Genomic DNA, 69334 nt, shown 5'->3' with positions numbered 1-69334 from the left:
CTTGTTCTAGCTTCGAGAAGAATGCTGGTGCAATTTTGATTGGGATTGCATTGAATGTGTAGATTGCTTTGGGTAGCATTGACATTTTAACAATATTTATTCTTCCAATTCATGAGCACGGAATGTTTTTCCATTTCTTTGTATCTTCCTCAATTTCCTTCATAAGCTTTCTATAGTTTTCAGCATGCAGATCTTTTACATCTTTGGTTAGGTTTATTCCTAGGTATTTTATGATTCTTGGTGCAATGGTGAATGGGATCAGTTTCTTTATTTGTCTTTCTGTTGCTTCATTATTAGTGTATAAGAATGCAACTGATTTCTGTACATTAATTTTGTATCCTGCGACTTTGCTGAATTCATGTATCAGTTCTAGCAGACTTTTGGTGGAGTCTGTCAGGTTTTCCATGTATAACATCATGTCATCTGAAAAAAGTGAAAGCTTGACTTCATCTTTGCCAATTTTGATGCCTTTGATTTCCTTTTGTTGTCTGATTGCTGATGCTAGAACTTCCAACACTATGTTAAACAACAGCGGTGAGAGTGGACAGTAAGTAGTAAGTCATACAGAGAAAGACAGATACCATATGTTTTCACTCTTATGTGGATCCTGAGAAACTTAACAGAAGACCATGGGGAGGGGAAGGAAAAAAAAGTTAGAGAGGGAGGGAGCCAAACCGTAAGAGACTCTTAAAAACTGAGAATAAACTGAGGGTTGATCGGGAGTGGGAGGGAGGGGAGGGGGGGTGATGGGCATTGAGGAGGGCACCTGTTAGGAAGAGCACTGGGTGTTATATGGAAACCAATTTGACAATAAATTTCATATAAAAAAATTAAAAATAGAATTACCCTACAACACAGCAATAGCACTACTAGGAATTTATCCAAACAATACAGGCATGCTGATTAATAGGGCACATGTACTCCAATTTTTATAGCAGCACTTTCAACAAATTATGGAAAGAGCCCAAATATCCATCAACTGATGAGTGAATAAAGAAAATGTGGTTTATATATACAATGGAATACTACTTGGCAATGAGAAAGAATGAAATCCTACCATTTGCAACAACGTGGTTGGACCTGGAGGGTATTATGCTAAGTGAAATAAGGCAGAGAAAGTCATATATATGTTTTCACTCATATGTGGAACTTAAGAAACTTAACAGAAGACCATGGAGGAAGGGAAGGGAAAAAAAAGACTTTCAAACAAAGAGGGAGGCAAACCATAAGAGACTCTTAAATACAGAGAACAAACTGAGGGTTGATGGTTTGGGGGGGGGGAGGCGGGGAAGAGGGGAAAATGGATGATGGGCATTGAGGAGAGCACTTGTTGGGATGAGCACTGAGTGTTGTATGTAAGCGATGAATAATGGGAATCTACACCTAAAGCCAAGAGCACTGTATACACTGTATGTCAGCTAACTGAATGATAAAATATATTTAAAATAAGTAAACAATTTTTTAAAAAATTAAAAAAAAAAGGAAGGCACATTCAATGTATCCATTGACCGAAATGCCTAATGGTGAATTTGGCCCCATGAAGGTTCCATTTTCCTTGCAAGATTTTAAGCAAACAAAAAGGACATGGGCAAATTTGCAGACAATCCTGATCAATATACAGAAGTGTTCCAAAACCTAACTCAGGTTGCTGGAGAAAAACACAGGCCATCCCTAACGAAGGGGACTCTAATACTCTATCTCTCTCTCACTGTTTCTCCTAATACACTCTGGTTACTCTAACTGTATGTGGGGGCTTCTCCCTCATCCATTTCCTGGGTCAATGACTATGATGACTAGGGCCAACTGTCTCTGGTTGGTCTACCTCGGGATGGAGACTTTAAGGAATGTTCCTAAGCATCTGCCGAAAATCGTTTTGTTTTGGGGAAGTTCCCTGTCTTCTCTAGCCTAACATGGACTGCCTAATTCCACTCTTTGGTGGGAAAAAACCTGGTGTCTGCTCATCTGTTTGAGTGGACAGGCTTTAAGACCAGGAGACCTCTCTCTCTCTACCCTCTGGGCTTTTATTTGCCTTCAGGCTTTAGGTCAAATCTGGCCTCTTCTGCCTTCCTCTCCCCCTCCTCCTCCTTCTGCACCACCTTGGGTGCAGCCTGCATAACTGATTCCAATACCGTCCTCAGTGCCTCAGGCACCATAGGCTCCTCCTCCCACCCTCAAGGTCAAGGAGCAAAGAACATTCCCTTGGACTGCCCACTTCAGATTTCCCATTGGTGTCCCAGGTAAAAACTAATAATGGGGAACAAATTGACTTTTAAATGGACGTGGGTGGGACGTATTTGGCATTTAAACTAATTTAAGTTTATTGGTTTAATTAAGTTATCAGCATTAAATATGAAACTTATTCTACCTAGGTTTGCTAAAGGTTAAATAAGTTCATGTTGTCTCTGTTGCAATTTGTTAGCAAAAAGTTGACTTAAAATAATGGTTAATTTTGTCTGTCTCAACATTTTCAAGGGTAATTCTTAAGATAACTTTCAGGGTCTTTGGTAACCTAAAATTTTAAAGTTTTACTTGCATAATAAATGGCATTGAATTCATTGGACATCTAGGTCTTTTCCAAATATAATGGAATGCTAAAGAATTGCTTAAGCATAGGTTTATGTTTTTGGCTTCTTATGGCAAAAAAAAAAATACCTAGGCATATTTAAATCTGTTAAAAAACATGCTTTATGCTTAATGGATTCATAATTTGCCATCTAAAAAAAAATTCTGATGTAACACAGAGTTAACAGTTGGTTACTACTTAGTTTTCACTGGAGACTAAGGTTTCTAAGAGTTAAAATTCTGCTAAGTATAATTAAGACTAATAAAAATAATGAAAGTAATTCTGTAGGTAGAAAAGTAGGAGATATGTAAGAAAGATATATGGAATGGGAATACCTTTTTGTTCAAAGTAAAAGAAAGTAATTTTGTCCTAAATGAGTCTGGTTGTTTGGAGAAAAAGGGCTTAGGTCAAAATCTGAAAGCAAAGGAATTTTATATGTGGTCAGGATGGACTAAGGTTAAAATAAATGGATTTTACAAGAGCGCTAGTATAAGATTAAAATTCTGCTTTACTTTCTGGTAAAAAGGCAAAGTTTTTGTGGGTTGTTGGTATATTTTTGATAAAAGAAAAAGGTAAAAAAAAAAGGCTTTTTCTGTCCAAAAAGATGGAAAAAATATGATTTTAACCAAAAGTGCAGGGCAGCATGCCCTTGAGTGTTTTACGCAAGCCTTGGTTGAAATTGCCCTTGAAATTGTCCTGTGATCCAAAGGCTGGGGAGCCCTTGACGTCCTTGCTGCCAGCCTCCAAATGCTCCACATTTGTGTTGTTTCTGTTTAGCAAAGGAATGGATGCATGTGCCATATAAGGCATACATGACTATGATACATAAAAGACTTTCACTGGAATACATAGGAGCCATTTTGCTACACTTAGCCCAGTGTATGCCAATTTGTAACAACCTAGATACTAAAAAACAGATATCCACATGGCTGAAACATTTATGTGGGCATTGCTGAAAAAGGCAAGGGAATAGACCTTAACTTTGGCAGTTTTAGCCCCCCTTGATGGCCAATTTTATCCTTTCAAAAAATGGTTTTCACCAGCCTTTTAAAACATAGTTGTAAAGAGGATTACTGTTGGGCCAAAATGAAATTAGTGCATCCTTCTACAACTAGGGAAGTCTTGCTTGGGCATAGTCGATACCCTTAATGTCCTGCAGATGAAAAAATGGAGGGATAGGAGAAATCAGGGAAGACAAGGTCAGCTCTCAGAGGTAGGGTCAAGCCTGGATAAGAACGACTGCTTCCAGCACCTCGTGAGACTGACAAAGCTTTTGGCTGCCAGTTGAATAACCAGCCAAAACGCAGGGCCAGGAAATGAGGTTTCTACTGGCCAGCTATGGAAAATTAAGATAAGGGACACTTCTTCCCCCTTTTTCCTTAGATGGGTAATTCCCCAACCAGGCCAACACTCCTTTGGGATGCATTCTAAAAAGCTGGGATAATTTTGATCCATAAGCTCTGAAAAAAACCACAAATAACTCATTAATTATCTTGGGGCTGGATGCCCTATAGGGAACTTCCAGTTTCCCACCGGGGCCCAGGGAGTTTCATCCCAAGATCCTAATTGGGACTATGACCATCCCATTAAGAAATGGTAGTGCCGGGTCACCTGGGTGGCTCAGTTGGTTAAACATCTCACTTCAGCCTTGGTCATGATCTCACCATTATGAGTTCAAGCCCTGCATCAGGCTCTGTGCTGACAGCTCAGAGCCTGGAGCCTGTTTCAGGTTCTGTGTCTCCCTCTCTCTCTGCCCCTTCCCCACTCTCACTCTCTCTCAAAAATAAATACACGTTAAAAAAAATTTTTTTTAAAGAAATGGTAGTGCCATGGCACAAAAACAGACACTCAGATCAATGGAACAGAATAGAGAACTCAGAAATGGACACACAAGCATATGGGCAACTAATCTTTGACAAAGCAGGAAAGAATATCCAATGGAATAAAGATAGCCTCTTCAGCAAGTGGTGCTGGGAAAAGTGGACGGTGACATGTGTAAAAATGAACCTGGACCACTTTCTTACACCATGCACAAAAATAAACTCAAAATGGATGAAAGACGTAAATGTAAGACAGGAAGCCATCAAAATCCTTGAGGAGAAAGCAGGCAAAAACCTCTTTGACCGTGGCTGCAGCAACTTCTTACTCAACATGTCTCTGGAGGCAAGGGAAACAAAAGCAAAAATGAACTACTGGGGCCTCATCAAAATAAAAAGCTTCTGCACAGTGAAGGAAACAATCAGCCAAACTAAAAGGCAACTGACGGAATAGGAGAAGATATTTGCAAATGACATATCAGATAAAGGGTTAATATCCAAAATCTATAAAGAACATATCAAACTCAACACCCAAAAAACAAATACTCCAGTGAAGAAATGGGCAAAAGACATGAATAGACACTTTTCCAAAGAAGACATCCAGATGGCCAACTGACACATGAAAAAAATGCTCAACATCACTCATCATCAGGGAAACACAAATCAAAACCACAATGAGTTACGACCTCACATCTGTCAGAATGGCTAACTAACAACTCAGGCCACAACAGATGTTGGTGAGGATACGGAGAAAGAGGATCTCTTTTGCACTGCTGGTGGGAATGCAAACTGGTGTAGTCACTCTGGAAAACAGTATGGAGGTTCCTCAAAAAACTAAAAATAGAACTACCCTAAGACCCAGCAACAGCACTACTAGGCATTTATCCGCAGGATACAGGGATGCTGTTTCAAAGGGGCACATGCACCCCAATGTTTATAGCAGCACTATCAACAATAGCCAAAGTATGGAAAGAGCCCAAATGTCCATTGATGGATGAATGGATAAAGAAGACATGGTGTATATATACAATGGAGCATTACTCGGCAATCAAAAAGAATGAAATCTTGCCATTTGCAACAACCTGGATGGAACTAGAGGATATTATGCTAAGTGAAATTAGTCAGAGAAAGACAAATATCATATGACTTCACTCATATGAAGACTTTAAGATGCAAAACAGATGAACATAAGGGAAGGGAAGCAAAATTAACAAAAGAGGGAGGGGGACAAACCATATGAGACTCATAAATATTGAGAACAAACAGGGTTACTGGAGGGGTTGTGGGAGAGGGGATGGGCTAAATACGTAGGGGCATTAAGGAATCTACTCCTGAAGTCATTGTTGCACTAGATGTTAACTAATTTGGATGTAAATTAAGAAAACAAAATAAGATTAAAAAAAAAAAGAAATGGTAGTGCCACCACTTCTAAGCTTGTGCTTTAGAGAAATTAAGGAGGTCTAACATTAAGCCCTAAAATTATGCTAAATTAGTCACTATTTTACAAACACAAAATGAGAGCCTGATGGCCTTCCTGGAGAGGTAGAGGGAGGCTCTCATTAAATATATGGCTATCTGCCCTGACACCCCTAAGGCTGAGATGATTTTGAAGGACAAATTTGTCACTCAATCAGCCCTAGATATTCAGAGGACATGCAAAAATTGGCTGTTGGCCTGGAAGGGACCTTGGAGGAGCTCTTACAAGCTGCCAATCGGGTAGGTTACACCCAAGATCAAAATTTAAAAAAAAACAAAATGGAAAAGGAGGCTTAAGAAAAATCTGGGGGCACCTGGGTGGCCCAGCCGGTTGAGAGACCAACTTTGGCTAAGGTCATGATCTCACGGCTCATGAGTTTGAGCCCCACATTGGGCTCTGTGCTGACAGCTCAGAGCCTGGTGCCTGTTTCATATTCTGGGTCTCCCTGTCTCTCTCTGCCCCTCTCCTGCTCATGCTATCTCTCTCTGTCTCTCAAAAATAAACAAACACTAAAAAAAGAAAAAGAAAAATCTGAGGCCTGGGGCACCTGGGTGGCTCAGTGGGTTAAGTGTCCGACTTTGGCTCAGATCATGGTCTCATGGTTTGTGGGTTTGAGCCCCACATCGGGCTCTGTGCTGACAGCCTGGAGCCTGCTTTGGATTCTGTGTCTCCCTCTCTCTTTGCCCGCACCCCCCCCCCCCAACTTGCATTCTGTCTCCCTCTCTCTCAAAAGTAAATAAACATTAAAAAAAAAAAGAAAGAAAAATCTGAGGCCTTACGCTCTATGTCAGACCAAACTTCCTGAGGTCCTGGCACCAAATGCTACTTATGTGGCCAGTTGGGACACTGGAAACGAGACTGCCCTCAGAAGGGACAACAGAAGTCAAAGCCCTGTAAGCCATGCCCCTTGTGTGGAGAAAATCACTGGAGGTCTGAATGCCCTCGGGGACCTCTATCTGCAAGGGCTCAGATAACCAGTGTCCCTGAAAGGGACTGATGGGTTCTGGGACTGTTCAAGGTGGCTTCGGGAGCCAACTGTCTATTGGAAGCCCAGACCCTTGGGTAACTCTGGAAAACTCAGGTAACTAAAAAGCTGGTTCGTTTCCTTCTTGATACCGGAGCCACCTTTTCTGTCTTCCTTTCCGCTCCAGGCCAACTATACAGACACAGTATACTGATTAGAGTCATTTCCAGAACACTTATGTCTAAATTTTTCTCTCAGCCCCTGGGCTGCATACGGCGAAAACTAACTTTCTCTCATTCTTTCTTGATAATGCCAGAGAGCCTTACTCCCTTGCTAGGAAGGGACATTATAACTGAATTAGCGACTATAGTGCTAACTCCAGGACAGAAAATCGTGTGAGTTTGGGGGAATTACTGGATATTGTAGGCTGTGGATACCAGGGTTCAGGAAAATAGCTCACCTGCTCTATCAATTATTAAAGGAGACTCAATCCCACCTACTCTCCCAAGGAAATGAACTGGGGCTGACTCCCAGATACTGTCTCCAGCCCTCGGGATGGTTACAAACAGAGCCGGGCAATTACTAATACCGAGCTCCCAGAGCTGGAAGAGCATGAAAGCACTGCATCAGGCCTTTCACTTAGGGAGGGATAAAACTTATCAAATGGCCCAAAGGATGTTTACTGGGAAAAATTTGTCAAGGACAGTTCGGCAAGTAGTAGCGGCCTGTGAAGTCTGTCCTAGAAGCAATCTTCTCAACCACAGACTTGCTCTCCCAGGCAATCAAGGACCTGGAGGCTATCCAGGGAAGACTGACAATTAGATTTCACTCACATGCCAAGGTCAAAAAGGTCCCAACATCTGTTGGTACGGGTTGATACTTTTACTAATTGAGTAGAGACCTTCCCCTGCAAGACAGAAAAGGTGCAAGACGTAATAAAAGCTGTGCTTTATAAAACAAATTTTTAGGCCGGGTTCAGTTTACCTACAAATTTGCAAAGTAATAATGGTAAATGGCTGTCTTGGCTCTTTCTCCGGTAGGACTCCCGGCTTTTGGAAAAGTTCTACACTGCAAAATAGAGCAAACTGTCTGCTTGCTCAGCAGAACACCAAATGACACCTCACAAGCATTAGATGCTTTAAATCAAGAATGAAATGAAGTTAGGGCCAGACTCTTGGAAAATCGAGCCACCACGGATTACTTACTGCTCCTCCATCGCCTGGGTGGTGAGAGATTCCCTGACATGTGTTGTTTCAATATGACCAATAATTCCCGTAATCTCACAGCTGATAGATGACATTTGGACACAATTAGGCAAAGTTAGGGTCTCTCCTGGATTGTTTGACCGGTTTGGGAACTGGGGACATCTTAGAGATGTCATCTTGGTGGTCAGTGTAATCTTTAGTTTGTGTTTTCCTCTTTGTGTCTGCCATTGTTTGTGCCGCCTCCTGCCTGCCAGCCTTCCTGTAGATCCACACCGTGGGCCACCCGACATCCCCTTGAGTAGACTCTGACTGCTGTACCTCCACACTGTCCCTTGTCAGCTTGAAGAAGCCAGAGCACTCATCATCCCTGTTCTCTAATGGCAGTTAGGGACCCTATTCCAGGGGGGAGAAACGAGTAGGGAAAGGGTTACATTGGTACTTACTACCATTAAAATAAGAGCTTGGTTAGGGGTGCCTGGGTGGCTCAGTCAGTTAAGCGTCCAACTTTGGCTCAGGTCATGAGTCCACCATTTGTGAGTTCGAGCCCTGCGTTGGGCTCTGTGCTGACAGCTCAGAGCCTGGAGCCTGTTTCGGATCTTGTGTTTCCCTTTCTGTCCTTCCCCTGCTTGTACTGTCTCTCTCAAAAAAATGAATGTTAAATTTTTTTTTTTTAAAAAGTCAGAGTTTGGTTAGTGTTGCTGAGCTGTTGGGGGAAAGGAGGAGGGATGAGAAATAAGTTTAAGCTAGAACCTGAATGAAAAGGAGCCAGATACACACAGCTCTGGAGGCTGAATGTGCAGATAAGGCCGGTGAAGCTGGTGAATGACTGACTCAGAGAGGAGGCAGAAATCACTTCACAGGACTAGAAATGGGGTCCCTATGCTCTTAAGATCTCAATTCCATTTACTTGGTGAAGGATTTGGGGCCAGATCATGGGCTTGGGAGAGACTGGACCCTGGGTTTAGGGTACCTCAGTCCTCGGCAATATAGGTAAATAGTCCCAGGCCTTGCTTCTTCTTGTTTGTTCTGTTAATACACTGAACTACATCTCATTGCTTTTCAAAATGTCAAGGCACCCCAGCCAGGTTTTGGGGACAGCCTGAACTTACCAGGCTCTGACCACATCCATCTTCTGTAACTGTCACAACCACCCCAATGAGAAAGGTGTGACATTTAGCGCCACTTTGAAGATGAGGGAAGTGCACCCTGGAGGGGTTTACCACCTGTTGTCACAGAAGTTGAAGACATGAGAACTAGCATTTGGACTCAGGCAAGGAGTCGAACTGGACTAATTTTCTTATCCTGGATACTGGAGACCACCAACCCCTGGTAACCAGACGGCAGTGTTGACGGAGTGCTCCATTCTTCTCCTTTCTCTGTACATCCTCAACAGCAAGTCTCAAGTCCATTTCTACTCCTCTTTGACCTCCTGCACTGGTAGGTCCACACTGAAACCCACAATAGCTCCTAGCTGCTCTCAGGCTTCCTCTGCAACTTTGCCTCTTGTTGTTCTTCCTCTGTCAGGTTAGGTTCCAGCCACTGTCTTTCTTGCACATCCTTCGAAAACTGCTCAAACTGTAAAATTGCTACGTCCCTTCTATTACCTGTCACACTTAACAAATGCTAACATTTATTGACCACATCTAACTACCACTGTTCTAGGTGCTTCCTGTATCTTAACTCATTTAATGGGCTACCTTTATTATCTCCATTTTATAGGCCAGGAGAGAGTTTTTTTAAGTTGATTCATTTATTATTTCTGAGAGAGAGAAAGCAATCACAAGCAGGGGATGGGCAGACAGAGACAAAGAATCCAAAGCAGGCTCCAGGCTCTGAGCTGCTGGCACAGAGCCCGATGTGGGACTCGAACTCACAAACTGCGAGATCATGCCCTGAGCTGAAGTCGGACGCTTAACCGACTGAGCCCCCCAGGCGCCACGAGGCAAGGAGAGAGGTTTTAAGAGTTCATCGGTATGGGGCGCCTGGGGGGCTCAGTTGGTTAAGCAACTGACTTCGGCTCAGGGCATGATCTCACAGTTGGTGGGTTCGAGCCTCACATCGGGCTCTGTGCTGACAGCTCAGAGCTTGGATCCTCTTCAGATTCCGTGTCTCCCTCTCTCTCTGCCCCTCCCCTGCTCACGCTCTGTGTCTGTCTCTCAATAATGAAAAATAAACGTTAAAAAAAAAGAGTTCGTGGGTATGGAGGTTGGAAGGCAGGACCTCTAGAGCTGGGCAAAAAGGTAGTGCTTCTGACTGGAAAAGCCACAGAGGTCCTGAGATCTGTGATTGAGGGCGGGGAACAGGATGGGGTTCTAGGGCCAGTATCTGGAAAATAACAATGTCAGATGCGAAGAAAAGGAAGCTAGTAGGGAGAAAGGGAGGGGGGAGAGAAGAAGGGGGATAGAAAGAGAGAGAGAGACACAGAGAGAGAATATATCCCAAGCAAGCTCTGCACTGACAGTGTAAACGCAGGGCTCAATCTCACAAACCGACTTGTGCGCTCTCTCCCTCTGAAAGTAAATAAACTTAAAAAAAAAGATACCATACAGTAGGAAACACCAGGAACTCTGCACATTTCATTCACTCAACCCTTCTTCCACTACATGGACCAATGGGAAGACTGGACTCCAATGAAGAAAAATATACCTCTTATTATGGATTACAATCATAAAGGTTAAAATAGAGACTGCAAATTGTGGGTTCAGATGACTATTAAGAACTTAAAAAAGTAAAGGAAATTTCCAAAGAGTTTTACTTAAAGAAAGCTTAAGGGTGCCTGGGTGGCTCAGTTGGTTCAGCGTCCAACTTCAGCTCAGGTCATGCTCTCCTAGTTCGTGGGTTTGAGCCCCATGTCGGGCTCTGTGTCAACAGCTCAGAGCCTGGAGTCTCCCTTTCTCTCTGCCCCTCCCCTGCTCATGCTCTCTCTCTCGCTCCCAAAGATAAAATAAAAACATTTAAAAAAATAAAAAATACAAAATTTAAAGGTTAAAAAATTTAACTCAACACTGTACCAAGAATGTTTACACAGAACACCATGGACTGTTTTTAACAATTTAGAAGCCTTAACTTTCTTTGTGCTTTCATTGTATGTGAAGACCATGCAATAGAATCTAGGGTAGCTGTCCATAATCAAACTTTTCTGCAGTGTATTGTATGCATATTCACGCTAACTGGAAAAAATAAAGGTTATCAAAAGCTCTGGGGCACCTGGCTGGCTCAGTCAGAAGAGCATGCGACTCGTGACCTTGGAGTTGTGAATTTGAGCCCCACATTGGGTGTAGAGATTACTTAAAAAATAAGCTTAAAAAAGAAAAAGATTACGGGGTGCCTGGGTGGCTCGGTCAGTGGGGCATCTGATTCGGCTCAAGTCATGATCTCATGGTTCCTAAGTTCGAGCCCCACATCAGGCTCTCTTCTGTCAGCACGGAACCCACTTCAGATCCTCTGTCCCCCCTCTCTGCCCTTCCCCTGCGAGTTCTCTCTCAAAATAAATAAACTTGTTAAAAAAAAAAAAAGATTAAGAAAAGCTGCAAGTCAGGTCTTGTACCAAATTTGAAAAAAACCCCAAAACCAAAAAACACCTGCTGCTTCTAGTTTCTCAGATCTTTGTGCACTCTGAATGATAAAGGATCACAGCCTTTAGGTTAGCCTGGGGAGGGATGATGGGGTGAAGATGGATCCTGGCAGGGACTGTAGGTTTTGTCCTGAGAAGCAGAGTGGTAGAACACTGGCTAGTGATCATTATCTAGTATGTCTTTTTACGTCCCTGAAGTATTCACAGCAACTTACTTTGAAAAACCTTTTGGGGGTGCCTGGGCGGCTCAGTCGCTTAAGAGTCTGACCTCAGCTCAGGTCATGATGTTGTGGTTTGGGAGTACCAGCCCTGCATCAGGTTCTGTGCCGACAGCTCAGAGCCTGGAGCCTGCTTTGGATTCTGTCTCCTCTCTCTGCCCCTCCCTTACTTGCTTTCCCTCAAAAAAACAAACATTAAAAAATATTTTTTTAATTGAAAAGAAAAACCTTTTGAAAGTTTCCTACACCTGGGATGCCTGGGTAGCTCAGTTAGTTAAGCGTCCAACTCTTGGTTTTGGCTCAGGTCATGATCTCATGGTTTGTGATTTGAGCCCTGCATTGGGCTGACAGCTTGGAGCCTGCTTGGGATTCTCTCTCCCTCTCTGTCCCTCCCCTGCTCTCAAAATAAACAAAAAATTTCCTACACCCCCAAACCCAGAGTGCATGGGGCATGGGTGTGGGTTTACTATCAGTAATTTGCCATGTTCTAAAAGTCCATGAAGTGGGCATTATCATTTCCCATTTTACACCTGTTGAGCCTGAGGCAGAGAAATTTAAACTGTGAAGCAAGATCTGAAAACAGTTTTTAGCCCACATGGAGTGGGAAGAGCAGGGCCTTGGATTTATTCTTGGAAGGGGTAAGGAGGCAGGGTGTCTAAAGTAGAGGTTTGAATCAAAATTTGGGGTATAGGCAAGATCCAAGGCTTGAAATATTTGCAAGCCAGGGACTTACTTGGCCTTCACGGGCCTTAGGACAGAGGTTTCCAAGGCACCTCCGCATGGGAGTTTCTGGTCTCCATGGTTCTTGAGGAACTTGCACACTAGAGAACACTAGGTAACTTCTGGTCAAACTGAAAGCAGAGGACTGACAGGTCTGCATCCCATTACCTGGGAATTTGGATTGGCAATTACAAAGAAAACAGGAGTCCTCTTAAGCCTTTTTCTTTAGAGCAAATAAACAGCAAGAGACTGGGCCTCCCTGGGCTTGATTACAAGGACCTTCTGTTTTAAGTCAACTCTACGCCCAATGTGGGGCTTTAACTCACAACCCCAAGGTTGAGTCACATGCTGTACAGACTGGAGCCAGCCAAGACACCCCTGTTAAGGTACCTTCTAACATCACAACAGGTCAGGTCAACCAAGTTTTTTAGGTCTAGGAAGCTATGGTCTTCATGGGCTTCACTTAGATCACTTTGTTGCAGGAACTTTGTGGTAGGTTATGGGATCCTGTCTTGGAACATGTCAAGGGTGAGGACGTTTTACTTCCTGACAGGCAGGGAGCGGAGGTACCCCCCTGCTATAGCCTATCTACAAGGCAGTAGTGGTATTCTTCCTGCCAGCCTCCACTGCCTTAGCCCTCCAAAGACCCAGCACAGAATGTCTCCTCAAATACCCAATATCCAAGTGGTGGTGGTAGTCATGCCTTTACCTGGTCCTGGCTCAGTGGGCCAGACAGCTCCGAGAAGTTCGCCACCTGCTAAAGAAGATTCACAAGTGCTTGGGTGAAATGGTCCTTGAGGCCTGTCCCAACTAGCTGGGACCAGGAGGCTTCCACTACTGGGACTCTCACAATACAGGGACCCATAGTCACAGTCAAGGTGCTGTAACAATACCAGACTGGGTGGTTTATAAACTCAGTTCTGGAGGCTGAAGTCTGAGTTCAGGGTACCAGCTTGGTTTAGCTATGGTGAAAGCCCTCTTCTTGTATCCTCACATGGCTGAGAACAGAAGAGGGAAGGCACCACCCTTTATGACTGCACCTAATCGTAACCACCCAAGGGCCTCACCTCTGAATACCATCATATTGGGGAGGGGAGAATTTTAACATAGGACTTTTGAGGGAACACACAGTTCACTAACACACTCTGCATAAATGAGGGAATAAGGCCGTTTATGATGTTCTGGAACCTACAATCTGGTGGTACTTGGCTATCAGCCAGGTGGAAGCCACAACTCATTGGAATCAGGACTGAGGAATGAAGACGAGCTAAGGTACAAAACCAGACCAGACTGGGGCACCTGGGTAGCTCAGTGGGTTAGGCATCAACTCTTGATTTTGGCTCAGGTTATGAACTCCAGATTCATGAGTTTGAGCCCTGTGTCCGCCTCTTCACTGACAGCAGAGCCTGCTTGGGATTCTCTCCCTCTTTGCCCACCCGTGCTCTCAAAATAAACTTTCAACATTTCAAAGAAACTGGAAATGCTGTTTATGCCAATGTTTAAATCCCATCTGATGCTTTAATTCTCAGAACAATCCTGTGATGGCACCCACCTGATGCTCAGAGAAACTAGGGAGATGCAAACCCAAGCAGTCTGATTCCCAAGCTGACAGTATTCAAAACAATGGGAAGAGGTCATCTCAGGGACCCACCCCCACACTTCATGTATATATACCCCAACCAAACTTGGAGACTCTTTTGGCAACCACTGCTTACCCCCCAACTAAATTTCTTCTTGAAAGCCTCCCCTCTTGATCTCCTATTTTAAGTTTGAAAACTAGGTTGAACAAAGAAAAAGCACTATCAGTATCAGTTTGTTTTCACATTTCAACTTTTTAATCAGCTCCGTGAAAGACATCCTAAATGCTAAGTGAAACACAACAGAGTATTTTTTCTTCCAGTATTAAAGAAAAGGACATTCACAAGTTCTAAGAAACTTCTGTGTATCAGGGTGGTGACCTTGAATAAAAACAAAACAAAAACCCCAAATCACCTCTAATCATGTTCTTGCAGCTGCATTTAGAAATTGCTTCCTAATCACGATAAACATTGTATACAGGTTTTTAAAATGTCCCTAAATGCACATCATTTGAAAAAAAAAGTGACCAAACATTTTTTGCCATAGCCCGTAATCCTGAGAGCCCAAACTAAAAAACTGGTAAAAAGAAAAATACCCAGACTCTACAAATGTCCCAGGATTTGTCTTTAAATGGGAGGAAGAACTTTAAAAGACATATGGAACTTTCTAAAAGGTCTTTGTAACAAGCTACCTTGGGAGCTCAATTCAAAAATAGAAGTTGATGTACTAAACAGATTTTTCAGTGCAGCTCCAAAAATCTTTATAAATACAGCCATTTGGAAGGATGATCCTGGATCAGAAGTTTTATTCCTTGTGTATCTGAGAACAGTAAGAAGGGGGAGAATTGTAATGTTGGGAAGGCACAGGCAAACATGCTCACCTCCCAGGGTTGACAAGGAGTGCTGAAGGCTGGACAACAACAATACCGCTTCATCTCCTCCATGCCCAGCAAGTGTAGATTATAGGGGAGACAAGTTTTTAGACACGCCCCACCCCCAGCAGACTAGCCTTGACAAGGCACCTGAGAACAAAGAGGCCTAGGAATGGTGTCAGGTGGGACAGGTGAAGAATGTGCAGGCAGAAGGGGAGTGAATGAACAGGACAGGGCTGGTGGACAGAGGTCTGCTCAGTGGCAACATATAAGCCTCACCTACATTAGGTGCACATGCCTCATCTCAGTTGTCATAATTGTCTCTGTAGTTTCCTCCTGAGTAGCGGTCATAACCGCCCTGGCTTCTGGGAAAAAACACACGTCAGCATTAACAAGGATGTATTATATACACCTTGATATTAACAATCATACTTATTTACATATCCTGTCATTTTTGACATATTATAACATGCGCTTCAGTGTGTAAAATGGGATATATTCAAGCACATGAATACTGTACAGAAATCACATAATTACGTGTAAGATACTTACAGCATAAATACAATATATACAACTAACAAATGATACATGTTATGTACATTATGTCTACGCCATCTTACAATTAATGCACTATACAGAACCCAAAACGTGTTAAATTTCATATTTATACTTTCATTGCATTTTGTAGAAACAAATGCTAGTAACACTAAAATGGGCATGTATGAACTCTCAGGAGGCTGAGCTCTTAAGAAGGAAGCAGCACCACCAGAGTACCCCAATCCCTTGGCTACCCACCTGCCACCATAGTCTCTGGACCTTCCATATCCATATCCATATCCATACCCATATCCTCCAGGTCGACTGTCGTATCTGCCACTCCCATAGCCCTGGTCCCCACCACCTACAGCAGATCAAGAAAAAATTAAAAGGCAGTTGTCCAGACAGAGGTCACTAACAAGTGGCTCCCTCCCATACCCAAACTTACCACTGCACCTACCTCTAGAGTAGCCGCGACCACGCCCATGGGCCCCAAAGGCACCCCCTCTAGCTCCCCTGGCCGACTTGCCCGCGTGATCCACACGGATCTGGCGACCATCCAGAGACTAGGTGTGGGGAGACACAAGGAGGATGGATTGGTGGTCAGACAGGACAGTGGTAAGGAAAGAATGGGTAGGGCAGGTGGGCAAAAGAGCCCAGAAACTCCTGCTGGGCACCAGGTTCTGGGTGCCATGTTCCAGAACAAGCTCCTTTGACCACAATGGCTTTATCAGGAGCTATAGAACCCCACAAAATGACCTGAATCCACCGTGTTCCCCCTGCTACTACTTACATCTTGACTGAACTCAGGCCGAGTTCTCCTCCCCACTCCTATAAGCTGCCCCACTATTAGGGCTAGACAGACACCTCTCTTGGTTTGAGACTTCAGAGTCCATCCCAGAAGACTCACGAGGTCCTCTCCGGGCCAGGCCCGCAGGTCTGCAGACTCTACTACCTAAGCCCAGGGCAGGTCAACCATCCACAGGTGGCTTCTCGGCCTCATGCAGGACCAGTCGTCGCCTCCCAGGCAGCCCGGCTCTGTCTGCCGCTGCCCTCCACCCCCTAGAACAGAAGGCAGTCACGCTCCTGTGAGTGGGCACTGCGGGGTTTGGTGGCCGCGCTGCCCCTAGCAGACACAGAAGGAAAAACAGAAAGAATGCTGGAAGTGGCAGATGGGGGCAGGGCCCCTATGCAGGCAGGAGGCCTCACCTCTCCATTCATGGCTCTCATGGCATCTGAGGCATGCTCTGGGTTGGTGAAGGTGATGAAACCAAAACCCCGGGATCGCTGAGTCTCCCGGTCTTTGACAACGACCACTGGGGGAAAGGAGAGAGAATGTGAGTAAAAAGAAATGAAAAGCGACAAAAGACCATCGGGTAGACAATGAACATCTCCCACCAATCCTCAATTGAAAACTATGGAATTCCTGTAAAACTACACCTTAGGCCTAGCAACAGGAAAAGCAAAATGTAAAAGCCTAGGGTCCTGATTTTTCTTATATTTCTTGAAATGCAAGGCTCCCAATACTTTCACAAATACCCACTCATCACGCATCTGGCTCATGTCTCACCTTCAGAAATAGGACCGAAGCTGCTGAAGTGGTCTTCCAGAGCCTGCTCATCGGTGTTGAAATTGAGCCCTCCCACGAAAAGCTTCCCTTCTTCAGAAGACATGGCAGTCAATTCGGGTACTACGGGGAATATGAAAAAAAGGTGGGAGACACCGTGGACATGGTAAGAAAAAAAATGAAAATAAGAAAGAACGGGAAAAAAAGGGGGGGCAATAAAAAGTAGACAGTAAACAAGAGGCAACTAAAGAGAGAACACGAGCAGAAAAGGCGGGAATCTGCGGTATTGGACCAGGCAAGCGGCCATTTGCGGGCCGCCTTCGCGCATGCCCAGACCACCCTCCACCACCACGCCCGTCATTTTGTCCCGTTGCGCAGGCCCACAACATCCCCGCGTTCCCTCAGTGCCCGCAGAACAAGATGGCGCCGGTCACGTGGGGGAAGAGGAGCCCACAAACTTGACTGTCGCGCAGCCACTGCCGCCACAGATGTCGCCAACCCCTCCCAGCATTCCTCGCACTCGGATATAGCACACCAGCCTCCCACCAACAGCAAAGTTTCACTCCTGAGCACGGGACCCGCCCACTCGGGAGAAGCCCAAGCCTACGTGTCAGAAGCCGCTGCTCTCCCCACTCGTGCACCTCGCTCCTGGCCGGCACGGCGCACATCAGTGAGGCGAGGAGCAGCTAGCCCGCAAGACATGCACTGCTCACCTGCAAGTTAAGCACAAGGACCAGAAGGACAGCTACCGCCACGGAGAAGAGAGACTGGGAAGACCACCGCGCGGGAAGACGCTTGATAAAGCCTACGTAGCGAGTACGTCACGGAACGTCCCTCGCGCGCACGAGCGTGCATGTTCATTGGCTGAAGCCAGCAAGGGCGGGGTAAAGGGGGGGGTGCGAAGGGTAAGGGGGCGTGGAAAGGGGTGGGAGGAAGGTACGGCAGAGCAAACGGACCAATATCCTCAGCCTCAGCACGCTTCCGGGCTTGGAGGCAACCTTCCTGTAATTGATGCGCCCTGCGGTCCACATCCCTTCACTGGCCCAGCGGTCTCCATCCCTTTTGCGCTCGGACCTTTCGCGTATACCCCTTTCCGTCCGTGACATCACCCTCGCTATCCTTGACCTGATTTTCCCCCTTGGTTCCGACGTGTCCCTCGCCATCTCAATCGTCTTCCTGAAGGGCCCTGACGACATAATTACCATCTTCAGATAACTTCCTTCACCTCTCAGTCCTCTCATACACCTGAAGGGCCCGATGTTTTATCCCTCACTGCCCCTGCCGTCCTAACCCTTCACAGTCCTTAACGTCAGACCCTGCGATTTCTCAGTGTCTAATCCTGATCCCTATTTTTACTTCTTTGTACCCAACAGCTAGCTGCTTGTCATGGGATCCTTTTTCCTGGCGTCATTACTTCTCATTTCTGACTTGAGCCCTCCTCCTTATCTGACAGCTTCCTGAAGCCAGTCTCTTGATTTCCCTGCCAGTAGACTGCCTGCGATACCTTCTACAAAACAGGATGCTCCAGTCTTCAGAGGGAATAAATCCCAATCCACAGAACCATTTTTGCTATCACTCAGGGTTCCCGAGCCCTTGATCCACAGAGAGGACTTTCACAGTACACAGTGGAATTATCTAAAGCAGAGGCTGAGCTCACTGCTCATGATTTGGTCTTTTCCAGCCTTCAGGGTGTCTGAGCTCTGCATCAAGGAGGACCGGGTTAGTCTGCTCTCAGAAACTAAATTTCTTATCCATAGAATGAACTCCTTCTGAGGGTCAGCCCTCCCAACACAGACTAGATTTGTTAACTTTCACATTACGGTATGGTACGCATCCACAAAATGGACTTGTCTGGCTTTTGCCATATCCAGACCTCCTATGTCCAGGATGGATATGAATAGATTTCACATTGTCCACATATATAATGGCCTTAGATAGCCCTCAGAGAATCTGAACCCCCATGAAAAAAGAAGTACTTGTTTGCCTTTCAAAGTGTCTGATCTCTGATCATATTCTTACAGTTCATGACACATCCTCCTTGTTGTTCCATGCAAAGCCCCTCATTTTATTCATTCTTTTAATACTGCACCCAACTGTTGTTCTCTTCCTCCCACAAGTAATCATTTTATTGGACTTAAAGTGTATATTTTTCAACTTCTCTTTCCTGATAAAAGTATTGAAAGGTATAGGTTTCTCTTATTAACTGATTTTGCTGTGTGCTACAATTTTTTTCAGTAGTGTTATATTATTTAGCTGTAAATATTTCTTTTTTAACATTTTATTTATTTATATTTTTAAGTAAGCTCTATGCCCAACGTGGGGCTTGAACTCTCAATGCCAAGATCAAGAGTTTCATGCTCTACTGACTGAGCCAGCCAGGTGCCCCTAGTTGTAATTTTTTTTTTTTTGAGAGAAAGAGTGTGGGCACGCGGGGGGTGGGGAGGGGCAGAGGGAGAGAGAGAATCTTAAGCAAGCTCCATGCCCAGTGCAGAGCCCGGCAAGGGCTCCATCTCACAACTATGAGATCATGACATGATGAGATGAAATCCAGACTCAGATGCTTAACCGACTAAGCCACTCCGGAGCCCCTGTAAACATTTCTAAGGTTTCTTTATGATTTCTTCTTTCATCCAAGGGTTATTTAATAATGTTTGTTTCCAAAACTGGGGGCTTTTTTTTTCTTTTAGCTTTTTGATGTTTCTAATTTTATTGTATTATGGTCAGAGATAATGCTTAATATTGATACTTTTGAACTCATTGAACTTTTCTTTGTGCCCTATTGTGGTCTATTTTTGTAATTGTTAAGTATAAGCATAAAAGGAGTCTTCTCTGTTTGTTAAGTGGTGGGTTATACAGCAATGTGTTTTTATAGGGGCACCTGGGTGGCTCAGTCGGTTGAGTATCCGACTTCAGCTCAGGTCATGATCTCAAGCCCCATATCGGGCTCACAGCCTGCTTCAGATCCTCTGTCCCCTTCTCTCTGCCCCTTCCCTGCTTGGGCTCTCCCAAAAATAAATGAATATTTTAAAAAAAGAAAGAAAAGGAATGTGTTTTATATATATGTAATGATTATATATTGAGCTTAAAAATATATTGTTCAGCACTCCTTAGGAGTATATGTGTTTATGGTAGACGTATCTTGTCAATCAGTCTATGTCCTTCTCTTTTGTGATCTTAAATTGTATTGTTAGCTATTGGGATGGTTATCCCAGCTTTCTTTGGGTTATTAGTCTGCCGTATCCTTTCTTCATCCTGTCATTTTCAACATTTCTTAATCTTTGTGTATGTTGTTGGACCTTTTTTTTTTTTAATCCAATGAGTGTCTGTGTTCTAAATATTTGTGTTATTGCTATTATATTAAAACTTCTGACATCCCATTTCATATTCTCCATTTACAGTATTTTTCTGTTCCTTTTTCCTATTATACTCATACCTAATATTTCCTTTGGGTCCTTTTTATATCACTTGTTCTGGTTTTATTTTTTCTTTTAAAAAATTTAAAAAAATTTTTAAATGTTTTTTTTTTAATTTATTTTTGAGAGAGAGAGAGGGAGACAGAGAGACAGAGCGTGAGCAGAGGAGGGGCAGAGAGAGATGGAAACACAGAATCCAAAGCAGGTTCCAGGCTCTGAGCTGTCAGCACAGAGCTGGACATGGGGCTTGAACCCATGAACCCAGAGATCATGACCTGAGCCTAAGGTCGGATGCTTAACCAACTGAGCCCCCCAGGTGCCCCACTTGTTCTGGTTTTATATTCCAATATTATCTCTTATTTATTGTACTTAAAATTCTTCATGTCTGTCCCAGTACTTCTGCTTCAGATATTATGTCATCCAGTGTGGTAGCCAGCCTCTAATATAGCCCCCACTGATCCCTGCCTGATGGTATTCACATCCTGTGTAGTTCCCTCCGATGTTGTACCAGGGTTGGTCTGAGTGACCAAGAAAATACAGCAGAAGTGATGGTATGTCATTTCTGAGGTTAGGTTATAATAGCCACTACAGTTCTGTCTTGGTCGTGGTCTCTTGCCTGCTTGTTGGGCCCACGTGTTGTGAGGAGCTGCATGGAGAAGCTCAGGTGGTGAAAGACCGAAGCCCCCTGCCAACAGCCTCGTGAGTGGGCTACATTGGAAGTGGGTCATTCAGCCACGTCACGCATTCGGCTGACTGCAGTTTGGGCTGACAATTTGACTGAAGCCTCAGATGAGACCCTGAGTCAAAACCACCCAGCTGACTGGCTCCCAGATTCCTGACACTCAGAAAATGAGAAAATAAATGTTTGTTTTAAGCTGTGAAGTTTTGGGGGTAATTTGTTATATGTCAATGGCTAACAAATACATCCAGTTTATTTTTCTCTGGAGGCAGTTATGCTACCCTGGTGTCTAGTTGCTTTGGTGGTGAGCTCACGTTCTCCTGATGTAAGTGGCTGTTCTGGCATATACAGCATATTGAGGGAAGGCTGAAGGCCAGATTCAACTCTGCTCAGTCACCTGGAGTGAGTCAAGTGGTGTCCCATCTGCTAGCACACCACTTGACAATTCCTCTGAGAGGTTTCATCTTTAAACCCCAAGAGGAGCCCATCTCCCTAGGTGTCACCACCAGCCCTGGTGTCTGAAGGGGGGCGGGTGGAGGGGTGATTGCCTCTGGCTGCTCATTTCTTCCCCTCAACAGGGTTCTTGCTGCCCTGATGGTAGCTCCCCAGTCAACTGTAAGTGGTTTGGATGATGTCTGCAATGAGGGGCATATAAGAGCCTTCCCAACACAACATGGGGGAGAGGGAAGAGCCAGAATTTAAACCTATCCCATATTTGCTGCCTGCAGCCATCGCCACTCAAAACATAGTCCATTTAGAGACAGCCTTCCATTTTCCCATAGGTCTTCATAGCTGTGCTGTGGTTTCTGGAACTCATGTTTCCCTCTAGTTACTCCAGGGTTGCTTTCAGGCAAGGGAGTCAGTGGCTTGTGCTGTTTGCCATCTTGGCAGGGACGAGAAACCCCAAGTGTCCTCAGGGACTAATAGAGGTTTCTGCCCTTCAGGGTATCCGAGCTTCCTATTCACAGAAAGGACCCCTCTGACCCTCAGAGGTCCCAACCTGCTATACACAAAATTGACTTGTCTGACCCCTGAAATATCTGAGCTCATTACTCACAGAATGCACCCAAAGGGTATCAGCTGGTGACTGACAAAGGGGACATTTCAGGTCCTCAGAGGGCCAGATGCTCAATCTTGGATAGCCCTTGGATGGCATATGTCTGAGCACCTTATCTGCACTTGGGAGTACCCTAGACACGGAATGGTCTTGTCCTGTTTTTCCGGTGCCTGAGCCCTCATCAGAGTAATGGTCAGCTTCCCCTCCAAATACCGGGTCATGATGGGAACCTGTTAAGGGTGATCTCCAGCTTTATATGGCATTCTTGAGGGAGACAGATGGGAGGATGGCTGCCCCAATGCCTCTCATCTCAGCCTAGTGCAGCAACTTCTGGCCAGGACCTGGTGCAGCCAGGCCAGAACCTGAAGGAACCCAGTTGCCTAACCCATCATTTGCCATGTCCTTTGGGGAGGACAGCAACTGGCCTACAGAAGAATCCACCTTCTGAGAAAGTAAGTGGGGGAAAAGGGCCTTCTTTTGATCATTATCTTCTCAAATAAGTGGGTGACTTCTTTTAGGGCCTGAGTTTTATCAGTGCTTGATTTGTGTGCCAACAAAAGTGAGAGAGAGAAAGCTGAGGAGTGGTTTCTATTGCTAACTTGTTAAGACAGGCCCTCGTGAGCTGGAAACCCAATTTAGGGCTTAGAGCCCGAGGCATGGCAAGGCCACAGTCCCTCAGGCTGGTCCCAAAGCAAGTGACAAGAATAGCCTCAGCCCCCTGCCCAGGACTGCCAGCAGTAAGACTCACAGGGGAGTGTCTGGATCCTAGAGATGGTGACATGTGGAATGGCAGAAGTGGCTGGCCCAACATTTCTAAGTAGCCTATACCGTCCAGTCTGTGTGATGAGTCTTGCCCTTTTGGAGTCAGGAACTCTCTCTCTCATCCCTCATTTGGGGCCTGTCCTGAAAACATACATTCACAGCCATAATCCAGTCGCTCCCAGGCAGACAGATGTACCACAAAACAGCCTCAGGCTATCTCCAGGCAGTCCTTGACCTGGGCTCTCCTTTGAGAACCAAGCCTCAGCACCCACTCTCCTGCCACTGGGGGAGTAGGAACCACCCTCCACCAAGTGAAGTTATTTCAGCTCCATCAGGTTAAGAGCCCCTGGGGACTCCATCTATAACAAAAACCAGGGAGAGGGCGGAGAAATACACAAGACCACAGCAACGTTCATGTGTGCAAAGTATAGTTGTTAAAAATGAAACAACATAAACTGAGAAAAGAGGCCGTGGCCTCCACAGGGCAGTGCCAAAGCATAGTCCCATACTCTCAGACCTGGGGAGAGAGGACCCTGCACTCCAACAGGTCAAGGGCTGACAGGCAGGGAGGTGGCGTCTTATGTGTAGGCCCTCATGGCAAAGAACAGAGACCAGGTGGGGCTGACGGTAGGCTGCAAGCAACCTGATCAAGATGGGGCTGTGGCCTCGGCCCCCTCCTCTGAGTCCCACACCTCCGACTGCAGGTAATCAGCGAAGAGAGACTTGGCCCGGCGAAGGACACGCCCCAGGTGGTGTTTTCGCACGAGGCGGTCAAAGTGCATGGCCAGCTCATTGTAATCTAGCCCGTTGCGCATGATGTGGTCGCGGTGCTCCAGCAGGATGGCGAGGCAGAGGAAGAGCATGAATGGGTTCCCCCGACCAAACTCCTGGGGTGGGGGCAGGCCCAGTGGGGGTGGGGGTGGCAGGGACTTCCCAGGTTCTTGTGGGGAGCCCAACTCTGGCATCAAGGGGGATCCTGCAGCCACATCACCAGCAGGAGAGGCCTCTTGGGTGGATGGTGGAGATGAGGAGGATGGGGAATCAGGGTGGGAAGAGGAGGAGAGCAGTGGGTCTGAGGAGTTCAATAAGGGCTCAGAGAGGGACTTGGAGCTGATAAGGGCAGCTGGGTGGGGCAGCTGGACCCGAGGATCCCTCCTGGAGCCCGTGTGATCCCTGAGTTGCTGAAGGTCATCCAGACTGGCTTGTCTCAGGAGACGCCCCCCGCCACCAGGCCCCTGGCTGGTCGTGACCAAGTGGTCAACAGCATCTTCAAAAGCACTGCTTCCTCCACCAGCAGGCCTCAGCATGTGCCTCTGTCGCATGGGCCTTCCCCTGTGGCCACTGAAGCCAGTGTCTGCCACTTGACTGGGGGGTCCAACGAGCTCTACTTCATGTTCAGGAGGATCGGGTGGCAGTGAACTCCAGGTGACCTCAAGCATGCGGAGGGCATCATCAAAGGCGAACTCACGCTTCAGTTCAAGCAACAACCAGCGGTAACAGAAGAACAGGTCATCAGCACCAGCTTCTTGTAGGTACTGATAAAAGTCAGGGTCAGCGTGTCGCAGCAGCAGCTTAAGGTGGGCGAACTTGGTGGCCATGGCTCGGCCGTCAGGATGGAAGTTCGCGGCCAGGCGCTTCATGATGCCACAAAAGCAGACGAAGGCATGGCCTTCATGGTCCATGACGGCGAGGATGGGCGAGGCAAGGTCGCTCATGCCCTGGCAGTAGGACACCTGTGGGTGGGTAACGGCATAGGTGGTGAGCAAGTCGTGCAGTGCCCGCAGGTGCGGGCCATCCTCAGGCCCTGCATAGTAGGGGTGGGCCCGGTCCGTACGCAGCACATCCTTGAGGACTGTGCTGCGGATGAATTCCAAGTCCTCAGGGCTTGCTCGCTGTGCCCACTCGCTCTTGAGCTGTTCATACTCGCGACTCTTGCGTTTCATGTAGTCCATCCGCTCGCGGCCTGTCAGCCCATCTGGGTACACATTCAACAGGTACCGCCACACCACCTGGCCAGGGACAAAAGGGATAAGGCTGAGGTTCTACAAACGAGCCACCACATCCCAGTGTATATCCGATACCATCCACCCTGTGGCCTTGGGGCCTTTGTCTTCCTTCAGAAAAGTCTGCCTTCCCACCTCTGCCTCTAGCCCTCCTGAAGGAGAGCTTGCTGCTCTGGAACATGTCCATGCCATCCCATGATGGCGTGGTCCGCTGCATGTGTCTCATGTGCTGTTCACGACTGCACGAGTGATGGATCTGATGAGTGACCGAGGCGGCTCACCTTTCGCAGGGAGGGTTCAACACCACCGTGATAGATCCGCAGGCGTAACTCCTCAGGGCGGGAGAGCTGGCCCTCGTGGTTCAGGTATGTGTGAAACTCAGCATCGCTCAGGGGTGGCTTGAAGGGCTTGACATCTTCCCCATATGACCAGCTCAGCACCTGTTGGACCTTAGACAAGGTGCGGCCCACCTGTGAAGGAAGGAGGGGGAAAGGCCACCTGTCAGCTGGGCAGGTGCCAAACAGCATTCTCAGAGTCTGGGGCGCCAGCTACAGCTGGCCACAGGGGTCCCTGAAACCACCTGAGAGAGGATAGACTGCGTGAAGGGCAGGGCAGCTGTCGTCAACGATGACCGTTTCTCAGCCAGCAGCACATCAGAACCAATGACATCCTTGGGGCTGATTATGTCCCAGTCTTCCAGCAGCGGGCCTAGGCACACAGAATGAGACAATATGAGAATGGGGGTCAGAGTCCCAGACCGCAGGGCTGGGTTCCTATCCTACTACAGCCAGGCTACCCACGGGGCAATGAATGACTCCCACCTTCTCTTCCCATGTCATCCAAATCAGGCGAAAATTAAACCATGAATAATTCTTTTGTGGTAACGGTCTCACAAAATGGCTGGGTAGACTCTAAGCAATATTTTAATGTATGAAGTCACAGTTATTGAGCACTTACTATGTGCCAGGCACTGTGACAAGGGCTTAAGTTTAATAGAAATAATAAGAACACTAGATAACATTACCAGTTCCATGGTGCTAAGTGCCAGGAAGTATTCTGAGCCCTTTGCAAATATTGACTCATTTAACATTCACATCCATATTCTCTAAGTTAGGCACCATTATTATCATGATTCTTTCTATGAGGGAACAGGCACAATCAATAGAAGATAGTTACCCAAGGCCTCACAGCTAGTGAGTGAAAGAACTGAAATTTGAAGCCCAGGCCCAAAGCTCAAGAGCCCAAACTCTTTTTTTTTTAAATGCTTATTTATTTATTTTGAGAGACAGCATGTGAGCAAGGGGAGGGGGGAGAGAGAGAGAGAGGGAGAGGGAGAGGGAGAGAGAGAGAGAGAGAGAGAGAGAGACAGAGAGAGAGACAGAGAATCCCAAGCAGGCTCTGCCCTGCCAGTGGAGAGCCTGTCACGGGGCTCGAACCCACAAACATGAGATCATGACCTGAGCCAAAATCAAGAGTCAGACCCCTTAACTAACTGAGCCACTCAGGTACCCCAAGAGCCCAACCTCTTTTTAAAAAATGTTTAGTTATTTTTGAGAGAGAGAGTGAGTGAGTGAGCATGGGAGGGGGAGAGAGAGAGAGATAGGAAGACACAGAATCTGAAGCAGGCTCCAGGCTCTGAGCTGTCAGCACAGAGCCGGATGCGGAGCTCAAACTCACAAACTGCGAGATCATGACCTGGGCCCAAGGCGGACGTTTAACCAACTGAGCCACCCGGGTGCCCCCAAACTCTTAATCTACTATTCACACTAGCCTTCACCCCACAATCGGTAGAGATTACCATGATCATTCTCATTTTGTAGATGATGACAAAAAAGGTTGGAATGGTAATTGGCCAAGACTTGACAGCCAGGAAATGGTACGGCTGGATCTGAATCTTGTTTACCGGACTCCAGAGCCCAGACAGATTTTAGAGAAAGTATTTGTGTCTTAGAGGAAATAGCGCTATACTGGCTCTCTCCAGTTTTGACCCTTGGAATATCAATAGAAATTTGTCTCTTTACTCTCTTCTTTACTTCCCCTCACATCCTGTCTTCCTACCACAAATGTGATGTGGTGGCTGAAGTGGCAGTGGCCACATGAAAGGAAGTTTGAGAAACTTAAGAGATGTCAGCCCTGGAACCACAGAGCTGCTAAACTGACAACAGCTATGTCAAACTCTATAAACTCTACAATATAAAATCTTACAATACTTGATACAATATCAAACTCTACAATATGAAGCAAATCAACTTTGATTTGTTTAAGCCATTGTAATTTGCAGGCAAATGCTGTCCCTAAGCAGCATGTCCATGGAGTCCACTGTGCCTTCTGCCACACAGCTGAGGGAGGAGGAAACTCGAGGCCCTATTTGGATGTCACTGCCTCTCCCTGGATGTCTCATAGAGCACTGAAAACCTATGGGATCCAAAAAGAGAACCCAAGATCCACTTGCGACACAACCTCCTCCTCTGCTCCTCATGTGAATAGACAGTGTCTCTATCTGTTCATCTGTTTGAGCCAGAAACCTGAAAGACATCCCTGCAGCCTCCCACTCTCAACTCCCAGGGCCAAACTGTCACTAAGTCCTGTGGCTTCTGCCCACAGAACATACTTAAATTCCACCTCTTCTCTCATCTTGGCTTTGTAGCCTGAACCACCACATCTCTCACCTGAAACTCCCTCTTTGTTCCTCTCCACTCTCTCCCAACAGCTGCCAGAGTGGTCTTTCCAAGGCATGAAAACACTTAACAGGTAAAATGATGAAGGTCAAACCAATGATCTGAAAGACCAAATATTAAAAAAAAAGAAAGAAAAAGAAAAACAAGGGGCACCTGGGTGGCTCAGTCAGTTAAGCATCCGACTCTTGGTTTCAGCTTAGGTCATGATCTCATGGTTCGTGGGTTCGAGCCCCAGCATTGGGCTATGCACTGGCAGCACAGAGCCTGCTTGGGATTCTCTCTCTGCCCCCCTCACTACCCCTTCCCTGTTCGTTCACTCTCTCTCTCAAAATAAATAAACATTTTTTTTAATGTAAGACAAAACAGAAGAACCCCTTCAAGGTGCAGAGCTCAAGCTTGACGATTTGAGTAAAAAAAGTAGAGATACCTGGAGGACTAAGATGCAAATAGTTCTGTTCCTCAACTCTGGAAGCAAGAAGACAGTGGCCTGTAGCACCCATGGAGCGCTGAGAAGAAACGCTTGAGATGCATGGGCCCCCCACCCAGGCAAGACAGCACATATCAATCATGGCCAAAGAAAGACATTTTTGGTCAGAGGAGTACATGTAACCTGTGCACCTTATTGGAGAATAAGAAGTTCTCTAAGCAAATGACTACTGAATAACTTCAGGGGATCAAAGTGGGGGAAGGCAAAAGGGAGAGTAAATAGTGACAGGCCACAAGTTTTTAATATGTATAGTGAAACGTGAAATGACAAAGATACCACTGATGAGGGAAACAAAGGCAATAGAAAATGTAGCTTCAATTAAATCTCCTTACAGCTTGCAGCCCACTGATAGATATTTGAAACATGCAGGGTGACCCTGTCCAAGGAACTCATGGATGCCTTACTTCCTTCATGTTTTTGTCTAATTAAAGACTAAAAGTAACCTTATGTTAACAGCAGCCCCTCAAGGTCCTAAAAGCTTTACTTTCAAATTCCTTAGAGACTTACACTATCCCTAACTCCCATTAACTTAAAAGTGTATAGTCAGTCACTTCTCACAACCCCAGTGCAGCCCTTTCTGCCCATGGGTCCTGTCCCTGTGCTTTAGCAAAGTCCCCTTTTTGCACTAAAGACATCTCACGAATTTTTAGCCGTTTGCTCAAGAATCCCATCGCAATGATTGGGAGTTTGCAATATTAAGTGTTACATTAGGATTCCTGGGACACAAGTGACCTACTATAAAGAAAATATAATGATAGCCTAGAATTTAAAAAGAAATTACTGGGGCGCCTAGGTGGCTCAGTTGGTTGAGTGTCTGACTTCAGCTCAGGTCATGATCTCATTCATGGTTCATGGGTTCGAGTCCGTGTCGGGCTCTGTGCTGACACTCAGAGCCTGGAGTGTCAAATTTTGTCTCCATCTCTCTGCCCCTCCCCTGCTCGCACTCTGTCTCTTTCTCAAATATAAAATAAAACATAAAAAAAATTTATAAAAAGAAATTACTAACTAACCAAAACTCAGAGGTTAAAAGTTAGGGAAAAGAGGAAAAATAAGAATTAAAAGTGTCCCAAAGCTTCCATTTCAAGGGCCTGTGAGGGTGGGAGAGACTGGAGGGGAAAAGATTTCACTGTCAGTTGTGCAAAAAAAGCATAAATCCTGCTATGGGGTTTCTGTGAGAGACATACCTAAAACTAAATGATAGAGGAAGGCTGAAAGTTGAAGAAATCTAAAGGTATATGTGGTAAACACTAACAAACAGAAAGGAAGTGCAGCCATGTGAATGTCAGAAAAAGCACCGTTCAAGACCAAACATATTACAGGAAAAGAGAGAGATATCCTATATTGACCAAAAAAAGAAAGAAAGAACCCATTAATAGAATGAGCAAAGGATTTCTATGAGCACAAACTTATCCCGTGGTAAAGCCTGATCTGAACTGCCATGAGACTATATATAGTCTTTATGTAATCTACTAAGTGGGAATGCGCACACATTTCCCTGAAGAAGCATCCAAGTGCTGTTATGGGGTGCTGTTCCAGGCCCTGCTTGTGGTATTACATAATATATGGTATGCGTACTACATTTTCTTATAAACTTGTCAAACTTCCCAAACCCTGAATTAATATATAAATTCTGTGCAATGCCAATCAGAAGCCTAACAGGGTTTTTCCTGGAATTGGATAAAATTATTTTAAGGATCATATGAAAGAATTCACATTTTTTAAGAATAGTTAAGAAAAAGAAGAGCCAAGAAAAAGCACAGTGGGAGGATGGCAATGCTTGCCTTATCAAAATTAACCACAAAACCAATGTGATAAAAATATGGTGTTAGCACAGCAATATAAAAATGGAGCCAATTAGTAGAATGTGATAGAAAGCCCAGAAATAAATCCAAGTACACATGAGAATTCAGTGTATGATAAAAGTGTCATTTCAAATCAGTGTAAAAAAGGTGTATCTTTAATAAATGATACTGGCATAATTAACTGTTTATCTGGCATTTTTTGAGAGCTAAGTGTACTTACCACAGTGTTCAAAGAGTAGAGATTTACATGCAAAAAATGAAAATAATGAGCAGGGGCACCTGGGTGGCTCAGTTGGTTGCATGACTTCAGCTCAGATCATGATCTCATGGTTCATAGGTTCAAGCCCTGCGTTGGGCTCTGTGCTGACAGCTCAGAGCCTGGAGCCTGCTTCAGATTCTGTGTCTCCCTCTCTCTCTGCCCCTCCCCTGCTCGTGCTGTGTCTCTCTCTCTCTCTCAAAAATGAATAAACATTAAAAAAATTTTTTTAAAGAAAATAATAAGCATATAAGAATAAAATGTAGGAGAATATTTGTATAAGCTTGTGGATGGGGAAGATGTTCCAAAGTAAGAGGAGATACTCAGAAATCATACAGGTGTGTGTGTGTGCATATATATATCTCCACTGTTATTCAACATAGTGTTGGAAATCCTAGCCTCAGCAATCAGAAAACACAAAGAAATAAAAGGCATCCAAATCAGCAAGGAGGAAGTCAAACTTTCACTCTTCGCAGACAACGTGATACTCTATGTGGAAAACCCAAATGACTCCACCAAAAAACTGCTAGAGCTGATTCATGAATTCAGCAAAGTCGCAGGACATAAAATCAATGTACAGAAATTGGTTGCATTTCTATACACCAATAACGAAGCAGCAGAAAGAGAAATCAAGGAATTAGTCCCATTTACAACTGCACCAAAAACCATGAAATACCTAAGAAGAAACTTAAACAAAGAGGTGAAAAATCTATACACTGAGAACTATAGAAAGCTTATGAAAGAAAATAGAAAAACATTCCATGCTCATGGATTGGAAAAACAAATATTGTTAAAATGTCAATACTACTCAAAGCAATATACATACTCAATGCAAACCCCATCAAAATAACACCAGCATTCTTCACAGAGCTAGAATAAACAATCCTAAAATTTCTAAGGAATCAGAAAAGACCCCCAAAAAGCCAAAGCAATCCTGAAAAAGAAAACCAAAGCTGGAGGCATCACAATTCAAGACTCCAAATTTATTACCAAGCTGTAATCATCAAGACAGTATGGTACTGGCACAAAAACAGACACATAGATCACTGGAACCTAGAAATGGACCCACAAACGTATGGCCAACTAATCTTTGACAAAGCAGGAAAGAATATCCAGGAAAAAAGATAGTCTCTTGGGGGCACCTGCTGGCTCAGTTGGTTAAGCATCCCAGTTCGGCTCAGGTCATGATCTCACAGTTGGTGAGTTGGAGCCCCGCATCAGGTTCTGTGCTGACAGCTCAGAGCCTGGAACCTGCTTCGGATTCTGTGTCTCCCTTTCTCTCTGCTCCCTCTCAAAAATAAATAAAACATAAAAAAAAAGAAAAGAGAAAAAGACAGTCTCTTCAGCAAATGGTGTTAGGAAAACTGGACAGCAGCAACATGCAGAAGAATGAACCTGGACCACTTTCTTACACCACACACAAAAATAAACTCAAAATGGATGAAAGACCTAAATGTAAGACAGGAAGCCATCAAAATCCTATAGAAAACAGACAACAATCTCTTTGACCTTGGCCGCAGCAACTTCTTACTTGACATGTGTCCAGAGTCAAGGGAAACAGAAGCAAAAATGAACTATTGGGATCTCATCTAGATAAAAAGCTTCTGCACAGCAAAGGAAACAATCAGCAAAACTAAAAGGCAACCGATGGAATGGGAGAAGATATTTGCAAACGACATCAGATAAAGGGTTAGTATCCAAAATCTATAAAGAATTTATCAAACTCAACACCCAAAAAACAAATAATCCAGTGAAGAAATGGGCAAAAGACATGAATAGACACTTTTCCAAAGAAGACATCCAGATGGGGGCGCTTGGGTGGCTCAGCTGGTTAAGCGTCAGACTTTGGCTTAGGTCATGATCTCATGGTTCACGGATTGAAGCCCCTGTCAGGCTCTGTGCTGACAGCTCAGAGCCTGGAGCCTGCTTTGGATTCTGTGTCTCCCTCTCTCTCTGCCCCTCCCCTGCTGGTGCTGTGTCTCTCTCAGTCTCTCAAAGACAAAAAAACGTTAAAAAAAAAAAAAAAGGATATCCAGATGGCTAACAGACACATGAAACAATGCTCAACATCACTCATCATCAGGGAAATACAAATCAAAACCACAACGAGATACCACCTCACACCTGTCAGAATGGCTAATATTAACAACTCAGTCAACAACAGATGTTGGCGAGGATGTGGAGAAAGGCTAACCCTTTTGCACTGCTGGTGGGAATGCAAACTGGTGCAACCACTCTGGAAAACAGTATGGAGGTTCCTCAAAAAATTAAAAATAGAACTACCCTATGACCCAGCAATGGCCCTACTAGGTATTTATCCAAAGGATATAGGAGTGCTGATTTGAAGGGGCACATGCACCCCAATGTTTATAGCAGCACTATTGACAAAGCCAAAGTATGGAAAGAGCCCAAATGTCCACTGACTGATAAATGGATAAAGAAGATGTGGTATGTGTGTATACACACACATGTATATACATATACATACATATATGTATACACACACACACACACAACACACCATGGAATATTACTCAGTGATCAAAACGAATGAAATCTTGCCATTTGCAACAATGTGGATGGAACTAGAGTGTATTATGCTAAGCAAAATCAGTCAGAGAAAGATATCATATGAATTCACTCATATGTGGAATTTAAGAAATAAAACAGATGAACATAAGGGAAGGGAAGCAAAAATAAGATAGAAACAGAGAAGGACACAAACCTTAAGAGACTCTTAAATACAGAGAATAAACTGAGGGTTGCTGGAGGGGAGGTGAATGGGGGGATGGACTAAAATGGATGATGGGTATTCAGGAAGGCGCTTGTTGGGATGGTCACTGGGTGTTATATGTAAGTGATGAATCACCAAATTCTATTCCTGAAATCATTATTACACTGTATGTTAACTAACTTGTACTTAAATTAAAAATAAAAATAAATAAAAATAAAAGAAGTTCTTGTCTCTGGCTACCTTTTTCCATTTGTCTCTCTGCCCATCTCTGTCATTATCTTTCTCTCTGACTCCAGTTTTTTTTTCTCTCTCTCTCTGCCTCTCTTCTTTTCAAGGCTGCCAATCTTAACAAGCCCATAATTTCACAGAATCAAATGGTTAAGAACAAGGACTCTGGAGCTAGTTTAGCCACCACCTGGGTTCAAATCCTGCTCCTCCACTTACTGTCTGTGTGACATGTACAAGTCCTATCCCTTCTCTGAGCCTCATCTATAACATAGGGATAACCATCATGCCTACCCTGTAGGATTGTTTTGACAATCTAATGAATATTATGGGTGTAGAATGGTCCTAAGTGTTCGACACATGTTAGCTATTTGTGTTAGTATGACGTTAGTAATACCTTGGTCATCCCAAATGGGCATGTGAATTTTCTGAGGCTTCCACTCCACAACTTTTTATTAAAAAAATTTCAATCTACAATAAAGTTAGAAACATGAATACATTGAACACCTATATGCCCTTCATCTAGCTCCCCTGTTCACATTTTTGCCACATTTGCTTCATCTCGCTCTCTCCATATAGATACCTGTTTTTTTTTGGCTGAATTATTGACAGACATCATGACACTTTATCTCTTAATAGCTAACGGTGTTTTTACCAAGGACATTTTCCTTTGGCAGCCACGATACCATTACCATACCCAGGACATTTAATATTGATACAATATTAGCATCCAATATATGGTTTGTAATTAAGTTTTTGGGTCCCTGTCTTAATTTATCTGTGTGCTCCCAGGAACCAACACAGGCAAGAGTCAGGGAACAAATATAAGAAGAGATGAAGTGGCTGAGAGATCAAGGCAATGATGAATGAGTGAGCAAGTGTGCAAACAAATGAGTATGAGTCAGGATGAATGAATAAATACAACCATCATTATTATAATCAGTATTGTTATATTTATGTGTTATTATAACGGAAACATACAATACTATACCTCTATTGTTATACTGCATTATATAATTATAACCTATATCACTAGGTTATATGTTATAACAGTAAATATAATATAATTACGGTTGTTAGAGGTAATATTTTTTGAGCTTTCACTATGCAACCATGCAGTGTTCCATGATTTTCCCTGTTTAATCCTCACGATGGCCCTAAGATACCATTTTTTCTACTTTACAGATAAAGAAATTGAGGCCTAGTGGCCAAATCAGCATTTGGACCTAATATACCTTCTTTCCAAGCCCACTGTGAGGGACTGTACTGTAAGGGGTGGAGTCATCCTTTAGGGAAAGGGTGGGTCCCAGAGCAGTGCCCCCAGGGTGCCAGATACTCACTGTCCTCAGTGGGCCGAATGTCTACACGCAGCTGCAGGTAAGGTTTGGAGGCTGTGGCGAAGGCTGTGCTGAGGTCCCAGTCAGACAGGAGTGAGAGGTAAGTTTCCTGCCCGAGCCGATCCCGGCCTAGGTAGCTGATGCCAAAGTTCTTCTTCCTGGATAGAGGAAGTATGGCAGCTCTCAAGTGCCCCAGTGCCCCAGAGGCCTCAGGGACATTTTCCACAAGATGCCAGGGAAGACCGAGACAATGCTGAACAACTATCAAGTGTTGGGTACTGTGCCAAAGACTGTGGGCAGCTTGAGATCAGATTGATTATCTCTACTTTGTTACACAAACCCAGAAGCAGATACACACCTGCTTGAATCTAGAGGGCACACTGAAAAAGAATATTGGTCCCCTCTAGGGAGGGTAACAGGGTAGTTCAGGGAAAGAGGTGGGAAGAAAGCAGCCTTTCTACTGCATAAAAAATAAAGCAATCTGTATGTTTATTTTTCACAACAAAAAATGTTTATGCAAAAAAGTCAAACAACAACTAAGAATTTGTTCTTCACTTACACTTGTGCAACCATGCAATGAAGTATGTTGTGTGATAACTAAGGTAACCATGGACACAGCCTAAGTATTCAATACTTTCGTACTCTTTGAATTTGCTACCATGTGCATGTATTCCTCCAAAATAACAACCACAACAAAATAACCATCACATTACACCTGTCCCCAAGAGACACCACTTTTCATGTATCAGGTTGGCAAATTTTCCAATGTTTTCTAGTAACCAATGTTTTTGAGGAAAACAGGCATTTTATATGCTGCTGGTGAGACTGTAAATCAGTTTAAAAAAAAACCTGTCTGGAGAGCATTTTGGAAACATCCATTGAATTTTTAAAAAGCATACACCCTTTAACCCAGAAATACTACTGCTAGGAATTTATCCTGAGTACATTTCCCCAAATATTCCCAGATAGGCAAAAGTGGCAGTTCACTGGGGGAGTGTTTGTAATAATAAAACAAACAAACAAAATCCCTACCAAACAACAACTTAAAAGCCAAACAACCACTGTTGAGGTGGGTGGCCTAATGGTTGGTCCCCCAGCATCCCATAACTCACCCGTTTAAGTCAAAGGCTCGGATGAGGATGTGCTGTAATACATCGAGCGAGGTGATCTGGGGGTCGACAGCGAAAGAGCGGAACTCGGGTGGCAAGAAGTTCTCACACTTCTGGGGAGAGAAGACACAGGGTAGGCCACCAGGGTCTACATCACCACGATGAAGTGGAGTGAGGGATAGGAGGCAAGGTCATACAAGTTGGGGGAGGGGCAGATGGAGGCAGATGTTCTGGGCCATGGTGAGGGCTTTGGTTTTTGACTTGGAGGATCCTGTGCAGAGGAAGGATGTGATCTGACTTAGGATTTAACAGGATCCTCTGGATGCTCTTGGAGGAATAGACTGTTGGGGGCAAGGGAGAAAGCAGCAGTCTAGTGAGGAGGAGGCTACTGCAATAGTCCAGACACCCAATCCTTCTTTTTAAAAAAAATGTTTATTTATTTTTGAGAGAGAGGGGTGGGCAGAAAGAGACGGGTACAGAGGATCCGAAGCGGGCTCTGTGCTGACGGCAGACAGCCCAATGAGGGGCTCGAACTCAAGAACCACAAGATCATGACCTGAGCCGAAATTGGATGCTTAACCGACTGAGCCACCCAGACGCCCCCACCCAATCCTTCTTCTGTGTCCCCCCGATTGGTTGTCAGGATCACCATGTCCGGTCTGGCCTCCATTCAATCAATACTCCATGCTGCACCAATTTGGCACATCTATCGACAATACTCCCCTGCTTAAATCTCTTCAAACGCAATCTGAGGGTCCCCAGAAGGCGGGTCTATAGGACCCTAGCCAGCCTCTCTTCAGTCAGCTTTTTTGAACTTTATGCTCTGGTACTACCAAATGGCTGGAAGTTACTTTGAATACATCCTGGCTCCAGGACTTTGCTTGTGCTGATCCCCCTCTCTGGAAAGTCCTTCCTGCTTTCTTCAACTGGCTCACTCACAGCTCAGGCATCAATTCTTCTGAATTCCCAAACCTCTACCTTAGAGCTTCCTGTATTACCCTGAGGTGATCTGTTTACTTCTTTCCAGAATCTACCTTCTTCTCATCAACACCAATGCCACCACCCTAGTCCCAGCCACTATCACCACTTGCTGGAACTATCGCCACAGCTTTCTTAGAATACATGCCACAGGCCCTTCACAATATGCCCCTCTTTTAATTCTTTGCTTTACCCCCCTACCCACTCTTGACCTTGCCCTCTCGCTCCAGAAATATGGGAACCTAAGGGAACATGCCAAGCTCATCCCCACCTCCCAGCCTTTGCCCTTGCTGTTCTCTCTGCTTCCATTCTTCCTCCGGTATGCACATAGCTGACTCCTTTTTTATTTGGGTCTCTGCTCCTTTAATATCTCTGTAGGGACTTCCCGGTACAACCTTGGCTAAAGTAACACCCTAGTTCAGAGGCTTTTTCGTTATTTCCTCATGGCGTTCACCAGTGTCCAAAGCATCTCATTTATTTAGCTGTTCGTCTTACCGACAAGCGTGTCAGCTCATCCAGGGTGGGGACACACAAGAAAAGTGTAGTCTTAACACACATGTTAACTGACCTCAGCACCTCCTTTTCAGACACCAGCAGCTCCCCCTCATTCCTCAGGGCCTCACTTCTTAACTATTAGGGCCCCTCCCCCAGCCCTAGAGCCCCTCCCCTCTACCCATAATCTCCACCCACCCATTTCTGAGGCCCCTACCCCTCCATTTTCTCAAGCCCTGCCCAGCACTCCCAGGTCCTGCCTCCCCCCGCCCCACCCCCGTCCCCACCACTGTCATTCCGCCCTCAAGCCTCGCCCCTCAGGTAACACCCCAGATCTCGGGTCCCGCCCTCCAACCTAGGGCAGTCAACGCCTTCCCCTCCTGTGGACACCCCAGTCGGGCTGGCCGACCAGCTGTCAGCCTCACCTTGACTCGGACCCGTACCACCTCTCGCTCCTCCTCTTCAGCCGCCGCCGCCTGGGCTCCCCCACCAGGTGGGGGCGCTCCAGAGCCGGCCAAGTCCGAGGATCCTAAGGCCGACGCCATCCCGCCGCCACCCGTCTCAGGGCGACGGTTGACCGTTGCCCCCTACTCTCGTGAACACTCTAGAGTGCAGGCGCCCGCGGCCCCACCTTGCGCCTGAGCGCAGGCGCAGAGGGCGCCGTGCGACCCTGCCCGCCCCCCCTACTGCCCCTCCCACCTGGCACAGGGTGGAGACGGCCTCTACGCATGCGCATAGGATGCTGTTGCCAGGTATCCCGCCCCTAAAGCCGAGTGTATTGCCTCACTTTAGCCAGTGCGCAGGCGCTTACTGAGGTCCCACCTCCCCTCGTCTGCGGTTTGGTTGTTTGGGCACTTTACTTCCGGATTCACCTACTTGTGTTACAGTAACCACCCATTCAGGCGAGAGGCATGGGCGGGGAAAGGAAGCTGCTGCGCTTGGCGTCAAGACCCCCGCGTCCCGCTCCTAGTCGCCTCCCCCTTCTGAATAGCAGATGATGTCATCTATTTCAAATGCCTGTGTCCCTCGCTTCAAAAGAGTATGCTGAACGGAAAAATAATCCTTTTTCCAGAATCTTTTAAGAATAGTTTACTTTGTGAAAATTCGTGAAGCGTGACTTTTACAGTTTCTGCCTGCATAATGTATTTCAATAAATAACTTACCAAAAAAAAAAAAAGCGATTTTTATGCTCTCTGGAGGTCCTGGTTTTTTGTTTGCCTTCGTTTTACTTAATCCTCACAACACGTTGAGGTCAGTCCTGTTATTAAATAACATTGTATGTCCACTAAATATCAGCTGAATGAGCATATTTTTAGATTCTTCGAATCACAATATGCATGAAGGCATGCTTCTCACTTCATTGCACATCCATATGGTTTGACAAAATACAGACAAAATACATTTACAAATGTAATTTCTAACAAAGGAGTCCTGCAAGATGCCTGGACCTCAGTTATGGTTGCAGTGTTATATGAATGCTACTCTTTAACATTAATTTTTTAGGTAAGTCTGCAATTTTATTTTGGTATCTTTTTGTTTCCTTGGTATTAATATTAGATAATCAGTTTCCTAGAAGGTATAAAATAATGGGGAATTTTTGAGAGCCAGCTCAGAGCCTGGAGCCTGCTTCAGATTCTGTCTCCCTCTCTCTGCCCCTCCCCTGCTCGTTCTCTTTCTCTGTCTCTCAAAAATAATAAAAAAAAATTTAAAACTTTCAGTCTGCTTCTCATTAAAATTATCATAGGGTGGGATGAACAAAATATTAGCCTGGATTTTGGAGTTTAATCCTGAGGGCACTGATGCACAGATTTTAAATGGGGTATAATGTGGTCAGAGGTCTGTCTTGGTTGTGGAGGGGGCCTTGGATGGAAAGATACTGCTGGAAACAAGGAGATAAAAAAATTCCTTGTCAGGGGTGCCTGGGTGGCTCAGTCCGTTAAGCGGCCGACTTCGGCTCAGGTCATGATCCCGCGGTCCGTGAGTTCGAGCCCCGCGTCGGGCTCTGTGCTGAGAGCTCAGAGCCTGGAGCCTGTTTCAGATTCTGTGTCTCCCTCTCTCTGACCCTCCCCCGTTCATGCTCTCTCTCTGTCTCAAAAATAAATAAACGTTAAAAAAAATTAAAAAAAATAATTCCTTGTCATAGTCCTGGGGAGAACTTTGTTTCATCTGTTTATTTATCCTTCCATTTAACAAATACAAAGTGTATTCCAGATAGTCTACATGTAGTAATTGATTTAATCTGCATAAAAACCTTATGAGGGAGGTACTATTATTAGAATTTTACAGATGAGAGCACTGAAGGTCAGGGAGAATCATGCTCAAGGTCAAAGGGATAGTAAGTGGCACAGAGGGTAAGTGCAATGGACAAAAGGTGGGCTGTGTCTGGCTTTAGAGTTGAGGCATTTGTCAAAAGCTACACTGTAGGCTTGAGTAGAACCAGGAATTGATCTGAAGTCCTGCTCTGCACAGGTCACCAGGAGCCAGTCTACGGATATCTGTAGTTTTTTCATCCTTTGTCATCTCCACATTCCTCAAGTACCTGTTTGTTTTATGACTCAAGGTCTATGAGGTTAATGAGAGAAATTGTGGGAGAAGTGATGGGGGCAGGTCTGTAGGGAGAGGGGTATCTGTGGGTTGAATGATGGGAATCTGTGGGTACATCATAGGTGGTTTGTAGGATGACAGGATGTGGGGTGAGTGATGGAAGATCTGTGGGGTAATTGGGGGATCTGTGGGGTATGAGGTGATAAATTCTGCAAGGTGAGTTACAGGGCTTTGTAGGGTAAGTAATGACACCCTATAGGGTAAATGACAGGGAATTTGTGGGAAGAGTGAGAGGGTCTGTGGGGTCAGTCATGGGGTTGTAGGTTGCACGACTGGAGGTCTGTTGGGGCAAGTTATGTTAAGTGAGTGATGGGTCTTGTGTGAGTTTTGTGGGGTCTGTGTGGTGAGTGATGGAGATCTTTAGGGTAGAAATAGGTGAGTCTGTGGGGTGAATAATGGTGGGGTCTTTGGAGTGAGTAATGGGGATTGAGGTGAGTGAGGAAAGATCTGTGGAGTTATTGACGGGGTGTCTGTAGGGTACCTGATCAGGAGACAAGAGGTTGAATAAATTGAAGAACTTAGAGATTTGGAAAGTTCTCAGCCTGTCCATATTGCAAAGGATGAGAAAGTGTGTTCTGGAGAGAATACTGGATGATTACTTCTTCAAAGAGATAATGGGTGTCTCGGGGATCTAATTAGCCATCAAGGGACGCTGTGGGGTCAGTGATAGGGGGTTTGTGAGGTTATAAATTAGAGGTCTCTGTGATGATGATGGGGGTCTATGGCTGAGAGAACGGTTATCTGTGAAATGAATGAGTGATGGAAGGGTTTGTGGGGCCAGTCACAGGGCATCTCTGGGGTTAATAATTAAAGATCTCTCAGTGTTAGGGTCCATATCTTTTATTTCCTGATTCTAAAAACTGCCATCATCATGGACTGCCTAGGTTCCTCTGTACCTTTGTCCCAGTGCTTCCTGGCAGTAGCTCCACACACGTCCTTTCTTGCCTCTGCCTCTGGCCCTTCTGGTGCTTACCCATCAGCAGGCATTTGCCAGATCAATTCATTTTGTGCCTCCCACCTGTGGGAGTAAGGACTGGACTCTTTTGACTGGTGGAGGGTTCCTCATCAGCCAGTGTTTGAGCTTGGCTTATATTAGTTCTGCTTGCTCTTGCCTTTTGTGGCTTTGGCATCCAGCATGCTCTGGGCATGAGCGAGCTGCTTTACAGAATCAAGCACGAGGATTCCAGGTAGCACCAGCCACAGAGCGTTCATGAAGACAAAGTAAAACCAGAAGTAGAGTGGATGGCCCAGCTCCCCATGCTGGAATCCGTCCCGGTGCTCTGTCAGGAAATAGAGCACATCCCCGTAGATCTGACCTGTGGGGGGCAGAAGAGGAAAGGGAAACCAAAGTGAAGAGGAAAAGCTATTCTGAGGCATTTTATAAGTCATCATTCAAGGTCTCAGAGCTCAGGATTCCCAAATCTAGAGAGCTAAGAATTCTGAAATCATATGGCTGAAAAATTTGAGGAATTACAAAAGTGAGAATTCTAGAAATCAGAAGCTGAGCATTTCTGAACTCAGGAGAGTACATTATCACCAGAATTTAAGGAAGCTCAAAGTGCTTTCATTCAAGACAGATCAGGATTCCAGAACTAAAGAAATCTAGCCATGTAAGAACCCACGAGGACTGAATGTCAGATGAAGGGAGCTCAGAATCCTGATCCTGGAGGATCCAGGGGCTTCCCACCATGGTGGGCCACCTCATGTATCCTTCACAAGAGACTTTGTGATGAAGGAGGAGGAGAAATGAACCCTCCCTACTTGAGAATACAGACTGAGGGCGTCATGGATGTTCGAGAACCTCAGGAATATGTCAGTCAGTCTGACTCAGCCCTGGATGGGCACAGTTGAGAGACGCTCTCTGCAGGAATGCCTCTGTGTCTGGAGATCCCTCATCAACCCCTCCAGCACTCAGTGTGGGCCCTCTCCTCACCTACAGAGACCACGAGCTGTAAGACAAAGCGGAGGGGCTGCTGGCGGAGAAAGGCGATCACAACCCATAGGCTGAGTGGTCCCCATAGGCAAGCTGTGATGGTTTCCATGCATATCGTGAAGTTGTCACTCCTGTGGGAGAAAGGATTGGAGAACGCTGGCATCACTGTGCTCTACCCACAGGGCACCCCATTAGTGCTCCTTGACTCATCACCACCCCAAACCAATGCAGGTTTCCCTTGATGGAGGCAAACACTTACAGGATATATCGGCTGTCTCCCTTGGCATACTCTTTCCCTGAAGAAAATAAGAGGCATACATGAAGAATAAAGGCAAGAAAAGGAACTCAGACTTGTGAGAGATGAGTGCCCATGTAAGCTGGGCTTTATAACCCGTCTATGCCTCAGTTTCCTCATTTGTGAAATGGGGTAGCTGTCTGGATTCTAGAGTTAACATACATATAATGATAATTTATGCACACCTGACACAGAACAGTAAGTAATGCTGTGATTGTCTAGTATTCAATAAATGTGGAATGAAAGGAGTTAAGTGTAGGTGATGGAGTGAGTAAAGTAGCCAATGAGTGAGTAAGAGTGAGTGAGTGAGTGAGAGAGAGAGCACACAAGCAAGCGAGCATGCAAGCACAGAGGTGAACAGATTAGTGAATAAAAGAGTGGGAGGAGAATTAGTAAGAAAAAGACAGACCACCCAGTATAAAAATAGGCAAGAGACAATAATAGTTTCTTCACAAAAGCGGATTCCCAAATGGTCAATAAATATATGAAAGGTGCCCAAACTTTGATTAGTCATTAAGGAAAAGTAATGAGATATCACTCGCATCCACTAGGACTAAAATTGAAGAAACGCCTGACCATACCAAGTGTTGGCGAGGATGTGGAGGAACTAGAACTCCCATATACTGCTGGTGGGAAAATAAAATGGTGCAGCCATTTTTAAAAACAGTTTGGCAGTTTTTCATAAAGTTAAACAGACATCTACCATTCTTCTCCGCCATATTTACAAGAGAAATGAAAACAGATCTCCACAGTCTTGTGTATGCTAGATCAAAGTGTTATGGAAGAATAGTAGTTTCATTCATGAGGCCAAAAAGGAGTATTATCTATAACAGCAAAAGACTTGGACAAGTCAAATAATTCTGTAACATCTATGCTTTGAAAGGTCTTCATGAACCAATGAGGAGTAACCCCATTAAAAAAAAGCAAAGTTCAGGGGCGCCTGGGTGGCTCAGTCGGGTAAGCATCTAACCTTGGCTCAGGTCATGATCTCATGGTCTGTGAGTTCAAGCCCTGTTTTGGGCTCTGTGCTGACAGCTCAGAGCCTGGAGCCTGCTTTGGTTTCTGTGTCTCCCTCTCTCTCTGCACCTCCCCCTTCTCTCTCTCTCTCTCTCTCTCTCTCTCAAAAATAAATATTTTTAAAAATGTTAAAAAAAGCAAAGGTCAGAGGTGTCTATAGTATATTACCATTTGTTTACACAAAAGGAAAAAAAAACAATGATGATGATGATAGTTATGGCATCTACTGTCTGCCAACACTGTTCTAAGCAACTTACATATATTTGGATATTACTGTTATCCCTCTTTTGCAAATGGTAAACTGAGGCTTATGTGTGTAATTTTTGTGTAAATAAACCCTGGAAAAAACATATGCAATTATAAATATTAGTTAATAATTGGGGACACTTGGTGGACAGAAGGTAGATTTTCATTGCATACCTCTTTAAATGTTTTTTTGACCCATATGAGTATATCCCCAACAAAAAAGGTAAACAAATTTTTAAAATAATGTTAGACTTGGTGGTTGGATAAATATCTAAGCCAATCCCTGCGCAGAAAATTCCCTCCCACAGCACATCAAAGAACTCAGGACTCACAGAGTTGGGACAAGAAAGCTTGGTCTTCAAGAAGATCTTCGTGGTAGAGGCTGAACCAGCCCTCAATCACCAGGTGAATGAACCCACATACTGCAAACCAGCACAGGGACAGTCGCCGCCAAGTCCCCAGGGGGACAACTGCAGCACGACCTGACAACAGCCACGTGGTCACAACCAAGACTCCAGAGACAGAGAAGAGGCCAGCCAGGAGATGCCAAGTGGGGCAGTCATTGGGCACAAAGTTGTCCAGCCTCAGGTGCCGAGGCCAGTATGGGTGCAAAGGGCTGGCATTGGTGGTCATGTCTTTGTAGGTTGATGTCTGTAAGCAGAAAGGAGAAAAAAGGACAAAAACTTGAATAGAAAGCACAGCATGAGACCATAAAATCAAATTCAAATAGTTTATTATCACCAGAAATGTAAATGGATTAAAATTATCAGTTAATATACTGTAAGACTGGATTAAAAATAATCTATATGCCCTCCTGGAGCCATAAGATGTGGGAGGTACAGTAACCAGGTCAGATCCTGGACCTCGGGGGTCACAGTCAGCTAGAGAAGATATAGAAACCAGGCCTAGCCCCTGCCCTCATTGGTCACAGTCTGGTGGGCAGACACAAGAACCATATTAGGTCCCAGCTCTCATTGGTTATGCTCTGATAAGGGAGATACAGGGGCCAGGCGTGGTCCTCGCCCTCAGGAGTCACAGTGGGCTGGGGAGACCCAGCGATCAGGTTGAGTCCCATTGCAGGGGTCAGGGTCTAGCATCTTTCAACAGAAAACTATTCCCTCCCCGTAGTCCTGGAAACTGCAGGACAGAAGAGAGAAAACTAATCAGCACTACAATCCTCAGGTTCAGTGTATGGAAAGGCAGACCCTTCCTGAAATCGCGCATAAGGGTACCAACCTGCAAGAAAGAGGAAAGCGGAAGGCGGGGGTCTTGGGCGCGGTGCTAAACATCAAAAAAAGGATCAAATACAGAGACCACCAATTAGAACTTGAAGCCTGTAGGCCAGCTGCCCAATGAGAAAGCAGATCTTCTGTTGTCCCAACAACCGCGCTGTAGCAGAGGGTCGCGCGCAGGCGCGTTTGGTGGGCGGTGGGAGTGTGTGTAAAGGGGAGGGTCTCTCGCAGGCGCTGAGGGCCAGCTGTTTAGCAGTTGGGAGCTAGGGGATGGAGTGGCCGACTGGGGGGGAGGACACTCACCCAGCGGCGCGGTCGCAGTCGCAGCGGTCTTCTTCACGCTCCAGGCTGGCTCGCTGGCGGAGTAAAGTCCCTGGTTCAGACTCATCCTCTCACAGGTCCTCGCCTTACGGAGCTAACCAATGGAGGGGCTGGGAAGGCGACCAGGGCCGCTCCTAACCAATAGGAGCTCTCTGTGTGCCGCCGGCCCTGCCTCCATGCGTGGTGCCATTTTCGCTGTTGGTTGAGACCGTGTCAGGAGTTGGGTGAAAAGGTGGGAGTTGCCAAGGTTGGTGGGTGTTTTCGGGCTGAAGCCTGTCTGCAGTGAGTCTTGGCTCCCATTTCCCTATCCCATTATCAATCATATCAGAAACCTGGTGTTTATCTTCCTCATCTGCTGTTGAGTCAGCATTGCTTTGTGTTCTCTTACCTTTGCCCTCGTTTTTTAGGCAGAGCAACCGGTTCCCGGAGCAATCGTCAATCCTCACGCCCGAACCGGCAAGGACGCTTAATACGACAGGCAGATCACATTTGTACACTGAGCCTCTGCCCTCTACCTCAGCGCTCAGAACTCCTCAGCGGTCATTCTTACCTCTCCCGACTTCAAGTCAGAAGAAGCAGTGAAAGCCCAAGCTCCTCAGCCTTGCTGACCAATTGCAATGGAGACCCTCAATCTCCCTGTGCCAACTCTGAAGAGCCAATCCGAATTTCCTAACTCTAAGCCAGCAGGCACCCCAGACCGCGCAATCAGTCAGAACCCAGACCTTCCTTTCCAATTGGAACCCACAAGCTTCGGTCCTAAGGACCAATAAGCAGGAACTCTTCATCTTTCTTGCTTTCCCCCTCTCTGTCCTTGTCAGAGCAACCAATCAGAATAGGGATCCCTCAGTTTTCCAGCCAGTTAAGTATCAGGACTCGCCCACATCCAACTATCCAATCTGTCCTGGCCCCACTCAAATCAAGCTATGCGGTCCTCAGGCTCATCATCCAATCGTGAACAATAATAAATTAACCACGAACCAGTCACAATGTACTCCCTCTTCATGATTTCCAGCTTCCAAACCTTTATCCATGCTGTGCCCATTCCTCACTCACCTCTATTCCCCACTGGTCAGTGAAGAAAGAGCCTTTTGTATCTTTCCTACTTTTATTTGACAATAACAAACTGTATATAAAAAGGGAGAAGGAAGGCGGGGAGGCCCTGGATCTCCCCCTCTCTGATTCCCCAAGCATCCTCCACCCCTAGGCCCCAGCAGGGACCACCCCCTTCCCGCCTTGTGGTGGGGTGGGGATAGACAGGCATGGAAATTGTGTGTGTGTGTGTGTGTGTGTGTGTATGTGAGTGCACACATGAGCATGTGTGTGTGTAGGAGTGTTGGGGGGGTTAAGGATGGAGAGGGATCAAGAATTAGAGATAGGGCCTTCCCTCATCCCCCATCCTGAGGAGGGGTCTTGAGGGAGCTTTGAGGATCCATAGATGTGCCTCAGCCTATGAGACGGTAGAAGATCCAACATCCAAAAGTGACCCAGTGACTGGCCCAGCTGAGCTCTGACCACTTGTGGACAGTGTATGCCATGCCGTAGCCCTGTGGGAGAGAAAGAGGTGACAATCCCACTCGGCAAGAATAAAAAAGATCTCCAAAAAACTCATCCTTTGCTCAAGGACATTTCTGTGACTCCATGGTAGCCCTAGGTGAGGCCCCAGAGAAGAGACTGGGTACATATGAAAGAGGGGTCTTTTTTCTTTCATGTTTTCTTCTTCTTTAAAAATTATTTTAAGAACAAGACAAGGCAGTCCCACTCTCTGACCTGTACTCTCCTTACTATACAAGGAGCTCCTAGAAATCAATCTTTCAAAAAGAAAAAAAAAACTGGCAAAGGAGTATGTCATTCTCACTAAGGAAAAAAACCAATGGCTCTTAAACAAATGAAAAGATACTCCGCTTCACTCATAATCTTCCTCCTCTAAAACTGGCAAACATATCCAGGAAGTGTGAGAGGCACCCTGTTGATAGGGCGACAGATATGGTCACACAATGCTGGTGGGAGGGCAAAAAGGTAACTTTTCCATTGTAACTATGAAGGCTAGATCCTATAGTTCTGTCTATACCTGTGAATCCACATGGGTACGAGGGTATTACTTACTGCAGCACCATTTGCAATAGGAAAAGGGCTGGAAATCACCTGGGTGTTCACTGATAAGGGCAAATTACACTGGGTCCTATCCTCACAGTGGAAAACAAATGAATGAGGACATTCCATGTACTTTTGTGGAAGATGTTCAAGAATTACGTGAAAACAGCAACACGCAGAACGGTATCATTCACGAGTTACTTTAGGGCAAAACTTGGGGTGGGAAAGGGAATTAAAATATATTTTTATATTTGTGCTTACATTTTAGAAGGATATTTTAATAAAACCACTAAAAGTAGTTACTTGTAAGAGGGCAGGGGGTAGACAGTAGGAGCAAGACTTTTCCTTGACTATCTTGAATACTGTTTGGTTTTTGAACCTTGTGATATATGTATGAACTGTTTTTAAGTGTTTTAATAAAAATAAAACAAGAGGGGCGCCTAGCTGGCCCAGTTGGAAGAGCACGCGATTCTTGATATTGGGGTTGGGAGTTGGAGGCCCACATTGGGTGTAGAGATTACTTAAATAATTTAAAAACTTTAAAAAATAAAACAAGAAAAAATAAAAATAGAACAAAACCTAGATTTTGCACCCAACCTTAATAAAAATTAAAAATTGTTTTTAGGGGCGACTGGGTGGCTCAGTTGGTTGAGCATCTGACTTCGGCTCAGGTCATGATCTTGAGGTTCATGAGTTTGAGCCCCATATCAGGTTTGCTGCTGTCAGCCTGTCAGCACAGAGCCCACTTTGGATCCTCTGTCCCCCTCTCTCTGTGCCTCTCCTGCTTGTGCTCTCTCAAAAATAAATAAATAAACATTAAAAAAAAGTTTTTTTTTAATGTTTATTTATTTTTGAGAGACAGAGGCAGAATGCGAGTGGGTTGGGGCAGAGAGAGAGGGAGACACAGAATCAGAAGCAGGCTCCAGGCTCTGAGCTGTCAGCACAGAGCCCGACGCGGAGCTCGAACTCACAAGCCATGAGATCATGAGCTGAGCTGAAGTCGGACGCTCAACCGACTGAGCCACCCAGGCGCCCCCAAAATAAATAAATATTAAAAAAATTAAAAAAAATTGCTTTTAATGACAGAAAGCATAAAATAAAGTAATAAAATAAAGTATAAAATAAAGTTTTATTTTCAATTAAAAATAAAAAATTTAAAAGAGAAGCAACACCTGAATCCTGCAAGAGCCATAGGAAGAAACAGTCTTTTTAAAATTGCTTTTCATTTAAAAAGGAGTAAAATCTGGAATGTGCATACTCCACATGAATAAAAATAGTATATACATTTTAATGTACATTCTTAAAGCAGAATCCAGACTTTGCACACTCAACCTGAGTAAAAATACTTTTTTAATTAAATAAGAAGGAAACCATGCGAATTCTACCTAAACAAAAATATGATGAAATAATTAATTCTTTGACAAGTTAAACTTGGATTTTGCACTCTATCTCTGTGAAATCAATTCTATAAGTAAAATAGTTTGCACACTTCGCCCTAATGAGAGCCCCAACAATACGAATCAACCAGAAGGACAATGGGAAAGAGCAACTGAGGAGCACAAGCTTCACAGGCTAGAGATGCACGACACAAGGTCCTCATGCCTCGGCCTCTTCACCTTTGTCCTCGTGGTTCCCATGAGCAGGTAGCACAACCCTAAGTAACCTCCAGCCCAGGGCCCCGCCTCACCTGCTCCTCTGTGGTGTCATCCACATCGACATCAAACAGGGAGCCCAGGTAGGCCAGATGGAAGATGGCCAGGGCCCCAAAGAGCAGGTTTAAGGCTCGCACCCCCAGGCCCTGTGGGGGACAGATGGATATGTTTGGCAGCTGGATCTACTCGCTGTCTCCCAGCCCCACCTGGGCAGGGGAACCCAGGGAGATGCAAGGCACAGTAGGTCCCGGGAATGAGGATGTCTAGTGCACAGGGCATGCCCTGGGGTAGGAAAAAGATGGTTCAGATCTTCCCATGGGAGCTCATCCAAGGATGAGGGTACTTTAGCCTGAGGGCATCCAGGGGGAGATATTCAGGCAGAAGAGGAAGAATGGAGAGACTTGAGTTAGGGGGCTTAGGGTGATAAACGTCAGTTGCTGGGTGGGACACAAATCTGAGGTTGTCCATATTTCTCATTGCAAGCAAATGAAAAACAAAAACAAATCCTCACCATGACCTACAAGATCCACCACTCTCCCCACCTCACTCGCTCTGCTCAAGCCACACTAGCTTCCTTGTTGTTCCTCAAATATTCCAGGCTCTCTCCCATCTCAGAACCTTTACACGGGTTGTTCTCTTTGCCTGGAATGCTTCTCTTCCTCATCTCCTTCAGTTAAAGAGCTCGAAAGTCACCTCCCTATCTAAAATTAAAACCACTCATGCTCCTCGATACTTCCCCTCCCGTTTCTCTTATGTATTTTCTCCTTGGCATGAATCACAATCTAAGAAACTATTATTCTCTACTGACTTTTAAAAAATTTACTGTCTCATCTGTTAAAATATTTGTCCCATAGGGCTGGGACTTCAGTCTGTTTTGTTCACCATTGTGTCTCCAGTGCCTAGAATAGTGCCTGATACCAGTAGGTACTCAATAAATGTTCAGTGAGGGGACAAATGCCAGGTGTGTATAGAGCAGGTGCTTGATAAATGTTTGTTATAGAAATGGATGCTAGTGAATAAAAGCGAGGTTCTGGGGATGGCTCAGGTGCCAGAAGAGGAAGCTGGGCATCCTGAGACAGAAAGAAGATGGAGACAGATGTAACGATTTTGAGGGGGAGTGTTGGGCTGAACCCTCACCAAGCGATGCTGGTGCGAACAGTTTGGTGGACACCGTTTCGACAAGACGCAGGCACTGAGGATCCGAGCCAGGCGCTTCCGGAGGACTGGAGTGGATGTCAGGAGATAAGGGGGTCAGGTTAGCCTCAGGGGACAGTGGTCCAGCCCTGTCCCACCTTCCATCCCATCTGCTGGGCTGGGCTCTGTGCTTACCATGTTCCACGTAAGTGATAAATGCCAGGGATAGCAGCACCGCAGCCAAATGGAAGCTGAAACCCTAGGGGGCCCCGGGGGCGATGAAGTGAGTGAGGAGGTGCTGCCACCCCTGCCCAGCTCCCCCCACTCAATATCCCGCTCTGCCCTGCTCACGTGCAGGAGGGCACTGGCTGCATAGGTGACCAGCACGGCAGAAAAGGTCCCCAGACGAAGAGCATTCTTGAAAACATCTGGAAGGGGGAGATGAGGGTCAAGAGGCTCCTGGGATCCCCTCTGCCCTTCCTGGGGGGCTGTAGGGCAAGGTGAGGAACCCACGACCTGCTGGAGCTCCCAGGATAAAATCTTTATAATGGCCTCAAACTTAGCGCCTGATCTTCCCTCCCAACCTGCTCCTCCCACGGTATCCCCAAGTTCAGCTGATGTCAACTCTACTCTTTTAGTTCCTCAGGGTAAAAGCCTACGATCACCCTTGCTCTGCTCTCCCCCTATTCCCACAACTAAACTCTCAGCAAATCCTGTCAGACTTACCCTCAGAATTTTTCCAGAATCTGACCTCTCCTCTCCATGGCCACTGCCACTACCACCATTGCTCACTTGTGCTGCTGCCATGGCCTCTTTACTGCTTCCACCCTTGCCCCCTTCCCACCTGCTCTCATAGCAGCCAGAGGGTCCTGTTATGACCCAAGTCAGCCCTCAGCCATCCTCTGCTCAGACCCCTGCTTTGGCTCCACTTCCCAGAGAAAAAGCCAAAATCCTTCCTGTGGTCAGTGAAGCCCTAGGGGACCAGGCCCCTATCACCTCTCTAACCTCACCTCCTTCCACTGGTTCCCTCACTCACTCTGCTCCTGCTGTACTGGTTTCCTCCCTGTTCCTCCAAGTGCCAAGTATGCTCCTACCTCAGGGCCTTTGCACTGGCTGTGCTTTCCATCTGTTACACTCCTCCCTCCATCTGTTACACTCCTCCCTCACACATTTGCATCGCTTGTTCTCTCACCTTGCTCAGGTGTTTGCTCAAATGTCACCTCCTCAGGGGGGCTTGCTCTGGCTAATTTATTTAAAATTGCAAAACCCCCTCCAACACACACACACACACACACACACACACACACACACACACACTCGTGCCAACATTCCCAGATTATCTTTACTTGCTTCATTTTTTTTTTTTTTACCATAGTACTTGTCACCACTTGAGATATGTATTTTTTTCTCTTGCTGTCTGCTCTCCCCACAAAACTGCCACCACCACAGGGGCAGAGATTTTGGTTTTTCTCCCCCCTGGTCCCTGCAGTATCTTCAGTGCCTAGCACACAATAGGTTCTCAGTAAATGTTTGTTATATGAATGTGGGGAAGGGCCTGGGTTGGGGACTCTCAACTCTTGGAGTGGTGACTTGGTGACTCACAGTTATTTAGCCAATAAGACATGGGCAAGTTCCAGCTTGTAACAACTTCCACCATGGACCGCGGCAGCTCCACGTTCAGTGGCTTGGACACCGTCAGGTCCCTGTGGGCAAAAGAGACATGCAAATTCATGTGGTGTCTCACGCCAGCTGACCTCCACACCTCTGTCTTGGCTGTTCCCTCCCCTGGGAGCACCCTCCCCCTCCCTGCGGCTCCTCTAGGCAGCACCCTGTGGGAGAGGGGGCCCCCCCAGCCCTCCCCACCATTCCAGGTGATCCTTCTCCTCGGTGAAGCCAGCCCCTGCCAACGTGGCCGTGGCCTCGGACAGAAAGCCCACAAAATAGTTGCTGAAGTGGAAGGAGACAGCACTCTCGTAGGCTCGCAGCCACCTGGGGAGAAAGGGGCAGGGGAGAGAGGGATCATTCCTAGGCACCGGCATGATACCCCGCCATGTGTCAGCATCCCCAGCCCCACTCTGTAGACTCACCTTACCATGGTGCCCCTAGGGCCCCCAGGGGTCAGGAAGGCAGCAGAGAAGAAAGGAAAGAGAGTCAGAGAGGCCCTGGAGGCTGGCCTGAGTTGTTTGCAGACAAGACAAGACAAGACAAGACAAGACAGAAACATGGTGGCAGAAGAGGGGCACTGTGACAGTCACACGCATCTACACACCGTCAGTTCATTTCATGTGCCTCAAACAGATGTGTGAGCTGCCCTATAATAGGACACAGCCCTACAGTCTCACAAGGCCAGACATCTAGACCCAGCCACTGTCGGAGACTTGACCTCACCACACTACACACTGACACAGCCATGTGGCCAGATACAAATACCATCAGACTCCCAGCCTCATAGCTCCCTAGTCTGACTCAGTCACCATAAGATACACCGAAGTCCTTTATTTAGGCACAGACACCACCAAGCACCCTGCTATGCACATGTACATGATACTACACTCAAGACAGTCATCCCATCCGTTGTACAGTCAGACACGGTGAGAAACAGCATCCTGGAAAAAGCGTAGGGTCTGGAATCATTCCTGCGAATGATGCCTGGCGGCTTAGCTAGGTGACACTGGGCGAGGCACTCCACCTTTGGGAGCCTCATCCAGCATCAGACACCATCAGCAGTGAGTGAGTGGGAGACAGGGTCATACAATCAAACAGTTGGATTAAATCCTACAGTCACACCACAGGTGGATGGACGGTCCTGCAGCCAGGCACAGGCGCACGGTCAGTCACAATCCCTCAGCTAGATGACACCAGGCAGCCAGAGAAGGCTGACTCACCAGTGGAATCCATCACAGACAGGCAAACAGCATGCTACAGCCAGACCCATCCCCAGCCAGAGTTCCAGTCAACCCAGCTTTATCTTCTCCAAAGACAGGCACACAGCTCATCATTGACAATGGCACAGCTAGACAGCCAGAACACCAGTCTCACACAGTGAGTGAGCGGCTGGTAGGCAAACAACCCATATACGCCCCTAGCTAGAGTCACAGACAGGTCAGCATCACCCACCAACACATACTTGTCACTCCCCATTGTGGTTGCATAACTTGTTCCTAACAGTGGAACAGATGGATAGCCAGACCCAGTTATGTGGTACGATGTCAGTCATACAAATTCACAGAGCCAATCTTGGTCACACAAGAGCTACAGGCATTCAGTCTATGTCTAGTCACGGGATAGATGGTCAGATAGCCTCAGATTAAAGAACAAAGCGGTCACAGACTGTGCCCCCACCCCCCGGTCAGCCCCGCTCGCCCTCAGCACCTGCCCTCATTTACCTGGCTTTGCGTTTCTTGCTGTAGTAACAGAAGACAGATAGAAGCATTAAGAGACAGGCTCAGAGCTGGGGAGACCCCAGGCCCCTACCCAACCCCCTCACTGTGGGGCAGAGGCCTCAAAGGCTGTGCTCACTTGCGAAGGAGGCGGTCACCATCAAGGGGGATGAAGTATGGGAAGAGGTAGGGGCCCACACAGGTGGACAGCACAAGGCACAGCAGGGCCAGCGCCAGGCTCCGGGCCACCTTCTGCAGCCATCGGCGGCTCTGTAGGGATCAAGGCTCCATGAACACTGCCCCGTGGTGGCTCCCACAGTCCCTGCCCACCTGTCTACCCAGGACCTCACCAGTGGGCGGCCTTGGACAGCCTGTAGGTAGCTGTGGAAGGATATCCAGGGCCCAAAGACGATGGTGCCCACGAAGTAGAGGTAGCCCATGAACTCCACGGGCGAGGGCACTGCACCCACCTCGCCCCGGTCCAGGTCGAAGCCCAGAGACACCGCCTTCATGGCCACGATCATCTGGGCCCCTATGTGTGGCGCCCGTGGTCAAGTGGGCAGGCAGAGAGCAGGTCCGTGTAGGGAGATAGGGGGGGCACCAGGTGAGAGGTGGTAGGAAAAGAGGAGGACAAGTGTGGACAGGTGGGCACAGTGTCAAAGAGGCAGGTGAGCAGGTGGGCCCAGGACCAGCAGACACACTTCCTCACGTGTCAGGCATGGACATGAGATAGGACAGACAGACGGGAGGGGGAAGTCATGGTGGAGAGAGAGAGACACAGATGTGAGGGGCATCAGAGGCCTGCGTGTCCACTGGGGTGGGCGGATGAGGGAGAAAAGTGGGGAAGGAAAGACAGGGTTGGGGAATTAGGAGATGTGGAGTGGAGCAGGAGGGCTGGGGCAGGTGAGAGGGCCAGGGCTGCCTACCTCGCATCTTGTGCCATGTCACGGTGTCCACCATGTGCATCTCACTGAGGAAAGAAGGTGGTCTTGGCCCATGACTCCCATGGTCTTGGAGACCACAAAGGAGAGGGTTTTATCTTCCCCGAGCCCGCATAATGTCCTGGAGGAATAATTCTCCAGGACTCCCTCCTCCAGTGGGGAGAGCCCAAGCCCAGCCTGTCCCGCACAGCCTTTAGAAAGAACACGTCTCCCCGATTCCCTCTCCCCCATCCGGGAATACCCCCATGCCCTCCCCGTCCTGATCAACCTCACGAGGAGTGACCTGGGGGGCCCCACTGGCCCTTTTGCCAATGGTGTGGGGATGAGGACTCGCACCCGTACCCCATGAGTAGGTAGATGAGGATGGTGACGGAGAGGAAGACGCCACGATGGGAGGAATGTCGGCAGAGGAACAGCACGAGGTAGCACAGGAGGCTGAGCAGCACGACCCAAACCATGTGCAGCTGGAAGAAGTGGTAGAGGCTGAAGAAGCCACCTGCCACGGTGCTTGCATGCTTCAGGTAGGATGGCAACCCTTCAGGTGTCAGAGAGAGAGAAAGAGAACAAGAAAGGGAAGTTGGGGGCTGCCTGGGTGGCTCAGTTGGTTAAGTGTCCGACTCTTGGTTTCGGCTCAGGTCATGATCTTACGCTTCATCGGTTTGAGCCCCACATTGGGCTCTGCACTGACAGTGCGGAGCTGGCTTGGGATTCTCTCTCTCGCTCTCTGTCTGCCCCTGCCCCTGCCCTGCTCACACTGTCTGTCTGTCTCTCTTAAAATATAAATAAAGTTTAAAAAAAAAAAAAGGGAAGTTAAATGGCCTGGTAGGGAAGGGAGGGCAACCCAGGCAGAGGGCACAGCATGGGCAAAGGCCTAGAGGTTGGAATGGGGTGAGATGCAGGAGGCCCAGAGCGGGTGTTGGGTGTTGGGGAGCTGGATAGGTGGCAGGGCCTGGGTTTCAAGAAAAGAAACAGGGGTGCCTGGGTGGCTCAATTGGTTAAGCGTCTGATTCTTGATTTCAGTTCAGGTCATGATCTTGGAACTCGTGAGATAAAGCCCCACATCAGGCTCCACACTAGGTGTGGAGCCTGCTTAAGATTCTCTCTCTCCCTCTCCCTCTGCCCTTCCCCAGCTCATGCGCATGCTCTCTCTCTCTGTTAAAAAAGTTTAGGGTGGCTCAGTCGGTTAAGTGCTGACTTCGGCTCAGGTCATGATCTTGCAGTTCATGAGTTTGAGCCCTGTGTCAGGCTCTGTGCTGACAGCTCAGAGCCTGGAGCCTGTTTACGATTCTGTGTCTCCCCCTCTCTCTCTCTCTGCCCCTCCCCTGCTCTCAAAAATAAAATAAACATTAATTTTTTTAATGTTTAAAAAACTAAAGAAAAGAAACATCTATAAAGGACATTTTGGGAACTCTGAAAAATTTGAATATCAATTTATGTCGGATACTATTACTGCATCCAGATTAAATTTCTTGAGAGATGATGGGTGAGGGTGCATTTGTTGGGGGAAGAAGTTCTTGGGGGACACACATTGAAGGATTTGGGTGTAGTGTCAGCACGTTCTTCATATGATTCAGGAAGATCATAGGTAGATAGATAGATAGGCAGATAGAGCTAATGTGTCAAGATGTTGACGTTTGGAGAATCTGGAAATGCATATATGGTTGCCCATGACATTCTTTCACCTTAACTTTTCGGTAACTTTGAAATATTTCAAAATGATGAACCTGGGAAAAAACAAAACATCCATTTAAAATAAAAGAAAAAAGAAGGAGTGCCTGGGTGGCTCAGTCGGTTAAGCATCCAGCTTCAGCTCAGGTCACAATCTCACGGCTTGTGAGTTTGAGCCCACATCGGGCTCTGTGCTGATGGCTCAGAGCCTGGAGCCTGCTTCAAGTTCTGTGTCTCCCTCTCTCTCTGCCCCTCATCCACTTGCACTCTGTCTCTCAAAGATAAATAAACATTAAAAAAATTTTTAATACAAGAAAGAAAGCAGAGTAGGAGTGCCTGGCTGGCTTGGCCAATAAAGCATGCAACTCTTGATCTCGGGGTCATGAGTTTGAGCCCTATGTTGGGTGTAGAGATTACTAAAAAAATAAATAAATAAACTTAAAATAAAGAAAAGAAATTATAGAATCTCTGAATCTCAGATTTCTAAAATTCTCAGCATCCAAGAGGGACCTTGGGAACTTGGAACCTCATCATTTGGATATAGGCTTGCCATCATTGTGGAAACAATTCCAGAATCCTACAATCCAGAAATCTCATCATGCCCTGATTTTAGAAATCCAGAATGCCAGCATTTTGGATGCCTTGAAATGTGAGAATTTCAGTTTGTCAGAATGCCCAAGCCCTGCAATATGATACTTTGGGACTCAATAACTCTGTGACATCAGCATTCCAGAATCTAATAACCTTGGGATGTAGACATTTCAGGATCCCAAGACTCAAGAACCTTAGCTTTCCAGAATCCCAGAACCCAGGCGTACTGAAAAACCTGGCTTGCCATGGCAGGATGTGGCTTGGCATGGTGTGGCATGGTGTGGCTGAGCATTAAGGACATGGTGTGGCGGAATGGTACTTGGGCTGGTGGGATGCAAGGGGCTAGACATGTTGGAGTATGGCTTGGTGTGGCAAAGATGTAGCAGGGTAAGATGTGGCTTGGTATGGATGAATGGGATATGTGTGATATGGCCTGGCATGGTGGCACATGGTGTGGCAAGCACTTACCAAGCCTCCAGAGGAGGCGGCAGGAGAGGCAGATGGCAAGGAGCAGCCAGATCTGGTCAAGGCCCTGCTGGGCAGTGGGCAGGAGACAGCCCTGCAGCAGCTGCTGGAAAAATTCCTGGCGGCTGAAGGTGGCCATTGCTGACCCCCACGGATGGATGGACAGACGGATAGACCTGTCAAAGTGGGGACATAGAAGGAGCCAGGATGTATCATGTTCAAGATGGACTTGAACATTCAGATTTCAGTCTGGGGCCCTTCACGTAGAGACATGGTACCCGGGGACTGGGGGAGGGTGTGAATGTCGGGTACATCAGACTGTGCCACCAACTGTGTGTGTGTGTGTGTGTGTGTGTGTGTGTGTGTGTGTGTGTCCTGGGTGTACACACACAACCCATGACCTGTGGTGAATGTGTTTCTCCATTGTTGTGAACAGTCCAGGTCCGATGGTAATTAAATGGTGTACATTCTAGGCCCACACAGCAAATGGGGGCAGGGGGCTCCCTGGTTTCTAAGGTAGAGTCATTCTGTGTGGAGGGCAGAGAGGGAGATCCTGTGACACTTGGGAGCCGTGTGCATCTCTTCTTGTACGGATGTGGGGGGTGTCCTGTATCCCCTGCGTGCCCCATCTCACCCCCACCTGGCCTCTTGCAGCCACCAACAAAGCTCTGCCCAGGCCCGGGGGACTGCAGGGAGGTGGGGTTGGTAGTAGGGGATGTAGCAATTGGAGAAGTGGGAAAGGTGATGGAGAGGGGCCCCAGGACGTGCGCTGCAGACCCGCGCGGGGAGGCCGGCTCAGGATGGGAGCCAGGCAGCCGCACGCGCCGTGCTGGCGACTTACCTGGCAGGAAGGAAGCCGCGGTCCTGGGGGCCAGGGACGCACCGCCACCGCCACCGTCGCCGCCTCCTCCGGGCAGCCTCCCCCGCAGGCCGCAAGGCCGGGACCAGCTGCGGTTCCCAGGGCGGCGCGGAGAGCGGGCCCTTTAAATCCCGGGGAGGCCTGGCCGGCCAGCTCCGCCAATGAGAGGGCAGAAGAGGGGCGGGGACGGAGGAGGAGGGGAGCCGGAGGATGGAAGGAAGGAGGAGCAGGAGGTTGAGAGGAGCCGGGAGCGGGAGGACGTCGGCGCGCGGAACGTTGGCGCCAGCACCTTTCCGGCCTCTTGGTGCTGATGCAGCCCCTTGAAGGTTCGCTTCGGGAGGTCTTCTGACGATCCGAGAACCAACTTTCAAATCGTCAAATTCCTAACCCTTGGAAGCTGAGATGGGAAAGATGGGGGAGGGAGAAGGAAAGCCTGCTCCTGCGAGCCGGCCAAACTGCCCACCAGCGCAAGTCTGGCTACTTTTGTGCCCCCATTTCACAGATGGGAAAATAAATCGAGATCTCTCCTTCCCCCTCCGGTGAGGGAACTAAAGGAATCTTCAACCCTACTCACCTCCAGAGACGGGCCAGAAGCGTTTATAATTACTGTGTCACCTAGGGGCACGAATTAGGTGCCTGTACTTCCCCTGGGGATTCCTTGTCAGCACTTAGCTTGTCTTTGAGAACTGATTTGCCTGCTTAATTCCCTGCTGGGCTCACACCTGCCTTGAGGGAGAACCCAGCAACTAGTGTTCCCTGTGAACTGGGAGGCTAGAACAGAGCATCCATTGGGAGCATGTTTAAGCACTTACACGGGGGGCCTGGGTGGCTCAGTCGGTTAAGCGTCCGACCTCAGCTCAGGTCGTGATCTTGCGGTCTGTGAGTTCAAGCCCCGCGTCGGGGCTCTGTGCTGACAGCTCAGAGCCTGGGTCCTGTTTCAGATTCTGTGTCTCCCTCTCTCTCTGACCCTCCCCCGTTCATGCTCTATCTCTCTCTGTCTCAAAAATAAATAAACGTTAAAAAAAAAAAAGCACTTACAGTGCCCCCAACAATGATTGGCATTGGGTTCTATCTGTACCAACACTGAGGATTTATGCAGCACCTGCTGTCTACAGCCCTTACCCTACAGCGTCGAGACACTCCCCTCTGTCCTTATCCTTAGGCTGATGAAGGGCTTTACAAAGGGGCATTTATTGGGTACATACTGCATATTTAGCATGAGTTGGAAGGAAGAAGAAAGCCCAGGTCAAGCTGCACCCCACCATGACCTGAGGAGCTAAGGAATACAGGATCTAATCAGATTAATACCTGCCAATATGAGCTGGGCAAGTCATGCCCACTCACTGGGCTTCAATGTCCCTTTCTGTTGAACAAAAGAGTGGGATTACCACTTCTTTGCTTGGAAATACCAATGGCAGTTGAAGAGAAACGTATGTCTCGTCTCTTTAAAAAGTGTTAGCATATGGGTGCCAGGGTGGCTCAGCTGGTTAGGTTAAGCGTCCAACTTCAGCTCAGGTCATGATCTCAGGGTCTGTGAGTTCGATCCTCCCAGCGGGCTCTGTGCTGACAGTTCAGAGCCTGGAGCCTGCATCAGATTCTGTGTGTCCTTTCTCTCTCTGCCTGTTCCCTGCTCTCTCTCTCTCTCTCCCTCAAAAAATAAACATTAAAAAATGTTAGCATAAAGTTAGAATTTTAACTCATAAGATTGATACTCACGTATTACAAGTGGAAATATTTAACAGTTAATTATTCATTAAATATATAATAATAATAATAATAATAATAATTATTATTATTATTATATAATAGTCCAGATGCACAAACATTATTTTCTTTCCTTAACAGCAGAATACAGACTACATTCTATGAATTACCATTTTAATTTTTCCCTCAGTTTTCAAACATACTCAAGTAGAGTCAACAATGACCCACAGCATATGCCAGAAATATTTCCCTTAGTTGCAAGACCTGGCATTTAAACTGGAAGATCCTCACTATGGGTGACCCTGAGCTTCACAGACTTGATTGTTTCCATGTAGTCTTTTGATGTGTATGACAAAGAACTAGTATCTAGACTCTAGGACATATAAAAGATGTCTACAACTCAGTAAGAAAAAGACAATACACTAGAAAAATGGACAGTGGATATTCAGGTAATTTACAGCAGAAGACCCCTGAAATGACCAATATATTTAATATACGAAAAGATAACCCAATCTCTTTAGTTGTCATTGAAATGCAAAATTAAAACAATAATTAGATACCATTTCACATCTACTAGATGTGGTATTTTATGTTTTTATCACTGGAGCTTAGTAGAGGGTGGGTGTATTTGTCAAATCTTTTAGTTAGCCTTTGTGGTCATTATGGATTATGATTTCTGAGGCATTTTAAATAGTCTCTCCATAATTAAAGAGATGCAAATTAAGACAATGAGATCCCATTTTTCATTATTAGTTTGGCAAGTCAATCTAATGTCAATGCCAAGTCTCATAATAACAACATATTTTCCCCGTTTCTTTCTGTCTCTGTCTCTAATCTCTATCATCTGTATCTATCTATAGTTCTTTTAAACTATTTGATAGTAGTTGAAGATGTGATACCTTTTCAACTCAATACTTCAATATGAATTTTCTAAGAACGAGGACATTTTCTTCCATTCCTACCAGCAGAGTATGAATGTTCCAATTTATCCACATCTTCACCAGCACTCATTGTTATTTGACTTTTTAAAAAAATGTTCTTAATGTTTATTTTTGAGAGAGAGAGAGAGAGAGAGAGAATGAATGGAGGAGGGACAGAGAGGGGACACAGAATCCGAATCTGAGCTGTCAGCACAAAGCCTGATGTGGGGCTCGAACTTAAAAGCGGTGAGATCATGACCCGAGCCAAAGTCAGACGCTTATCTGACTGAGCCACCCATGCGCCCCCCATCTTTATTTATGAAAGTAGCTTAATTGAGATATAATTTACATACCATAAAACTCACCTGTCTTAGTTGTATAATGCAAGGGTAGTTAGTATATTTTATAGACTTGTGTAAAAATCACCACAGTCTATTTTTAGGACATTTCAATCACCCCCAAAAGAAGCCTTGTGCTTGTTAGCAGTCACTCCCCATCTGCCCCTGACAGTCCTAGACAATGTCATTGATCTCTTCATGTCTCTGTAGATTAGCTTATTCTGGACATTTTGTATAAATGAAATCATACAATATGTCATCTTTTGTGTCTTGTTTCTTTCACTGAGCATAAGTTTTAAAATTGTGATAAAAAACATGTAACAAAGTTTACCATCTTTAAAAAAATTTTGTTTTAAGTTTTAAGTAATCTCTACACCCAGAGTGGGGCTTGAACTCACAACCCCAAGATCAACAGTCTCACTGAGCCAGCCAGGTGCCCCAATAAAGTTTACCATCTTAACCATTTAAAAAAATTTTTAACGTTTATTTATTTTTGAGAGAGAGAGAGAGAGAGAGAGAGAGAGAGAGAGAGACAGAACACTAGAGGGGAAGGGCAGAGAGAGAGAGGGAGACACAGAATCAGAAGGTTTCAGGCTCTGAGCTGTCAGCACAGAACCCGACGCGAGGCTCGAACTCGCGAGCCATGAGATCACAACCAGAGCTGAAGTCAGATGCTCAACTCACTGAACCACCCAGGTGCCCCAGCCATCTTAACCATTTTTAAGTGTACAGTTTAGTAACATTAAATATATTCACAGTGTTGTGTAATCAACACCACCATCCATCTCCAGAACATTTTTATCTTCTCAAACTTAAACTCTGTACCCTGTATTTGTAACTCTGTATTGTATTAAACACCAGCTCCCCATTTCCCCCTCCTCCAGCCCCTGGCAACCACCATTCTACTTTCTGTTCCTATACATTTGACTACTCTAAGTACTTCATATAAATGAAATCATACAGATTTGCCTTTCTGTGACTGGCTTATTTCACTTAGCATAATGTTCTCAAGGTTCATGCATGGTTAGAGCATGTATCAGAATTTCCTTCTTTTTTAAGACTGAATAATATTCCTTTGTATGTATATGTCACATTTTGTTTGCCCATTCATCCATCAACAAACACTTGAGTTGCTTCCACTTTTTGGCTGTTGGGAATAATGCTGCTATGAACATGGGTCTATAAATATCTCTTTGAGTCCCTACTTTCAATTCTTTTGGGTACATATCCAGAAATGGAATTCCTGGATCCTATGGTAATTCTATTTTTTGCTTTCTGAGGAACCACCATACTGTTTTCCACAGGGGCTGTATCATTTTACACTCCTACATTCGATTCATAGGGGTTCCAACAGGGGTATCTTTGCCAACACTTCTTCTTTTGTTATTAAATTTTTTTTTATAGTAGCCATTCTAATGGGTGTGAGGTGGTATCTCACTGTGGTTTTGAATGATATTTCCTAATGGTTAGTGATGTTTAGCATCTTTTCATGTGGTTATTGTCCCTATCTATATATATATTCTTTGGAGAGATGTCTATTCAAGTCCTTTGCTTATTTTATTTTGTTTATTATTATTATTTTTTAAATGTTTATTTATTTTTGAGAGAGAGAGTGAGAATGAGCAGAGGAGGGGCAGAGAGAGAGGGAGACACAGAATCTGAAGCAGACTCCAGGCTCTGAGCTGTCAGCACAGAGCCTGATGCAAGGCCCAAACCCACAGACTGCAAGATCACGATCTGAGCTGAAATTGGACACTTAACTGACTGGGCCACCCAGGTGCCCCTGTTTTTTTTTTTTTAAGTTTATTTATTTAATTGGGGGGAGGGGTAGAGAGAGAGAGAGAGAGAGAAGGAGGGAGAGAGAAGAATCTTAAGCAGGTTCCACACTGTCAACACAGAGCCCTATGCGGGGCTGGGACCCATGAACCGTGAGATCATGACCTGAGCTGAAATCAAGAGTCAGATGCTTAACTAAGCCACCCACGCACCTTCCATTGCTCATTTTAAGATTGGGTTTTTTGTTTTTTGTTGTTGTTGAGTTGTAGAAGTTCTTTATATATTCTGGACATTAGCCTCTTATCAGATATATAATTTGTAAGTATTCTTACCCTATTCTGTGGGTTGCCTTTTCACTCATTTGATAGTGTCCTTTGATGAGCAGAAGTTTTTAATTTTGGCAAAGCCAACTTATTTTTACTTTTGTTGCCTGTGCTTTTGGTATCTTATCCAAGAAACCATTACCAAACCCAAAATGTCATGAAGCTTTCCCCTATGTTTTCTTCTAAGAGTTTTATAGTTTTAGGCCTTACATTTAGATGTTTGATCTATTTTGAGTTAATTTTTGTATATGGTGTGAGGTAAGATTCCAACTTCATTCTTTTGCATGCAGATACCCAGTTTGCCTAGCACCATTTGTTGAAAAGAATTCTCATTGTTTATTTTAATGTTCTAATTCTAGATTTGGCCAGTGGGAGTCTTCTCCAACTGGTTCCTGTGTCCTTATGACATGCCTCCATCATTTTCTGAGCACATCTTTCCTTTATATCACATCAGGATATTTCAGGTCCAGTTCTTACATTCCCTGTCATGACTCTGGGGTCAGCCATTTCCTCCAAGAAGACTTGTTTCCTTTTAGTGGAAAATGGCATTTAGGAAACCAAGAACTGGGCACTAGAAGTGCTCATTGCTTCTATAGTGTTGCTGATTCAAGGCCTTCTCAGAGGACAGAGTTAGGACATAAATATAGATGCATGTATGTAGTGAATCCATATATACATATGTATGTAAGTCCACCCACACGTCCATATTTCTACTTATATATTAAATTCTATGAGTTCCTACTGACATCTACAATACCAATCCAACACCAGAGTGTTCATCCTAGCCTTTCGCTTTCTGTATTTGTAACTCCCTTATCCAGTACTGAGAAACCGGATTCTCTTTATCCACGAGAATTTACTTATCTCAATCCTAAGATACACATTCAGTAGTTTCAGATGCACTAACTGATACTACTGTGGAAGGCACATCTACCAACTAGAGGTCAATATTTGTCACAGTCCTTTTGTCTTCAGTCTGATGGATACCATATTCAAAAGTTACTTGGGTTAGTTCTTTTTCCTGCTCTCCTTCAGTGTGGCTGTGTTTGAAATACAGTTAAGGTTAATTTGTTTCTGTTTGTATTCCATATTAGGATTTTCCCCGATCCTTGTTAATTTTATTTTTTAAGTATGTAAAACATTAACATGGTTTCAAAAGTCAGAACTATACCAACAAGTATGCTCAGAGAAGTATCACTTCTCCATTCTATTCTTTCTAGCCTGCTCCCACCCAGCCCCTCCAAGCAACCAACTTTAATAGTTGCTGATTTCCAGGAGCCTGGGTGGCTCAGTTGGTCAAGGGTCTGACTTCAGCTCAGGTCATGATCTCATGGTTTCTGAGTTCAAGCCCAGCGTCGGGCTCTGTGCTGACAGCTCAGAGCCTGGAGCCTGCTTCACATTCTGTGTCTCTCTCTCTCTCTCTCTCTCTCTCTCTCTCTCTCTCTCTCTCTTCCCCTCCCCCACTCATGCTCTGCCTTCTCTCTCTCTCTCTCTCTCTCAAAAATAAATAAACAGTAAAAAAAATTTAAAAAATGGCTGCTGGTTTGTCCCTAATATGTTTCTCTTTGTAAAGATATGCAAATATACATGTTTTACTTAAATCCTCTTATTTCTTACATGAAGGGTTGCATAATGTAGATACTTTTCTCTCAAAAAAAATTTTTTTTATTTATGGGGTGCCCGGGTGGGTCATTCAGTTGAGCACCCAACCCCCTTTTTTTTTTTTTTGGACATTTTTAATTTATTTTTGAGTGACAGAGTGTGAGTGACATAATCCTATATATCCATATAATCTGTGTATGTCTGTTTATTTTGTTTTTTAGATTCCGCATATAGGTGAAATCCTATGGTATTTGTCTTTTTCTGTGGGACTTATTTCACTTAGCATAATACCCTCTAGGTCCAGATACTTTTGTGCGCTTTCCTTTTTTCACTTAACATATGTCCTTGGAATCACTTGTCATCAGTTCATAGCATTGATCTTTCTACAGCTGTGTAAGACTCCATTGAGTGAACGTACCACAGTTTATTCAGCCACTGCCTATGTGCAGGAACTGATATTGTTGCCAATATTTTGCAATTATCAACCATGCTTCAGCGAACGACTTTGTACCTATGTATTTTCACACTGTGGGAGGTGTATCTTCAAGGCAAGCTGCTGGAAGAGGGATTGCCAGGGCAAAAGAGAAACACGTATGCATTTTTGTTAGATGCCAAATTCCCCACTGTTGGGGTTGTGAAAGGACATTTTAAAAAGCACAGAGAAGAGGTCACCTGGGTGGCTCAATCAGTTAAGCACCCGACTTCCGCTCAGGTCATGATCTCACGGTTCATGATTTCGAGTCCCACATTGGGCTCTGTGCTGACAGCGTGGAGCTTGGAGCCTGCTTCGGATTCTATGTCTCCCTCCCCTTCTGCCCCTCCTCTGCTTGCACTCTGTCTCTCTCAAAAATAAATAAACATTTAACAAAATTTAGGGACGCCTGGGTGGCTCAGTCGGTTGAGCGTCCGACTTTGGCTCAGATCATGATCTCACGATTGGTGGATTCGAGCCCCGCGTCGGACTCTGTGCTGACAGCTCAGAGCCTGGTTCGGATTCTGTGTCTTCCGCTCTCTCTGTGCCCCTCCCCCACTCGTGCTCTGTCTGTCTCTCAAAAATAAACATTTAAAAAAATTGTTTTAATTTAAGAAAAACAATAAAAAGCACAGAGAAGAAAAGCCCAACAGTCTTTTTTGCTGCCGTTCAATGGTCCATGTTGTTTTTAAGATTGAAGGATTTAATTTCACAAAGTCACTTTTCCAGAATGATTTAATTTCACCAGCACTGTTGAAGCCTCTGTGGGCTGTCAAGCTCTTCCCCACACAACCTGGGGCTGTCATAGGAGCCGCCCATTTCATGGAGGCAGCCACTGAGGCCACGTGTGATGACCCACATGAAGGACCATCTATGGATAGGTATCTGTTATTCAAAGCCTATCTGGGTTATGGTGATTTTAGAGATTAAGCATTTGTTTCTTTGTGAGATCCCAGAAAATCTGATCAAAACCTGATCAAAGCTCTCTCCTTAGGAACACCCTGAGAAAGAGAAAAGCAACCCCACATCCATGAGCTGGCCTCACACTCGCAGCCAGACCCTGGGGTCCTACTGTTGAACATGATCAGTTTCATAGAGCATCCACCTCAGACAAGGCCACTTTACAACTGCAATCGATCAAGACAAAAACAGGACCACTCCATAATCATGTGCGAACACCGACAGAACATGGACATTGTCCAAGCCACAAAAATGACCAAATAGTCCCCTAACCTGGCTAATATGCTGCTTCTTTACCAGTTTCAACTTTAACCTCACCCTAGTCTTCCTTCTTTCTAGATAAAATGTATTAAGATACCCAGTCTTAGAATCAGCCTTCTTCCAAGCCAGAGCACAGCCCTGCTTCCTTAAACCTGCCACCAAATTACCTAAAACCGGCCCAAATCCTAGAAGAAGTCCTCTCTAACAGCTGAGGCTGAGACATGCCACGGTTTCCCACAGTGTTCTCTCTCTCTTGTTGCAACAAGCAATGGACCCAACTTGTTGAACCACAGGTGTATTCCTGGGGGGTCTTTAGCTGGAGGGCTTCGACAGCACTTAATGGAGTTTGCTGCAAGTTCGAGGTCTCTTTGGAACCTCTAGTCCACAGACTCCTAATTAAGTGGCCTTGAGCGTAGAGCATCAGTAATGCCATTAAACAGATGGAGAAACTGAGGTCTAGACAGATAGTGACTTCCTCAAAGTCCCACCATGAGCTGGTAGCTGGGTGAAAACTGGAAACCATGGTGGCTGACCCCAAGCAGAGGTATGACCAGCAGACACAGGACCTATCCCCAAGCCCGTTCTGGCCCAGCCAAGTTCCAACATGTGGTCCTCCCTGCATCGGTCACAGAACTTTCTTCAGGACACACACATGCTCTTCTCTGAAGGACGGCTTCTTTTCCTCTTTGCCTTGCTTTCTCTCTATAGAAGGGAGTCATAAGATTCCAGGTTGAGGTGAGGGTTAAGGGAAGTCCCACACCTGGGTTACCCTCAAGGAGGTTTAGGCAGTGAGGTCTCAGCCTGAAGAGGCTCCATCTTCCCCAGTGCAGCTGTTCCATATCCCAGAGTCTGGTTCCTCACAGAACCTGTCATGGGGAGCACACCTCATTCCCATCTCTGTTTCCCTTTGCACACCTCCACACCTTTGCCCATGCCGTGCTCTCCGCCAGGGATGCCTCTGCTTCTCATCCTTGAGCTCTGGCAGTTTCCCTTGAAGATCCACCTTGCTATTGCCTCTGAGGTGGGGGAAAGGCCTTCCTACCCCCTGCCTTGGTGACTCCCACACCTTGACAGATCCCGTCTTCATAAGCCTCATTGCACAGCAGACAGGTACTAGGCAGGGCCTGCACCTCTGTCCTGTCTGGGACCCCAGTGCCTGCACTGGGCCAGGCTGGGCTTCCAGGCAGTGTCCAGCAAGTGTTGACTACGGGACTCTATCAAGTAGCCAAATAGCATAAGTGAGGGAGGGGTGGGTGCTGCTGGCCTCTGCCTGCCTGGGGAGCACTTTGGATGGGGCCGCCAAATCCATCTCTGGTTTTGGGGTGGGGAGCACTGGGGCTCTTCCTTACCCTGCAGCCTTATTGCCATCAGCTCCCTGCCTCACCCGACCTGCAAGCTGCTGCCCCCTCCCTTCCAGAGCCAGCTGAGGCCTCTCCACAGCTCCCAGCAACCAAGGGGCTCCTGGGACACTGTCCCCCGCCCCAGGTCCCTCTGGTGACCCAAGATCTGACTTCCCCAATCTCACGTCAAGCTTTTACAGCTGTAGGCCTCTTCTGACCGGGCCTGACACCTGGTGGGCTGCAGCATGGGGTTTTGTTCAGCCACTGAGCCCTGTTCCCTGCCAGGTATGTCATCCCTAGGGCACATGCTCGACGGTCCTCTTGGCTCTTACTTCCTGTGAAAGACAACATCATCAAACAGAGCCAATGGCACCCAGTGCTCCTGACAAGAGGCCTAGGATGGGTTTTTTAAATTTTATTTTTAATTTTTTAAAATTGTGTTTATTTACCTTTGAAAGAGAGAGAGCGTAGGAGAGGGGCTGAGAGAAAGGGAGACAGAGGACCTGAAGCAGACACTACACTGTCAGCAGTGAGCCTGATGTGGGGCTCAAACTTATGAACTGTGAGATCATGGCCACACGATGACCGACTGAGCCACCCAGGTATCTCTAGGATGGTTATTTAAAAAAAATTTTTTTAATGTTTATTTATTTTTGAGAGACACAGAGACAGAGTGGGAGCAGGGGAGGAGCAGAGAGAGGAGAAGACACAGAATCAGAAGCAGGTTCCAGGCTCCGAGCTGTCAGCATGGAGCCCGACACGGGGCTCGAACCCACGGACTGTGAGATCATGACCTGAGCCGAAGTCAGATGCTCAACCGACTGAGCCACCCAGGAGCCCCTAGGATGGTTTTTTGTTTTTGTTTTTTGTTTTTAGATAAAAATTCACCTACAGGAAAAAAAAGAAGCTGCTTCCTTCAAGGAAATTCCTAGAGCCCCAGCTAGAAGAACCTTCTGGTTAGAGATGATCAGCAGCATGGCTGCCCCGGCCACGACCTTCAGACTCTCTTCTCTTCTCTTCCCTCGGCAATGTGGCCATGCATCCTGCAAGCCCCTCCTCCCCCAGCCTTGCAGAGCCAGGTACATTGGGATGCACATGCCTAATGCCCAAGTCCCTGGCACATGGACCCAGAGTTTGAGACATGGGCCAGAGTCCTTGACTGCATCTGCATACCAACCAGCCATCTGTGCATCTATGTGTCCAGCTGTCCATCCATCTCAGAGACTGTTCCCATAAAGGCACCTTTCCTGAGGTTTGTAGTCTTTTGTTTCTTTGAATTGTGGGCCAGCAGGCATGTCTCCTTGAGGCCTGGAGCAAGAGCGGGCTGGCCACTTCCAGGTGTTTGGCCAAACTCTGTGTGCTGGCTCTTTTGCTCAAAAGCCACCCCTGGATTCCCAGGGCCAGGAATTAAAAGTCCCTGCTCAGCTTTCCAATGTCAACTTCTGCCTCAGCCCTCCATCCACCCTATGCTTCAACCACACTCATCTCTCTTACAACTCCCAGAATTCCCCCATGCTGTTCCCACCTCTGGGAATGCCCTTCCTCCTCCTCTCTCTTGGCAAACACCAACAGATCTGTCAACGTTCGGCTAAAGTGTCATTGTCACAGTGAAATGCTCCTTGGGGTTTCCACGGCATTGATCACAGAATCATGCAGTGGGATATACCTGAAGATGTCTCTCCAGCTACATTGGGAGGCTTAAAAGGCAGGGGGTCGACACAACTCATCTTTGTGCTCCTGATGCACAGTGTAGGATGGATCCACAGCAGTCAGTAGTTATTATGTGGGTGGTTGGTTAGGTAGGTGTGTGGGTGGGTGGGTAGATGAATGGGTAGGTGGGTCACTGATGGGTGGATGAATGGGTGCAAGGCTAGGTGAGTGGTTGGGTGAAGGGTGAGTGGGTGGATGGATGGAAGAGTAGACAATGATTATTTGAATGTTCTTACCTGTCTCATCTGCTTCCTGGAACCTCTCCTCTGACCCTGCCATCCAGAACATACCTATAATCATCCAGAATGAACCTTCTCCCTCCTTAGAAAGATCCTTCCTCAGTGTTAGAAATTGATGCTTGATGAATACACACCTATCTAACAGCTTTGGAACAGA

The 69334-nt window shown here is 46.1% G+C and overlaps 4 protein-coding genes across 10 annotated transcripts; all 4 read right to left on the bottom strand.

The window, feature by feature from the left end:
- Positions 1–14350: 14350 nt before the first annotated feature.
- Positions 14351–17911, bottom strand: RBM3 (RNA binding motif protein 3). Of its 3 annotated transcripts, none has more exons than XM_015537336.2 (7): positions 17805–17911; positions 17095–17214; positions 16734–16840; positions 15985–16090; positions 15783–15888; positions 15267–15352; positions 14351–14935 (listed from the first exon to the last, which is right to left on the bottom strand). In XM_015537336.2, the coding sequence occupies exons 2-6, from the start codon at positions 17195–17197 to the stop codon at positions 15292–15294; spliced, it is 483 nt and encodes a 160-aa protein (XP_015392822.1). In that variant the 5' UTR covers positions 17198–17214; positions 17805–17911; the 3' UTR covers positions 14351–14935; positions 15267–15291. The 3 variants fall into 3 exon arrangements, with proteins under 3 accessions (XP_015392822.1, XP_015392823.1, XP_007081685.1); XM_015537337.2 differs by having other exon boundaries at positions 15271–15352; XM_007081623.3 differs by having other exon boundaries at positions 15267–15349.
- Positions 17912–23413: 5502 nt separating this feature from the next.
- On the bottom strand, positions 23414–37760 carry TBC1D25 (TBC1 domain family member 25). Of its 2 annotated transcripts, XM_042974706.1 has the most exons (6): positions 37529–37760; positions 35637–35746; positions 34528–34682; positions 25586–25713; positions 25287–25475; positions 23414–25011 (listed from the first exon to the last, which is right to left on the bottom strand). In XM_042974706.1, the coding sequence occupies exons 1-6, from the start codon at positions 37646–37648 to the stop codon at positions 23650–23652; spliced, it is 2064 nt and encodes a 687-aa protein (XP_042830640.1). In that variant the 5' UTR covers positions 37649–37760; the 3' UTR covers positions 23414–23649. The 2 variants fall into 2 exon arrangements, with proteins under 2 accessions (XP_042830640.1, XP_042830641.1); XM_042974707.1 differs by lacking the exons at positions 34528–34682; positions 35637–35746; positions 37529–37760 and adding an exon at positions 27675–27812.
- A 2771-nt stretch (positions 37761–40531) lies between these two features.
- LOC102967500 (EBP cholestenol delta-isomerase) lies at positions 40532–44825 on the bottom strand. Of its 2 annotated transcripts, XM_042974870.1 has the most exons (6): positions 44734–44823; positions 44435–44479; positions 43531–43849; positions 41900–41936; positions 41641–41771; positions 40532–41023 (listed from the first exon to the last, which is right to left on the bottom strand). In XM_042974870.1, the coding sequence occupies exons 3-6, from the start codon at positions 43829–43831 to the stop codon at positions 40800–40802; spliced, it is 693 nt and encodes a 230-aa protein (XP_042830804.1). In that variant the 5' UTR covers positions 43832–43849; positions 44435–44479; positions 44734–44823; the 3' UTR covers positions 40532–40799. The 2 variants fall into 2 exon arrangements, with proteins under 2 accessions (XP_042830804.1, XP_042830803.1); XM_042974869.1 differs by lacking the exon at positions 44435–44479 and having other exon boundaries at positions 44734–44825.
- A 1001-nt stretch (positions 44826–45826) lies between these two features.
- PORCN (porcupine O-acyltransferase) lies at positions 45827–57620 on the bottom strand. 3 transcript variants are annotated; one of them, XM_042974865.1, is made up of 14 exons: positions 57515–57620; positions 56677–56849; positions 54292–54484; positions 53935–53978; positions 53359–53540; positions 53148–53278; positions 53015–53032; positions 51492–51617; positions 51231–51331; positions 49980–50056; positions 49824–49887; positions 49632–49717; positions 48530–48640; positions 45827–46295 (listed from the first exon to the last, which is right to left on the bottom strand). In XM_042974865.1, exons 2-14 carry the CDS (start codon positions 56810–56812, stop codon positions 46194–46196), a joined length of 1371 nt encoding a protein of 456 aa, XP_042830799.1. In that variant the 5' UTR covers positions 56813–56849; positions 57515–57620; the 3' UTR covers positions 45827–46193. The 3 variants fall into 3 exon arrangements, with proteins under 3 accessions (XP_042830799.1, XP_042830800.1, XP_042830801.1); XM_042974866.1 differs by lacking the exon at positions 53015–53032 and having other exon boundaries at positions 45828–46295; XM_042974867.1 differs by lacking the exon at positions 56677–56849 and having other exon boundaries at positions 45828–46295.
- Positions 57621–69334: the final 11714 nt, after the last annotated feature.

Source organism: Panthera tigris, chromosome X (genome assembly GCF_018350195.1).
Source record: "Panthera tigris isolate Pti1 chromosome X, P.tigris_Pti1_mat1.1, whole genome shotgun sequence".
NCBI classification, from domain to species: Eukaryota; Metazoa; Chordata; class Mammalia; order Carnivora; family Felidae; genus Panthera; species Panthera tigris.
The sequence above is the reverse complement of the archived record's forward strand: the minus strand, read 5'-3'. Positions and strand labels throughout refer to the sequence as shown.

Coding starts and splice junctions, on each gene's coding strand:
- RBM3 (XM_015537336.2), bottom strand. CDS start 17,197: ATGTCTTCTGAAGAAGGGAAGCTTTTCGTGGGAGGGCTCAATTTCAAC. Junction 16,841..17,094: donor CTTCGGTCCTATTTCTGAAG/GTGAGACATGAG, acceptor CCTTTCCCCCAG/TGGTCGTTGTCAAAGACCGG. Junction 15,889..15,984: donor TGGTCGCGGCTACTCTAGAG/GTAGGTGCAGTG, acceptor GATCTGCTGTAG/GTGGTGGGGACCAGGGCTAT.
- TBC1D25 (XM_042974706.1), bottom strand. CDS start 37,648: ATGGCGTCGGCCTTAGGATCCTCGGACTTGGCCGGCTCTGGAGCGCCC. Junction 35,747..37,528: donor TGGTACGGGTCCGAGTCAAG/GTGAGGCTGACA, acceptor TTCTCTCCCCAG/AAGTGTGAGAACTTCTTGCC. Junction 34,683..35,636: donor CGAGCCTTTGACTTAAACGG/GTGAGTTATGGG, acceptor TCCTCTATCCAG/GAAGAAGAACTTTGGCATCA.
- LOC102967500 (XM_042974869.1), bottom strand. CDS start 43,831: ATGACCACCAATGCCAGCCCTTTGCACCCATACTGGCCTCGGCACCTG. Junction 41,937..43,530: donor AGCTTTCTTGTCCCAACTCT/GTGAGTCCTGAG, acceptor TATTTTCTTCAG/GGAAAGAGTATGCCAAGGGA. Junction 41,772..41,899: donor GGAGACAGCCGATATATCCT/GTAAGTGTTTGC, acceptor TTTCTCCCACAG/GAGTGACAACTTCACGATAT.
- PORCN (XM_042974865.1), bottom strand. CDS start 56,812: ATGGCCACCTTCAGCCGCCAGGAATTTTTCCAGCAGCTGCTGCAGGGC. Junction 50,057..51,230: donor GTCTTATTGGCTAAATAACT/GTGAGTCACCAA, acceptor TCCCCCTTCCAG/ATGTTTTCAAGAATGCTCTT. Junction 46,296..48,529: donor ATGACACCACAGAGGAGCAG/GTGAGGCGGGGC, acceptor TCTCTCCCACAG/GGCTACGGCATGGCATACAC.